Below are 72,089 nucleotides of genomic sequence, written 5' to 3'. Positions count from 1 at the left end.
GAGGGGCGACCCTGTGACAGTATTTCTTTGTAACTATGTTCTTGACGTAAGTTATTGTTGTATATTTTGCAGCAATATCTTGCGAGCATATAGGTGCAATCCGTGTGTGTCAGTTCATTTGTGTCGGGGTCTCTTTTTTTTTTTTTTTGGCAGTGTACATACTTTCAGGATTGAGATCCATCCTGTTTCCTTTTATTTTTTATTTTTATGTTAAACTGTATTGGTTTTAAATAAAATGTAAAAAAAACTCTAAAGGTATCCCTTCCATCTTACAACATACAGTATGACCTAAGTAACCATTGTTTAGGTGTGGCAGAAACATTTGTCAAGTTTATTTTTTGCCATTCAACTGTAACTGGATCATTAAAGTAATAATTTACCTCTACACTGATATAAATAATACATTTACCTTAAAAATAATGAAATAAAGTACACTCTTAGTGTATATATAAAGATGATGGTATTGAGTTTAATGTTTAGCGAGGGGTGGGGGGACCTTGTTGTGGGGGTGATGGTGGGGGTGGGGTGGGTGGGTGATGGTGGGGGTGGGGTGGGGAGTGATGGTGGGGGTGGGGTGGGGGGTGATGGTGGGGGTGGGGGGTGTGTGATGGTGGGGGGGAGTGATGGTGGGGTGGGGGGGGTGATGGTGGGGTGGGGTGGGTGGGTGGGTGATGGTGGGGGTGGGGTGGGGAGTGATGGTGGGGGTGGGGTGGGGAGTGATGGTGGGGTGGGGTGGGGGGTGATGGTGGGGTGGGGTGGGTGGGTGGGTGATGGTGGGGGTGGGGTGGGGAGTGATGGTGGGGGTGGGGTGGGGGGGGGGTGATGGTGGTGGTGGGGTGGGGGTTGGGGGTTGGGGTGACGGTGGGGGTGGGGTGGGGTGGGGGGTGAGCCAGTGAGGGAGGTGTTGAGGTGAGGTAGTAGTATTGGTCTAGTCAGTTCACTCTTCATCCTCGTCACTTAAACACCTTCCACAGTTTTATCCATTAAAGTGAGTTTATTTTATTATTTAGTTATTTTTATTATGTTTTCTTTACCATACTTATCGTTTAATTCTTTACCAACAGATGGCTTACTCGACGAGTTTGTTCGTTCTTGTGCTGGTGTCCGTAACACTGGCTGCGGAATTCGCTACTCAAGTACGTCCTTAGCATTTTAAATGATTCTTGTATTCCAAGTATTATACTGATATTTAATTAACTTGATTATTTTAAGTTGTGTAGACAAATTCTTTTAGTTATAACTTTATCCATTCTACATAAGCTTCTCCCCTTCTGTCCTTCCAGTCCTGAAACTTCGTTATTTGGATATGGGTTCCAAATCCACTAACTACTCGACGGATCTTAACCAGCCAGTAATTTATAAATTGTTTCCTTTAGAACTTAATGCAGCTAAACTCCCTAAATATACTTTACCCGTCTTTAGGCATAACTCTCATCCCACTTTAACTTCTCGAAATCTCTAACTCTGAATTCCTTAAATGTTTTCTTCTACAATGAACTTTTATCACTCAGGCTACTTACACACCACCAAGTCCCATCTCTCCTTCCGGTGGTTTTGGAGGCAACATTGGTATTGCACAAAATCTCCCATCTGGCCAAACTGGAGCCCCAGTAACTAGTGGCAACATCGGTCCCGTAACTAGTGATGCAGAACTTCGTAGAGAGGGAACCAGCAGTGGCTCTGCCTCCAGTGGTAGAAGTTCCAACATCAGAGACTCTGTAACTGGGAACAGGTTCATCAGTAGCGACTCTTCAGACTTCCTGAGCGGTAACCGCTTTGTTAAGAGTCCTGGTAGTCTTCCTACATTCGTCAGTGGTGACAGCACTAGTCGACGAATTACTGGGGGTCCAGGTGTTGCCGGTGGTCAGAGGGTGTCTGGAAGCGGTCAGGTTAGCCGGGCAGACTTCCTAATAACGCCAACTGTGACTCGGCTTGTGACAATTGACAGATTTGTTACCCTCACTGACCTAGCATTCCACAGCGTAGCGGTGACTCTCACATCGCTGACCGTACAGACTGTTGCTGCTGGAACAAGAGTGGTAGGTACTTGGTCTACCATTATGTAATAATTTCAGTGTTACGAGGTTCAATGACTAATTTAAACCTTCTCCAGGTTGTAGCAACACCCGTGGACGAACGTATCGCTCTTCAGACAACTGTTGTCTTCAGACCTTCATCAGTGACTTTGACTGAAGTGAAGTCTGACTTCAGAATAGTTACTGAAGTGTCGGTAGATCATGTGACAATCACTCATACTTCATACATCATAAGTCAATCGACATACACTACTACTGCCACTCAAGCGTATGTATCACTTCTTATCTTTAATTCAAAACTCCAGGAATTTCTGACTTCTAAATCAATCTTATTTCTTGCAGACTGACCTACACATCAACACTTGTCCGGACAAATATACGTACCGAAAGAACGACGTTCACTGATTTTCAGACAATAACAGATACTGTCTACTTCGGCGGCAGCTACGGTTCAACGTCGCCTTGAGTTAGAAGAAAGATGCTATTAATTTCCATGTCTACATAATTTGCATAAATATATATAATGCCTAAAAGTTCCTTATTTACATACCAGTTTTTTTTTTCCTATATCCAATGACTGGTTAGTATTCTAAAACCACTACTATAAATACTTCAGGAAATTTAAACTTTTATCTTTTTTTTTTCCTTCAGCCTACAAATTCCTAATTAAATCTAGTCCCCATATTCCCACTAATCCTCAACACTGTATAGCCCACTTTCTTTAGTGCTCCTTTTCATTATTCCTAATATTCCTCTGGTCATTGACTACCCTCTCAGTAGGTTTAAAAAATTTTTCCTCAATTTCCCTTCTCTCAAACTTTAGGTTTTAAGCAACCTAGTTTTGGACACCAGGGTATGCACCATCCTTACGTACTAATCAAAACGAGCAAGGAAGGGAAGGCTCTAGAACTTTAAAGCTGAATTAGTTAGTACACATCCCTCTATTGGGAAGTTGTAGCAGTGGAGGTTCTTTCGGTAATCTCTCCACACCTAAATACCAATCACCCCACGACTTTTGCATGCTCAGCATTTGAGATTCGCCTCTGAAATAGCTATAGCATACTCCTAAAGTAAAATTCCTAGACGCTGTTGAGGAAATCTAGATTTGGAGAATTTTTGGCTCCAGAGCCAAAATGCCTTATTTAAATTTCCCCTCCAGCCCTATATAATAAAGTTTAGTGCACTACCATAACCCACTGAGGTCGTAGATAGCGCTTACCATGGCATTTACAGCCTGGGGGCAGCGCTGTATAGCCCTTGTGGCTTAGCGCTTCTTTTTGATTATAATAATACAGCCTGGGGATATGCCAATCCACCTTCAGTCTCAAAAGGCAGCCTTAAGTTGACTCTGGAGGCTGCCTGTCAGTACTGGGAGGCAGATGCCTAAAGGGCAATTGAGTTGTGGGCTTCTGCCCACCCTCTGTAGATGGGGTCAGCAAAACTTTGGTTAACCAACAAGCCAAGATATGATGCAGGTAAAGTTATACTAAGCACTTGTTAAAGTAGAATAAAATGCAGGTTGTTAGGAAATAGGAAAGTTGGCTATATTTTGAAATACTTCGCCTACACAGTAAGCTCTAGATTATGGAAAATTGGTAGCAGTAGGAGACAGACCAATTTCTTCACCCTAGAACACTTGGTTTGGAAGTCTTCACCTCTCCCCCCTACTGACCACTTCAAATGCATAAATAATTGAATGACTTAACCTGTCTGCACTTCAAACTTTTACCTTTGCAGATACTGCAACACAATGGTATCTTCGCACGAAAAAAACTCCACCTCCGAGACCACTCGGATTTGAGGTGACCTCACTCATTCCTTCCACTAGTGGCATACTTCATCTTCAATCTCGAGGGGGGGGGGGGGAACTCCTTGGTATGGTGAAGTCTCTTGGTCTGAGGAATTTGATAATTTGTCTCCTTCCTCAGACTGAACCTATTACTCCCCCTTCACCCCAATCCTCCCTTCCCTACTCAACCCTCCATCCCATTGGCAGCCTCTTGTGTCCACCCCTCTGGCATTATGGTTTCTAGGTAGGGAAAGTGTGCCAGGGTTCATGCTCCATAGTTTAGTGTTAGTTTGTCGTGGAATCTTGATTATCTGGAGGTGCCCTGCTCCACTCCATCACATCCAGATTTCTGGGATGTGGGGGTGGGGTGTCCTGCAGGTGATGGGTATCTCCAGATACTGCCTGTTGGTTCTGGCAGGTGGCTTTCAGAGAGTTTGACTACCCTCTGGTTTGCAGAGGTGGCAAAGTAGCAGAGGTTGCTATCCTGGAGTGCTGGTTTACTGGTGTGAAGGGTAGTGTGTGGCATAGGTTTCACACTGCATCTGCACTGCTGGCAGTCTAGGTCTTTGGATGAGAGGGAACTTGCTGCTCATTCATGCCTTCTAGTAACTGTTACCACCATTTATTCTTGGTTCTGACAACCCTCTTCCAAAGCAACTTTTTGTTACTGCAACCTATTCTAACCTGCCTTCATTATTAGACCATTCTCCAGACTTTACCAATACCCTTGTACATTCTGGTGATGCTTAGTCACCTGTTCCAGTGCTTGGGATCTTGTCAATTTCTTCTAGTGCCTTTTGCATGCCTCTGCATCCAGCTTTCCTTAATACAGTTCAATGGTTTTCTGATCGTGCACCTTGTCAAGGCTGCTTGCAGAATTAGGCCGAAACATTCCAGATCATTTCATTTCTTGAATGTCTGCTAGTTTCACTAAACTACCTAAGATGCCCCCCTTTTACATACCACTTTCAAAAGTAGATTAAATTATTTTCCCTACAACAGGAGCCCTTGTGGCTTAGCGCTTCTTTTTGATTATAATCCTACAACAGGAATCTCAATCTTCTAGACCATTGTAACATTTCAAGGGGGTGGGCTGCTTGGCATGGTGAAGAGGAGGCTCTTGGTCTGAGGAATTAGACCTATCTTGTCTCCTTCCTCAGATAAACCTAATTACCCCCTCAATCCCCCTTCCCTATCCCATCCTCCCCCTTTTCCTTTCCTCTCCCTTTTGCCCTTCCTCTTTTTGACCTTTGGGATTTTTCCCACAGGTGCACTAGTTCCTAGGTAGAGGAAAGGGTACTGGGGTCCATCCCATTCCATTGAGGTTCTTGTTTGCCTTGGAATCTGGATCGCCTGGGGATGTCCCGAGCCCTCTCCAGTGTCCCGGAGGGTGGCTTTGGGCATCTTTCAGGCGATGGGTGTATCTCTGGAAGCCACCTTTCGGATTCTGGGGGGTGGTGGCCGATGTAGGTATGCTTTGTGCTGGATATCCGGCAGCCATCTTTTGTCCAGAGGTAACTGCAGATGAGGTTGCTTTCCTTGATTGCTGGTTTACTGGCATGAAAGGTAGGGTATGGCATGGGTTCCCTGCTGCATCTGCAGTGCTGAGGTCCTCTTGGGGCATGGAGGGAGATTTCCGACCCTTTCATTCCTCCTAGGAACTATCCCTCCCTGGTCCCCCCCCCTTTTTTTTACCTAACCATGGAGTACCTGATCAATGACCCCACTACCCCCGAGCCCCTTATTGTTACTGCACCCTGTTCTGACCTTGTCTTTTAGCCACTCTTTGGGCACTCCTAAGGCCCCTGTACCTGGTGCTGTTTTGTCACCCACTTCAGGTGCCAGGGTTTACTTACTCCTTTGACTTCTGACCTCCACTCTCCTTTGACTATGCTTGCAGCCTCTCCCTCTACAGTGCATAGATTTTAGAATCTACAGCCCATCCCACATCGGACACTACAGTGGTACGTGCATCATCGCCCAAGCTCGTGATCTTTCTTTCACATATACTGTTCCTATTACTATCGAAAAACATTCCCTAAATTCTTGTAGTGGTACTGTTATTCTGCCCCATACCATAGTCCAACAATTTCCAGACATGTGGCAGTGACATTCTCGAACAGCTGGAACTCTAAGATCTCCCAATTCTCAAGGTACACACTTGTTCTTCCTGCCCGTGGGCAAAGACGATACCCTTGCAATGTGGCTAGTTTAAATTTTGACAGCTGTGAACTTCCATCCTCTATGTAGCAGGACATCGGTTAAAAGTTCAGAAGGATCCCTACACTGCAACAGTGTAGTAATTGCTGGCGATTTGGTCACCCAGCAAAATATTGCAGATCTATAGCAGAATGCTCAGTCTGTGGTGCCAATGACCATTCTAATAGGTCTTGCAGTCGACCTCCCTTTTGCCTTGTCATCCTCTTCAAGGGGGGCTCCTTGGCGTGGTGAAGAGGCTCTTGGTCTGAGGAATTAGCCCTGTCGGTCTTCTTCCTCAGACCGAACCTAATTACCCCCCATTCTCCCCTCCCCTATCCCATCCTCCCCATCCTCCCCTTTTTCCATTCCTCCTCCTCACCCCTCCCTTTTGCCCTTCCTCTTTTTAGCCTTCGTGATTTCTCCCACAGGCGCGCTAGTTCCTAGGTAGGGGAAAGGACACCGGGGTCCATCCCATTCCGTTGAGGTTTCTTGGCGGTGGCGTAGTTTGCCGTGGAATCTGGATTGCCTAGGGATGTCCCGATCCCTCTCCGGTATCCCGGAGTAGCTTTGGGTGTCTTTTGGGCGACGGGTGTATCTCTGGAAGCCACCTTTCGGATTCCGGGGGTGGTGGCTGAAGGAGGTATGCTTTGTGGCGGATATCCGGCCGCCCTCTATTTTGTCCACCGAGGTAGCTCGGCAGATGTGAGGTTGCTATCCCAGATTGCTGGTTTACTGGCATGAAGGGTAGGGTATGGCACGGGTTCCATGCTGCATCTGCGCTACTAGCAGTGTCGAGTCCTCTTGGGCGCGGAGGGAGATTTCTGGCCCTTTCATTCCTCCTAGGAACTATCCCTCCCCGGTCCCCCCTTTTTTTTTTCTTTTTATTTTTATTTTCTTTCTTTTTTTTTTCTTAAAAACAAAAAGTAACCTAACCATGGCAGCCCTAGTCCATGAACCTGGTACCCCCAGGCCCCTTCTTGATACCGCACCCCGTTCTGACCCCGCCTCGTCTTTGGACCACTCTTCAGACATTCCTCATGCCTCTGTACCTATTGCCGGTGCTGTTTCCTCACCCGCTTCAGGTACTGAGGCCTCGACTGACTCCTTCGATTTATCAGACCTTCGCTCTCCTCTGACTATGCTTCCGGCCTCTCCCTCTACGGTGCGGCAATTTTCAAATCGCCGACCCGTTCCACGTCGGACCAACTCTGGTCCCATGCCTAAACGTCAACGACAATTACCTGCTGATGATACTTCTCCACCTTCACCTTCTTGTTCTTCTCAGAAACGATCGACACGTCCTTCACTACCTTTCCACGCTCGGTTTCAGACTGAACAGTGGACTAAATTCTTCACTTTACGACCAACTTCCTCTACTGCCTATCTTTCTGACCATAGTATTGGCAAGGCACTCCTACGCCATGTTGGTAAAGATATTTCTTTTCATGCTCTTAAGAGCGGTACGCGCATCATTACCGTACAGAATGCTACCCAGGCTCGTGAGCTCTCTCGTCTTTCCCATATAGATACTGTTCCTGTCACCCTTGAAAAACATCATTCCCTCAATTCTTGTAGTGGTACCGTTATTCTGCCCCATACCATAGTTCAACAAAATTTCCAGACATGTGGCACCGACATTCTAGAACAGCTGGAACTCCAAGATCTCCCAATCCTCAAGGTAGACACTTACGTTCTTCCTGCCCGTGGGCGGAGACGATACCCTAGCAATGTGGCTCGTTTAACTTTTGACAGCCGAGAACTCCCATCCTCCGTTTATATAGCAGGACATCGGTTACAAGTTCGAAAGGTGATCCCTACACCACAACAGTGTAGAAATTGCTGGCGATTTGGCCATCCAGCGAAATATTGCAGATCTATCGCCGAATGCCCAGTCTGTGGTGCCGATGACCATTCTAATACGTCTTGCAATCGATCTCCCTCTTGCCTTAACTGTCATGAGGCTCGCCCTTCGTACTCTCGCCGTTGTCAGGTCTATTTAAACGAGCGGGAAATCCGTTACCTCAAAGAGACAGAAGGTCTCCCTTATGCCATGGCAGTTTCTCATCTCCGCCTCCAAGGGAGACTCCCACGTGTTTCTTATTCCCGTGTTTCAAAACGTCCCCCCACTTCTGGTATCCCATCTTCTACACCCACCTCTGTGGTTACCTCTCCCATAATCACTCCTGTATCTAATCCTTTTGCTGTCCTCGGCTCAGACGTCCCTACTTCAACGCCTCAGTCTAATCTCGCTTCTTCGAGTTCTCTCTTACAAGCCTCAGTATCGACGAGACCTCGTACGACACCTCTTCCCAATCGTCCCTCTACTTCTCAAAAGTCAAAAAAAGGTCCGGTAACACCTCCTACCCATCTTCCACCTCCTCATTTTACCCTCCCTGTCTCTGTCCCTAGTTCTTCCCCTCTCACTGGCTCAGTTACAAGTGCAGAGGTTCACCCTCCTCCTCGTAATGTACCTTCCTCCCCTGTTCCCTCCCAAGTTTCTTCCTCTTCTGCCACCTCCCAGGTTCCTGTCTCTTCTGTCCCCTGCCACGCTTCTCCAGTTCCCTCCACCCTTTCGCCCCCCCTACCTTGGTACAGTCCAATACAGTTCCAATCTTTACTCATCCTCCCCCTACCATTCCCAATATTGTCTCCCATACGACATCTCTGAATTCCGAAACACTTGAAGCAATCTCTGAATATATTGCAGAGACCAAACCATCAATGGACACTGATCCACCTTCCGCTCTTTCTCTCTCCTCTGCTCCATCTGCGCAACTCCTTTCTTCACAGCGCACCGTTCCTTCGCTGCTTGAACATTTTCCACTGCCTCCACATGTGGACTTTTCTAACCCTTCTAGTCCGTAGGAACCCTTACCTGCGGATTTCAAGTATCTTTATCATTGCCAATCATGGCCTTTTTACAGTGGAATATACGCGGCCTCAGGGGTAATCGGGGTGAGCTTCAGATGTTACTCTCCCAGTTTGCCCCTGTTGGTGTTTGCTTACAGGAATCAAAATTACACTCTGCTGTTATTTCTCACATCTCAGGCTATAATTTATTGTATTCTTCAGATCCTTTTCCTGATGGGACCTTTAATGAAAGTGCCCTTCTTCTCCGCACTGATATTCCGTACCATCAGCTATTTATTCATACTTCGCTGCATTACACAGCAGCCCGTATCCACTTACATAGGTGGTATACACTCTGTTCTTTATATCTCTCTCCTTCTTGGGCATTATCTATTCCGGATTTTGCCTTCCTTGTTTCGTCATTACCGCCACCGATTCTGTTACTTGGTGATTTTAATGCCCACCATTTCCTCTGGGGAGGGTCTCACTGTGATTCCCGTGGAATTCAGTTAGAGGCTTTTCTTGCCACCCACCCCCTCCATGTTTTAAATACAGGTACTCACACCCATTTTGATCCTCGGACTCATACTCTCTCTTGCATCGATCTCTCAGTTTGCTCTTCCTCCGCCGCATTAGACTTCACTTGGTCTGTTCTCCCGGACTTACATGACAGTGATCATTTCCCAATCATTCTTACTTCCCCTTCATATTCGCCACCTCTTCGCACCCCACGCTGGCAATTTGATCGGGCAAATTGGAACCTTTACTCACACCTGACTGTTTTTAAAGAGGTTCCTTCTTCGTCCTCCATCGATGAGCTTTTACACCTCTTCTCGTCCTCCGTTTTCACCGCAGCTTCTCATTCTATACCCCAAACTTCGGGCAGGCATTCTCAGAAATGCGTGCCTTGGTGGTCTCCTGCTTGTGCTCGTGCAGTACGTTTGAAGCGCGCTGCATGGGGCAGGTACCGGTACAATAGAACCACAGAGCGACTCCTTGATTTTAAACAGAAGCGTGCGATCGCTCGCCGTGTCATCCGTGACGCTAAACGCACTTGCTGGCGAGATTATGTCTCCACCATCACCTCTGCTTCCTCTATGAGTGCAGTCTGGAAAAAAGTACGAAAACTGAGTGGTAAATATTCTCCTGACCCGGCTCCTGTTCTGCGGGTTGCCGGTGTTGATATAGCAAACCCACTAGATGTTGCCAATGAAATTGGCAATCATCTGGTCCGTATTTCTCAGGGACTCCATCTATGCCCCTCATTTCTTTCCTCAAAGTCTGCCAGAGAGTTAGCACCCTTGGACTTTTCTTCTCTCAGAGAAGAACAGTATAATGTGCCTTTTACACTTCAAGAACTGGAGGCAACACTCTCAGCTTGTCGATCATCGGCAGCTGGGCCCGACGACATTCATATTCATATGCTACAACATTTACATCAGTCAGCCCTTGCAGTCCTATTACGCCTTTACAATCTTATTTGGTCACAAGGAGTTCTTCCACAGCTGTGGAAATCCGCCATTGTTCTCCCTTTCCGCAAACCAGGCACTACGGGACATGAAACCTCCCACTATCGTCCCATTGCTCTTACCAGTGCAGTTTGCAAAGTAATGGAACGTCTAGTAAATAGACGTTTAGTGTGGTATTTAGAGACACACAACAGTCTCTCCACTCGTCAATATGGCTTTCGTAAGGGACGTTCTACCATAGACCCCTTACTGCGCTTGGATACGTATGTTCGTAATGCCTTTGCGAATAACCACTCAGTTATTGCCATATTTTTTGACCTTGAGAAGGCATATGACACAACTTGGAGGTATAATATTTTAGCCCAAGCCCACTCCTTAGGCCTTCGAGGCAATCTACCATCCTTCCTTAAGAACTTTTTAACTGACAGGCATTTCCGTGTTCGGGTTAATAATGTGCTCTCCCCGGACTTTGTCCAAGCTGAAGGTGTCCCCCAGGGATGTGTTCTGAGCACAACACTTTTTCTCCTTGCTATTAATGATTTGGCCTCTAGTCTTCCATCAAATATTTGGTCATCACTCTATGTTGATGACTTCGCTATTGCCTGTGCAGGCGCTGACTGTCACCTCCTTACAGTTTCTCTCCAGCATGCAGTCGACCGTGTTTCCAATTGGGCCACCACACATGGGTTTAAATTTTCCAGCACTAAAACCCACCAAATCACTTTCACTAGACGCTCTGTCATCTCTGATCATCCTTTGTACCTCTATGGCTCACGTATCCCTGAACGTGATACAGTCAAGTTTCTGGGCCTCCTCTTTGATCGTAGGTTATCCTGGAAACCTCACATTACCTCTCTGAAGGCAACTTGTCACAGCCGGCTGAACCTTCTTAAAACCCTTGCTCATCTTTCGTGGGGAGCTGATCGTCGAACCCTCCTTCACCTACATTCCACCCTTATTTTATCGAAACTTGATTATGGTGACCAGATCTATTCAGCGGCATCTCCTGCTACTCTCTCTAGCCTTAACCCCATTCATCACCAAGGATTACGTTTATGCCTTGGTGCTTTTCGCTCTTCCCCTGTCGAAAGCCTCTATGCAGAAGCGAACGTTCCATCCTTATCCGATCGCCGTGATGCCCATTGCCTGCGCTACTATGTACGCTCTCATGATCTCCGCAATCCTTCCATTTATAGAATGGTCACTGATATTAGTAGACATTCTTTATTTGTTCGCCGCCCCTGCTTACTCCGTCCCTTCTCTCTTCGCCTTCATTCGCTCTTGTCTTCTCTTCAACTACCACCTTTCTATGTACATGTAGCATCTCACTTTTCCCTACCCCCCTGGGAAGTTCCAGCTGTTCGAGTCTGTTCTTTCTCCCTCCCTTGCTCGAAAGCCCAACTGTCTACGGTCGCTTCCCGCTCTCTTTTTCTTGACCACTTTCACTCTCATTCTCATGCCATTGCTGTGTACACAGATGGCTCTAAGTCTTCTGACGGCGTAGGATTCGCAGCAGTGTTTCCGGACAGCGTCGTACAAGGGCATTTACTATCTTCAGCTAGTATTTTTACTGCTGAATTATATGCCATCCTTACAGCACTTATCCGTATTGCATCTATGCCTGTGTCATCATTTGTGGTTGTCTCAGACTCCCTTAGTGCTTTACAGGCTATACAAAAATTTGATACACCTCACCCCTTAGTCCTCCGTATCCAACTTTGGCTACGCCGCATCTTTACTAAGCATAAAGATATTGTTTTTTGTTGGGTCCCTGGTCATGTTGACGTACAGGGCAATGAACAGGCAGACACTGCTGCGCGGTCAGCAGTACATGACCTACCAGTTTCTTATAGAGGTATTCCATGTACGGACTATTTTGCTGTAATATCTTCCCACCTTCACACCCGTTGGCAACAACGTTGGTCTACTATGCTCGGCAACAAACTTCAGTCTATTAAACCGAGTATAGGTTACTGGCCGTCTTCTTATCACCAGTGTCGAGGTTGGGAGACTACTCTCTCCCGTCTTCGCATTGGCCATACTCGTCTTACTCATGGATATCTCATGGAGAGGCGTCTTGCTCCTCTCTGTGAGAATTGCCAAGCTCCATTATCAGTCAGCCACATTCTGTTGGACTGCCCACTTTATCAACGAGCACGCAGAATTTACCTCTGTCGTCGTCTTCGCCCCGCTGCTCTCTCTTTACCTTCCCTTCTCGCTGATGGACCCACCTTTCATCCGGACTCTCTCATTGACTTTTTGACAACGACTGACTTACTTCACAAATTCTGATACTTTCAGCCCTTTCTACTTGTATCTCTTGCTACCCTCTACCCCCGTACTATCCCCTGCCCCGCTGTTTTCTGTAACCTGCTGATCATCCCCCCTCCCTTCTGCCATCCAATTCCCTTGCTTCCTTCCCTACCCTGCAGCGCTGTATAGCCCTTGTGGCTTAGCGCTTCTTTTTGATTATAATAATAATAATAATTGCCTTGTCATGAGGCTCACCCTTCTTACTCTCGCCATTGCCAGGTCTACCTAAATGAGCAGGAAATTCGTTACCTCAGAGGCAGAAGGTCTCCCTTACGCTATGGCAGTTTCTTATCTCCACCTCCAAGGGAGACTACCCAGTGTTTCTTCCAGTGTTTCAAAACTTCCCGCCACTTCTGGGGTCCCATCTTCTGCAGCCTCCTGTGATTGCCAGTCCCATAGTCACTCTTGTAGCTAATTATTTTGCTGTCCTGGACTCGGACATCACTACAACACCTCATTCTGTTCTCACTTCGTTTTCTCCCTCACAAACCCCGGTATCGACCAAAACCTCTTACAACCCCTCCCAATCGTCTCCTCAGAAGTCCAAAAATCGCCTTTAACCCCTCCTTCCCTTCATCCACCTCCACATTCTACCTTCCCGGTCTCTGTACCTGGGTCTTCCCCTTTCACTGGCTAAGTGTGAAGGTTCATCCTCGTACTGTGCCTTCCTCCCCTGTCCCCTCCCAAATTTCTTCCTCTTCTGCCACCTCCCAGGTTTCTGCCTCTTGTCACCTCCCACACTTCTCCAGTTCCCTCCACCCTTTCACCACCCCCTACCTTGGTACAGTCCATTATGGTTCCGATCTTTACTCAAACTACTCCTCCTTCCATCTCTAATATTGTCTCCCATAAGTCATCTCTGAACTCCAAAACACTTGAAGCAATCTGAATATATTGCAGAGACCAAACCATCAATGGACACTGATCCACCCTCTTTTCCTTCTCTTTCCTCTCCTCCATCTGCACAACTCCTTTCTTGACAGCACACCGTTCCTTCGCTGCTTGAACGCTTTCCGCTGCCACCGCATGTGGACTTTCTAACCCCTCCACTCCATTAAGTACACTTCCCTGTTGATTTCTAGTATCTTTATCGTTGCCAATCATGGCCTATTTACAGTGGAATATACGTGGCCTCGGGTAATTGGGGTGAGCTTCAGATGTTGCTTTCCCAATTTTCCCCTGTTGGTGTTTGCGTACAAGAACCAAAATTACACTATCTATCCTATCTCAGGCTATATTTTATTGTATTCCTCGGATTCTTTGTGATGGGACCTTTAACGAAAGTGCCCTTCTATGCACTGATATTGTGTACAATCAGCTATTTGTTCGTACTTCACTGCATTACACAGCAGCCCGTATCCACCTGCATAGGTGGTATACACTGTTCTATGCATCTCCTTCTCGAGCATTATCTATTCTGGATATTGCCTTTCTTGTATCATTACCACCACCACTTCTGTTACCTGGCGATTTTAATGCCCATCATCTCTGGGGGGGGGGGTCTCACTGTGATTCCCGTGGCATTCAGCTAGAGGCTTTTCTTGCTTCCCACCCCCTCTGTTTTAAATACAGGTACTTGCATCCATTTTGATCCTCATACTCATACATACACTCGTACACTGCTTAATGCCTCAAATGATGTAGTGGAAGTTTTAGCAGTAAAGATCGAGAACCAAAACCTAGTCAGTGGTAGTCGACAAACCTCCGGATGCAACATCCCAGCAATTCCAGGAACAGCTGTTGAAAATCGACCACTGTCTGGAAAATCTTCCGGCTCCTGCACCCAACATCTTGCTCCTGGGGGATTTCAACTTAAGGCACCTAAAATGGAGGAATATAGCAAATAATATAGTTGCAGTAATAACACCAGGAGGCAGCTCTGATGAAAACTCACTCACACGAGCTTTTAAATCTCTGCACAAAATTCAATTTAAACCAGCAAATAATAGAGCCTACTAGACTGGAGAATACACTAGACCTCATCTTCACTAACAATGATCATCTGATAAGAAATGTCACCATATCAAAAACAATATATTCAGATCACAACATAATTGAGGTTCAGACATGTATGCGCGGAGACCCAGACAGACATAATGAGATTAGTCACGAGGGAGCATTCACCAAATTCAACTTCAATAACAAAAACATAGTGAGACCAAGTAAACCAAGTCCTAACCGATATAAGCTGGGAAGATATACTAAGCAACACAGACCCCAACTTATGCCTAGAAGAGATTAACTTCGTGGCACTCGATGTATGCACAAGGCTTATTCCTCTAAGAAAAAGGGGGAGTAGATGTAAAATAGAAAGACAGGCACTCCCTTTACAGGCGACGGAAAAGAATAAGAGCGGCTAAAAGAGGTCAATATATCTGAAATGCGTAGGGAGACAGTGGTCAGAGAAATAGCAAGCATAGAACTTAAGCTAAAGGAATCTTATTTGAATCAGGAATCGCGGGAAGAACTAAAAGCCATAAATGAAATCGAAAGAAACCCAAAGTATTTCTTCTCCTATGCCAAATCAAAGTCGAGAACAATGTCCAGTATTGGGCCCCTACTTAAACAAGATGGGTCCTACACAGATGACAGCAAGGAAACGAGTGAGCTACTCAAGTCCCAATATGACTCAGTTTTTAGCAAGCCGCTAACCAGACTGAGAGTCGAAGATCAAAATTAATTTTTTTATGGGAGAGCCACAGAATTTGGTTAACACAAGCCTATCTGATGTTATCCTGATGCCAAATGACTTCGAACAGGCGATAAATGACATGCCCATGCACTCTGCCCCAGGGCCAGACTCGTGGAACTCAGTGTTCATCAAGAACTGCAAGAAGCCCCTGTCACGAGCCTTTACCATCCCATGGAGAGGGAGCATGGACACGGGGGTCGTCCCACAGTTACTAAAAACAACAGACAGCCCCACTCCACAAAGGGGGCAGTAAAGCAACAGCAAAGATCTACAGACCAATAGCATTAACATCCCATATCATAAAAATCTTTGAAAGGGTCCTAAGAAGCAAGATCACCACCCATCTAGAAACCCATCAGTAACACAACCCAGGGCAACATGGGTTTAGAACAGGTCGCTCCTGTCTGTCTCAACTATTGGATCACTACGACAAGGTCCTAGATGCACTAGAAGACAAAAAAAATACAGATGAAATATATAGACTTTGCAAAAGCCTTCGACAAGTGTGACCATGGCCTAATAGCGCACAAAATGCGTGCTAAAGGAATAACAGGAAAAGTCGGTCGATGGATCTATAATTTCCTCACTAACAGAACACACAGTAGTAGTCAACAGAGTAAAGTCCGAGGCAGCTACGGTGAAAAGCTCTGTTCCAAAAGGCACAGTACTCGCTCCCATCTTGTTCCCCATCCTCATATCTGACATAGACAAGGATGTCAGCCACAGCACCGTGTCTTCCTTTGCAGATGACACCCGAATCTGCATGACAGTGTCTTCCATTGCAGACACTGCAAGGCTCCAGGCGGACATCAACCAAATCTTTCACTGGGCTGCAGAAAACAATATGAAGTTCAACGATGAGAAATTTCAATTACTCAGATATGGTAAACACGAGGAAAATAAATCATCAGAGTACAAAACAAATTCTGGCCACAAAATAGAGCGAAACACCAACGTCAAAGCCCTGGGAGTGATCATGTCGGAGGATCTCACCTTCAAGGACCATAACATTGTATCAATCGCATCTGCTAGAAAAATGACAGGATGGATAATGAGAACCTTCAAAACTAGGGAGGCCAAGCCCATGATGACTCTTCAGGTCACTTGTTCTATCTAGGATGGAATATTGCTGCACACTAACAGCACCTTTCAAGGCAGGTGAAATTGCCGACCTAGAAAATGTACAGAGAACCTTCACGGCGCACATAACGGAGATAAAACACCTCAATTACTGGGAGCGCTTGAGGTTCCTAAACCTGTATTCCCTGGAACGCAGGCGGGAGAGAGACATGATTATATACACCTGGAAAATCTTAGAGGGACTAGTACCGAACTTGCACACGAAAATCACTCACTACGAAAGCAAAAGACTTGGCAGACGATGCAACATCCCCCCAATGAAAAGCAGAGGTGTCACTAGCACGTTAAGAGACCATACAATAAGTGTCAGGGGCCCGAAACTGTTCAACTGCCTCCCAGCATACATAAGGGGGATTACCAACAGACCCCTGGCAGTCTTCAAGCTGGCACTGGACAAACACCTAAAGTCGGTTCCTGACCAGCCGGGCTGTGGCTCGTACGTTGGTTTGCGTGCAGCCAGCAGTAACAGCCTGGTTGATCAGGCTCTGATCCACCAGGAGGCCTGGTCACAGACCGGGCCGCGGGGCGTTGACCCCTGGAACTCTCTCCAGGTAAACTCTCTTGCATGGATCTTTCAGTTTGCTCTTCCTCCACAGCACTAGACTTCACCTGGTCTGTTCTCCCAGATTTACATGACAGCGATCATTTTCCAATCATTCTTACTTCCCCTTCATATTCACCACCTCTTTGTAACCCACACTGGCAATTTGATCAGGCAAATTGGGACCTTTACTCACAACTGTTTTTAGTGAGGTTCCTTCTTTGTCCTCCATTGATGAGCTTTTACACCTCTTCTCATCCTCAGTTTTAACCACAGCTTCTCATTCTATACCCCAAACCTCGGGCAGGCATTCTCAGAAATGCATGCCTTGGTGGTCTCCTGCTTGTGCTCGTGCAGTACAATTGAAATGCGCTGTGTGGGGCAGGTACCGGTATAATAGAACCACTGAGAGACTTCTTGATTTTAAGCAGAAGCGTGCGATCGCTCGCCGTGACATCCGTGAGGCTAAATGCACTTGCTGGCGAGATTGTCTCCACCATCACCTCAGCTTCCTCTGAGTGCAGTCTGGAAAAAAATATGGAAACTAAGTGGTAAATATTCTCCTGACCCGGCTCCTTTTCTGCAGGTTGACGGTGTTGATATAGCAAACCCTCTAGATGTTGCCATTGAAACTGGCAATCATCTGGTCTGTATTTCTCTGGGGCTCCATCTCTGCCCCTCGTTTCTTTCCTCAAAGTCTGCCAGAGAGTTAGCACCCTTGGACTTTTCTTCTCTCAGAGAAGAACAGTATAATGTGCCTTTTACACTTCAGGAACTGGAGGCAACACTCTCAGCTTGCCAATCATCGACAGCTGGGCCCAACGACATTCATATTCGTATGTTACAACATTTACATCAGTCAACCCTTGCAGTCCTCTTACGCTTTTTCAATCTTATTTGGTCACAACGAATTCTTCCACAGTTGTGGAAATCTGCCATTGTTCGCCCTTTCCTCAAACCGGGTACTACGGGACATGAAGCCTCCCACTATCGTCCCATCGCTCTTACCAGTGCAGTTTGCAAAGTGATGGAACATCTGATAAATAGACGTTTAATGTGGTATTTAGAGAGAGACAACCGTCTCTCCACTCGTCAATATGGCTTTCGTAAGGGCCGTTCTACCATAGACCCCTTATGTTTGGATATGTGTGTTCGTAATTCCTTTGCGAATAAACACTCAGTTATTGCCAAATTTTTTGACCTTCAGAAGGCATATGACACAACTTGGAGGTATAATATTTTGGCCAAAGCCCACTCCTTAGACCTCCGAGGCAATCTACCATCTTTCCTTAAGAAATTTTTAACTGACAGACATTTCCATGTTCGAGTCAATAATGTTCTTTCCCCGGACTTTATCCAAGCTGAAGGTGTCCCTCAGGGATGTGTTCTGAGCACAACACTTTTTCTCCTTGCTATAAATGATTTGGCCTCTGTTCTTCCATCCAATATTTAGTCGTCACTCTACGTAGATGACTTCGCTATTGCTTGTGCAGGCGCTGACTGTCACCTCATTAGTTTCTCTCCAACATGCGGTCGACCGTGTTTCCAATTGGGCCACCACGCATGGGTTTAAATTTTCCAGTACCAAAACTCACCAAATTACTTTCACTAGACGCTCTGTCATCTCAGATCATCCTTTGTACCTCTATGGCTCCCGTATCCCTGAGCGTGATAGTCAGGTTTCTAGGCCTTTTCTTTGACCGTAGGTTATCCTGGAAACCCCACATTGCTTCTCTAAAGGCAACTTGTCACAGCCGGCTGAACCTTCTTAAGACCATTGCTCATCTTTCATGGGAAGCTGATCGTCAAACTCTCCTTCGCCTACATTCAGCCCTCATTTTATCGAAACTCGATTATGGTGACCAGATCTATTCAGTGGCCTTTCCTGCTACTCTCTCTAGCCTTAACCCCATCCATCACTAAGGATTACGTTTATGCCTTGTGCTTTTCACTCTTCCCCTGTTGAGAGCCTCTATGCAGAAGCGAATGTTCCATCCTTGTCTGATCACCGTAATGCCCATTGCCTTCGCTGCTATGTGCGCTCTCACAATCTCCACAATCCTTCCATTTATAGAATGGTCACTGATGTAAGTAGACATTCTTTATTTGTTCGCCGCCGGTTTGCTCCGTCCCTTCTCTCTTCGCCTACATTCGCTCTTGTCTTCCCTTCAGTTACCACTTTTATATGTTCATGTAGCATCTCACTTTCCCCTACCCCTCTGGGAAGTTCCAGTTGTTCGGGTCTGTTCTTTCTCACTCCCCTGCTCGAAAGCCCAACTGCCTATGGTGGCTTCCCACTCTCTTTATCTTGACCACTTCCACTTTCATTCTCATGCCATCGCCGTGCCTTACTTGACATAGATCATGTATCTGATTCATGCGGAGGTCGGCACCAGTTTTTTCGATCCATTTTTCGATCACCAGTGCTGAGGAAAGTTTGGAGGGCTTCTGTGCAGGGGTTTGAATGGGCTTGCCTGAGCATATTAACACCAATTTGGATATTTCTTTCAGTAACACGATCTCTGATGCTTGGGATATCAAGTTCTTTTTGCATATTTAAAATTTTGACGGTGCGAGGGCATCCTAAAATGATCCTCATTGCTTCATTCTGCAGTTTTCCAGCCCTCCAAGCTTCCAGTCAGACACAAGAGCAAGTAGTGGTGCAGCATAATCAACCAATGATCTAATATAAGCCAGGTGCATCATTTTCACAATTTTAACATTAGCCCCATACCTGGGGTGAAACCCTGCCACAACTCTAAGTGCTCTCAGTCTTTCTTTGTATTGGCGACAAAGTCTCGTTACAACAGGTCCAAGCAGTGGAACCTCAAAGCCTAGATATCTGTATCTGCTTACATATTCTAGAAGAGACACATCATGCAACTTGATCTGACGAACTGTGCCTCTGTCTGGGAGGACGCCTACTGAGTATCTTTGTTTTATCAGTAGAGATTATCAAACCCAGGTCCTGACACGAAGCTAGTACATGGTTAAGGATGTTTTGGGTGTTGGAGAATCCGGTGGTGTGAATCATTATATCATCAGCAAAACTAATCATAGCATTAAGTAAGGCATTAATTAGAATATTGAATAGTGTGAGCACACCTCCCTGTGGGGTTCCTAATTCAAAGTCTTTAGTTATACTTCTATGTCCCTGGAACAACACAGAGGACTTTGTTTGACAGGTAGCCTTTAATCCAGCGGAGAAGCCAGGATGAATTACAACTGGATATGCTGAATGTTGAAGGCAGAATAAAACAACTGAAGTTAAATCACGTTCATAAAATTTCTTAGTGGCCAGAATATCTTTCTACCCAGGTTGTCATGGCTGGGAACCAAAGCAATCATAATACAGGGGAGAGAGCACAACTTTGTAGTACCCACAGTCAGTAGCCAGGCTTCAAACAACTTTTATTGTACAGCAGTAAAGGAATGGAACAAACTTCCTGCCTAGGCCCGGACTCGTGGAATTCCGTGTTCATCTAGAACTGGGCAAGACAAGGGCAAGGCAGACACAGAAAGGGTAGTTATTTCTTTACCAGTCATTGTTCGCATCGCTATTGGGCCATGTGGACAGGCTGTGCAGTAGCTCCTGATTCACCTGACTTCTGCGCAGTTTTCACAGACCACTACAAGTCACAAAATGGCGGACTGACAAGGCAGGAGAGTTAACACGGTCTGTGTTGCATTCACACAAGGCTCCCTCAGTGTTTCTACAATGCATACATTGATGCCATGCATTATACGCGATGTCTACGGCATCCCCAATGAAGAATTATATGGCGTAGCTTTGAATGGGATGTCAAGGATATTTATAAAATTCGTGAATGCCGGCTTCTACAACAAGATTGTGGAAACTTTTCAAGAAAGGAGAATGGTACGATGTGTGCCACCCTGTCTGTGGATGCATCGACCGTGCCCACACTTACAGTGGATCCTGTGGGGCCTGAGGTTTTGCCACAGGATAAGTTGCTGGAAGACGTGTTGCAGGACCTTCTAGATGAAAGAGAACATGGTCCTGTTGTTTCGACGGCGTGTCGTGAGTTAACGACTGAGGAATCCCCTAACATGGAAATGCAGGACAAAACCACGTTCATACGGACGCATGAGGTGGTGGTGGAGGTTCACCAGGAGGCTTCGTCCAGCGAGGAGATGCATGTGGACGGCAGCTCCCGCAAACGTGCGGCGGGAGCGTCGGATATGGACGATGTCTTGACACCAGGACAGCGCCCAGGGAGGGAATCGTGGGCGAAAGTGGCTGAGCCGCCTGTCACAGAAGGGATAGTTTCAAGGTCCCAGCATAAGGGTAGAGTGCGGGGGGAGGGGAGGGTCTCGAGAAGCCGAATGACAAAGACGGGCAGTCTAATGTGCGAGTGGGAACAGGAAAGACCCAAAAACATAGAGGTAAATCACCTTTTTTGTAAATTCAAGTGTGTTACTATCAATGCCAATGGCTTAAGGACTGAAGTTAAAAAAGTGTGGAGTGGTTTTTGCGTTGTTACGATGTGAATGTATGTTTTATGCAAGAACATAATTATAAATTTGGTAGAGAGTTACGGTTGAAGGCTACTGAATGTATGTGAGTAATTCTTTAAAATTAAAGGGAGGGGTGGCTATAGTGGTGAAGGAGTCCAGCCCTTGGAGCATCTTGGGATGGGAGGAGGGGGGAGATGGAAGGGTGGTAAGGGTGGATGGGTATTGGGGTGGGGTTAGTTTGTTTTAACCTGAGTTTATATGCCAGCGGACAGTAACTCTAAAGTTAAAATAGACTTTGTGAGGGAGACTTTAATGTTTCACATCCGGGGTTTACCTTTAATTTCGGTCTTAGGTGGGGATTGGAATTGCACTGTCCGCCATGGGGATGTTGAGCCAAGGGGGGCGGGGTGCATTCTACCTGTCCTAAGAAATCTGCTGGGGGATGTAGGGGTTTATGATGTAGTGGGGAGGGGTGGGTGGGGGGTGGAACATACGTTTGTGCACAAAGGTTATGCGGCCCGACTGGATAGGTTTTATGCAACACAAGGAATTCGAGTTGGGCGCGTGCAGACCCTTGATCTGGGGTTTTCCGATCACCGTGCAGTGCTAGCGGACTTGGACTGGGATGGAATGATCAGGGTTTATTCAGGGTATTGGAAACTGAATGGGCGGCTCTTGGAGGGGGAAGGGAATGGGTCAGCTTTTCAGGATTGGTGGAAAAATATTTGGGAAATGCGGAGGGCAGATGAATGTTTGTTGGAATGGTGGGAAACACGTGCCAAACCTGGAATAGCGAGTTATTATAAGAAGCGGGGAAAGGAAGCAAGGTGGAGGTTTGGGCTACAAAACTATTTGGAGGGGCAGCTTAATGATTACTATGTGGAGGGTGGAAGTAGTAGGTATGACGACATTGAACATCTTCGTAATCGACTTGCAGAAATTCACAATGAACGTTTTAATGCGGTTCGAGTCAGAGCAGGTATGGAAGAAGTGCTCTGGGGCGACAAACCTTCTGGTTGTGTCTTGCGCAAGTTCAGGGTCAGACAACAGGCGACGTCCCTTTTGCAGTTGGAAGTATGCACTGGTTTAGGTGGTTACCTGCCGGGTCAAGTACTCCTCACCACGGACAGCATGAGTTTTTATGCTGATCTATGGTTTGGGGAAAAGCTATGGCTGGGAGTAGGGGGGGTCCAGGCGGGTGGCCTGGGGGAGAGGGATTTCAGAAAAGTTGTAAGTGACAGGGATAGAATGGTACTAGAAGGTAGAATTCGAGTGGAGGAGGTAGAGGAGGCGATTTTTAGTATGAGTAAAGGAAAGGCACCAGGTATATATGGCATTTCGAATGATTTTTATAGGGCACATTGGGGAAGTATAAAGCATTGTTTGGTTGATGTATTGAATTGCATGAGCACGGAAGGGAGGTTAGGTATGTCGCAAAGTACGGGGGTAGTTGTGTTGGTGCCCAAAAAGGGAGGGGGGAGGGGTCTGAGTGCATATAGAGCTATCTCTTATGTGCTCGGACTATAAAATCTTTGCAAAAGTTTTAGGAAATAGAATGAGGAAGGTTATGGGGTCGGTTATTCACGAGGGACAGCTAGGCATACCAGGTAGGAGCATGAGGGACGGGCATGTACGTATTAGGGAATTTTTGGAGGAATGTCAAGGGGGGGTGTCCTCGGGCTTGACTGGCAAAATGCTTATGACTGTGTTGATAGAGATGTATTGAGGCTTATTTTATTGAAGCAGGGTTTTGGAGAGGAGATTGTAAGATGGGTTGATACCTTGTATGTCTCGGCTATGGTACGCGTACAGGTAAACGGTAAATTGGGGCAGCCGGTCCGTATGGAACGGGGTTTGAGGCAAGGGTGCCCCCTCTCTCAGCTGGTTTTTGCTTGTATGCAAAACCCCTTTTATGAGCTGGTGGATGGTGGTTTGAGGCGTGGAACGCTGAGCAGTGACCATGCAGCGCGTGTGGTCGGATACGTAGATGATACCACAATTTTGTTAAAAGGGGAGGAGGATTTGCGGATCGTGGGATGGATGGTTGAGTTTTTTGGGACAGAGTCTGGCATGTGCGTCAATAAAGCAAAATCGAAATTATTGGAGGTGGGTACATGGGTGAGGGGGGGGTTGGGCGAAAGGTATGGGTGGTCAGTCGTGGTGCAACTTAGAATATGTGATATCGTGTACATGGCAGATGAGAGGGAGGGCCGAAGGGTGAACTCAGAATTGGTGGTTAATAAGGCTTTAGATCGACTTCGGGGGCTAAGAGCTGGGGATGTATCTTTGCAGCAGAGGACAGTAGTGGTTAATACACTTGTTTATAGTAAAGTATGGGGTGTGGCTGAGGTGTACTCTTTAAGAGATGTGGATATTCAGGAACTGCAGAGAAGGGTCTTACGTTATGTTTGGGGTTTCGGGAGGGCTTGGTTAAGCCGGGAGGTTGTCATGACACATGTTCGCCGTGGGGGTTTAGGTCTCCTGGCTTTGGGGCCACGGGTGAAGGCCCTCTATGTTAAGCAGCGGTTCCTCAGGGCAGGCGGTGAGAAGGGCATCCGGGTGGGTCGGGTAATGATCGACATGCGTAAATGGTGGAGCGGCAGGGGATTAATCGAGTGTGAGGACATGCTACGTTTGTTATTAAAGTTGAGAAATGCGCAAAAGAATTCGGGTGGGGCAAATGGTCAGCATATGTTGTCGTAGGGAAATTGTACAGGGATTGTCTGTTTTTCCGCTGTATAATTGGGGGGAAATATGGGACGGATTTTGTAAACTTAAGTTGGCACCAAGGGTTCGTGAATTGGTGTACAGGTTTGTCATCGGGATTTTAGCATCAAAATCGGTCTTAAATAGGATGGGTTTGGTAAGGGAGGCGGATTGCTTACGTTGCGGTCTCGAAGAAACAGCTTTTCATGCAGTCTACTTTTGTGATACCTTGGACAAAGTTCGTTCGTGGTTGGGGCGGGTTTTCGATTTTCTTAGTGGGAGAACTATCTCAACCTTACGAGCCTTAACATTAGACGTTAGCGGAGTATCAAGTGAGGTACGAAGAGCAATAATGTACGTGGTGGCTGATTTTCTTTATATATCGTGGGGTATGCGGGAAACCGGGGGAACAGTTAGGATCAGGGCAATTGCGGCAGGTATCTACAGAACGTATTGCAGAAATAAACTCATATATGGTAGAAGTTGGGATAACAGTTTTCCTGTAAACTATCAAAGTCTTACTGTTCAAAGGTTGCTGCAACTGGGGGTGGGGTTAGGCAACGGGGGGCTGGACTCCCCCCCGTGGTAGCACCAAACGGTGGGTTCGGGACTTCAGGGTAGAGGGCGGGTTTTGGGGAGTGACGTGTATGTATTATGAATGGTTCCGTGTGTCTGTGTGTGTATGGTTGTGGCGTTGTGTGGCACTGAGATCTTGGATTAATCCTAAAATAGTCATGCATCTTGATAATACAGATAAAAAGAAATATTTCAGTATATGTTCCAGCCTCTGCAAGGCTGAACTGGTTCCCGACTATGGCCGGGGCTTGGTGAAGTATGTTGGATCTTTCCTGGGATTCCCGTATGGTTTTGTTTAGTCATTTGTAAGCGAAAGCCTCGCTGATATCACCGCTAAAAGTACACGTTATACTGGCCTTTAAGGGGAATATTTCATAAGCAGACCTTTGGTGATGGTTGTAAACTTTTGATGAAGGGCAAAGTTTCATTGGCCTAAGATTGTTCGAATATGTAGTAGAGGTCACCTATGTGAGGGGGGGGGGTGAGATGTATAATGTCCTATATTGTAATCTTTGGACATTTAAGTTCCTTGGTCAGCAGCTTTTGTGGGATATATTGTTCTGACACCCAGTGATATCACATGTATTTTTCTTTTATCATTTATGGTGCATATAGTCAGTTGATGTTCAATTAAGCACCTTTACTAATATCACTGTATACAAGTAAGGTATATTTTTTTGTGGGTTTATAATTAGTTTGAGAACCTAAATAGAGGGTTGGTCGGGGTATTAGGTGTCTTAGTGTTTCCTCATATGTAATCATACATGCTAGATCTGTGAAAGTCTTATGTTAATTATTAAAGGCTTTTTGTATATTTTGATTCCTTTTTCAATATATGCAAAACAAAAAATAAAGAACATCATGTGTAAATTTCAAGTTATGTAGTTTTCTGACAGTTATTTAATATAACCATAGTACTAGTGAGTGAGTAATGTATTAGTTTCTATGATATTGTTTTTGTATATAAATTTTTATATATCCATAGTATCAATGAATGCGCAATGCATTAGTTTATATGACATTCTTTTGTATATAAAATTTCATACACAATATGAATAAGACTGTCGGGTTTGGTTATATATTTATTTGGTGTTTAAGGTATGTTCCGATAGTTCTCTGTTTAGTTATATATATTGTTGTCTTACATAAAGTTTTCAAGGTTCTTGTTTTAAAATCAATTTTGTATACCACACATGTATACTGTGTTTTAAGTCAGATCGACACCATGCCTAACCCTTCTAGGGTAGGGTAGGTGCCTGAGCCCGAGCCTTTAGCTCATAAGACTGTCATTCCCATTAGCCCCCTTGGGGCGGGGATGGTAGACCAGAGAGGCCTAGCTTGTGGCTAGGCCTGGGGACAGTTGTTCCCAAAGATGAGGAGGTACTTGTGCCTCCTCCCATGGGAGACTTAGGTCTCAGACACTCCCTAAAGAGGGAGCCAAGGCCGGGCCACCACTTGGAAAAGGCCCGGGCCGGGAGAATACCGGCTAATCTTTAATAATAATAATAAATTTTAAGTCAATTATGTATAACATACATGTATACTGTGTTTTTTAAATAAAAATATATATAAAAAAAAAAAAATTTTACCAGTGTATTCCTTTACCACTATGTACAATACACAGTTGTTAGGTTAGCTGTATAATGATAAGACAGAGAGAGAGCCACTCAAAACAAGAGTGGATTTGGCCAGAATCAGAACGAGAGCCAGTTCAGTTTAGGAGATGGAGAAAACTTACGAGACAAAAGATGAATCACTTCAGAATGCAAAAGTTTAAAGTGAACTTTTACCTTGCAGTAGTGAACGTTGCAGATACCGTAAGTTGAACAAAGATTCACACTCATATATGAAGTAAGTTCATTTGAATTTTCTGTATGACATCTACAGTATGCAAACAATAACATCGAAGGAAATAATGGACCAGCTTAAAACTAGAAAAAAAAGTTTTACAATACTGTGACAACAAAGACCAGTACTGATTTGTATTGTGAATGTCAGTTCACAGCCGAGAAGAGCGCATCACTACAAGATAATCTGGATTAATGTGTAAAAATGATTAGACAGTCTTCCAGATACATTTAATGCTTTACATTTTCTCTTTACACTTCCTGTTATCAGTTATGAGCAAAACTTTTCCAAACTAAAGCTGATGGGAACATATTTACGTTCAGCCGTGAACCAGGAAAGTTATGTTGTGTTTTCAGTTTTTCAAACCATTCATCACAACTGTCAGACACTGCAGCATCGTGGGATCTTCTTACAAAGAATTCTTCAACGCTTGTTCAACCTTTGGACAAAGACCTACTTCGACTAGTGGATGATACCACTATGATCCCGCCTCCGTCTGCTTCAAGTCACCTCACTACAGTATATAAGCCACGTCTACGGCCCTATGCTGTACATTCTACAAGATTGATGGACTGAACACATCGACTCCAGGCTGAGGGACTGATTACCTCATACTCCTCCTTTCCTTACGCCTTCCTCTTTGTATTGGACTGATGAAGCCACTGTGTGGCGAAACGTTTCCTGAATAAAGATTCCCATATGCTGCATAAGTGTCTCAATCTTCAACTTGTCGGTTTTTCAAACCATTCATCACACACACATGAACCAGGAAAGTTATGTTGTGTTTTCCAGTCTCTCTGTGCAACATGAACCAGGAAAGTTATGTTGTGTTTTCCAGTCTCTCCGTGCAACATGAACCAGGAAAGTTATGTTGTGTTTTCCAGTCTCTCCGTGCAACATGAACCAGGAAAGTTATGTTGTATTTTCCAGTCTCTCCGTGCAACATGAACCAGGAAAGTTATGTTGTGTTTTCCAGTCTCTCCGTGCAACATGACCCAGGAAAGTTATGCTGTGTTTTCCAGTCTCTCCGTGCAACACGAACCAGGAAAGTTATGTTTTCCAGTCTCTCTGTGCAACATGACCCAGGAAAGTTATGCTGTATTTTCCAGTCTCTCCTTGCAACACGAACCAGGAAAGTTATGTTTTCCAGTCTCTCCGTGCAACATGACCCAGGAAAGTTATGTTATGTTTTCCAGTCTCTCCGTGCAACATGAACCAGGAAAGTTATGCTGTGTTTTCCAGTCTCTCCGTGCAACATGACCCAGGAAAGTTATGCTGTGTTTTCCAGTCTCTCCGTGCAACACGAACCAGGAAAGTTATGTTATGTTTTCCAGGCTCTCCGTGCAACATGACCCAGGAAAGTTATGTTATGTTTTCCAGTCTCTCCGTGCAACATGAATCAGGAAAGTTATGTTATGTTTTCCAGTTTCTCCGTGCAACATGAACCAGGAAAGTTATATTGTGTTTTCCAGTCTCTCCGTGCAACATGAACCAGGAAAGTTATGTTGTGTTTTCCAGTCTCTCCGTGCAACATGAACCAGGAAAGTTATGTTGTGTTTTCCAGTTTCTCCGTGCAACATGAACCAGGAAAGTTATATTGTGTTTTCCAGTTTCTCCGTGCAACATGAACCAGGAAAGTTATGTTGTGTTTTCCAGTCTCTCCGTGCAACATGAACCAGGAAAGTTATGTTGTGTTTTCCAGTCTCTCCGTGCAACATGAACCAGGAAAGTTATGCTGTGTTTTCCAGTCTCTCCGTGCAACACGAACCAGGAAAGTTAGGTTATGTTTTCCAGGCTCTCCGTGCAACATGACCCAGGAAAGTTATGCTGTGTTTTCCAGTCTCTCCGTGCAACACGAACCAGGAAAGTTAGGTTATGTTTTCCAGGCTCTCCGTGCAACATGACCCAGGAAAGTTATGCTGTGTATTCCAGTCTCTCCGTGCAACACGAACCAGGAAAGTTAGGTTATGTTTTCCAGGCTCTCCGTGCAACATGACCCAGGAAAGTTATGCTGTGTTTTCCAGTCTCTCCGTGCAACACGAACCAGGAAAGTTAGGTTATGTTTTCCAGGCTCTCCGTGCAACATGACCCAGGAAAGTTATGCTGTGTTTTCCAGTCTCTCCGTGCAACATGAACCAGGAAAGTTATGCTGTGTTTTCCACAGCATAACAGCAAATGTGAGAATCGTGAGAATGATGTACATAGCCTATGTTAGGTCCTTAATTGATTATGCTGCTCCCATGTTGATATTAGCTAGAGAAAGTTCTCTCCGACCCTTGGAGTTAATGCAAAATGAAGCTCTCAGGATTATTCTTGGCTGTCCCAGATCTACAAAAGTTCTTAACATGAGGAAGGAGCTTGGTATTTCTAGTATCAGTGATAGGATTGTTGAAATTAACACTGTACTCGGTATTAGAATGTTGAGAAACGAACCAGACACTGTCACAGTGAATCTTACCAAGTGTCTAGAGGTAAATACACACAGATCTAAATGGATTGTGAAAACGTGCAATTGCATTAAGTTTTATAACCTGCATGAACTGTATCACTGTAGGCAACAAGAGCATTTCACCCCTCCATGGAAGATGTGTTCATTTAATATCACATACCTACAAGTCCCTCCCAAGAAGCTCATTGCTAGTAATCCCTTCCTTAAATCTCTTGTTAGAGCAACTGCTCAAGAAGAAATTTCTCACCTAGCTGGTAGTAACAAGTTATCACAAGTTATATACACTGATGGATCTAAACAGGAGTCTTCTGGCAGGGCTGCATCTGCTCTTGTTGCCACCTCCCTAGTTAAGAACGATAATAAATTTGTTGAGTTAGGCATAAGAATTAACAACTGGGCGTCTACACTGCAAACTGAATTGTTTGCAATCCTAATGGCGCTAAAGCTAACCTATGACACTGAGCTTGACTCTATCATCATTACTGATTCTATGTCATCACTGAAGGCTCTTGACTCATATAATGACTCCAACAACATGCTCATTGGGGAAGCCAGGTATAGATACTCAAAAATTAGGGACAAAGGAATTAATGTACAATTGCTATGGATCCCATCACACATTGGATTACTTCTTCATGATAAAGTTGATATGTTAGCCAAGAAGAGTATCGAGAAGGAGAATGTAGAATATAACTTTGGTATAACTGTGTCTAGCATTAGGAATAATATTAGGAGAGAAGTAAATAATGAAAATGATTGTTATAGGAATGCCTGAGTAGATCTATAACCCACTATGATAACATGAACGTAGATAAGTATGTTTATGGAGCAACTTGCAATGTGAACAGACTGACTGATGTTGTAGTGGCCAGGCTTAGGCTTGGTTACAAGTACTTCTGGCAGTTTGGGAGACACACAGATGATGATCAAACTAAATGTAAATTATGTGATCAGGCATATGGTCACTCTCTTGAACACTATGTGCTTAATTGTCCACTTATTGAGGAATACAGAGACAGACAGTATAATAACCTATGTGACATGTCAAGATATCTTATTAATGAAAATAAGATACCAGATATACTAAGCAAATTTCCTAAATTTGCTTGTAACAGATAAGTGAACTATAGATATGTAGATATAAATCCATATGTATTCCTGTTAACCCTTTGGGGCCTAGTTCCTAGGCCTTTTGTGTATCCATATGCTCTCGCGCTACCGTCCACAGGATGGATATGGGGTGCACAATAAACTAGCCACTTCGGTGGCAAAATCTAATCTAATCTCCGTGCAACATGACCCAGGAAAGTTATGTTGTGTTTTCCAGTCTCTCCGTGCAACATGAACCTAATAGAAAACTTGGCTTGCAACAACTTGCATGTATATTTCGCAAATAAAAAGCACAAAAAGGAAAGTATTAATTGGGCTGTGACTTATGTTTCTATACCTGGAGTTTACCTGGAGAGAGTTCCGGGGGTCAACGCCCCCGCGGCCCGGTCTGTGACCAGGCCTCCTGGTGGATCAGAGCCTAATCAACCAGGCTGTTACTGCTGGCTGCACGCAAACCAACGTACGAGCCACAGCCCGGCTGATCAGGAACCGACTTCATGTGCTTGTCCAGTGCCAGCTTGAAGACTGCCAGGGGTCTGTTGGTAATCCCCCTTATGTATGCTGGGAGGCAGTTGAACAGTCTCGGGCCCCTGACACTTATTGTATGGTCTCTTAACGTGCTAGTGACACCCCTGCTTTTCATTGGGGGGATGTTGCATCGTCTGCCAAGTCTTTTGCTTTCGTAGTGAGTGATTTCCGTGTGCAAGTTCGGCACTAGTCCCGCTAGGATTTTCCAGGTGTATATAATCATGTGTCTCTCCGGCCTGCGTACCAGGGAATACAGGTTCAGGAACCTCAAGCGCTCCCAGTAATTTAGGTGTTTTATCTCCGTTATGCGCGCCGTGAAGGCTCTCTGTACATTTTCTAGGTCAGCAATTTCACCTGCCTTGAAAGGTGCTGTTAGTGTGCAGCAATATTCCAGTCTAGATAAAACAAGTGACCTGAAGAGTGCCATCATGGGCTTGGCATCCCTAGTTTTGAAGGTTCTCATTATCCATCCTGTCATTTTTCTAGCAGATGCGATTGATACAATGATATGGTCCTTGAAGGTGAGATCCTCCGACATGATCACTCCCAGGCCTTTGACGTTGGTGTTTCGCTCTATTTTGTGGCCAGAATTTGTTTTGTACTCTGATGAAGATTTAATTTCCTCGTGTTTACCATATCTGAGTAATTGAAATTTCTCATCGTTGAACTTCATATTGTTTTCTGCAGCCCACTGAAAGATTTGGTTGATGTCCGCCTGGAGCCTTGCAGTGTCTGCAATGGAAGACACTGTCATGCAGATTCGGGTGCCATCTGCAAAGGAAGACACGGTGCTGTGGCTGACATCCTTGTCTATGTCGGATATGAGGATGAGGAACAAGATGGGAGCGAGTACTGTGCCTTGTGGAACAGAGCTTTTCACCGTAGCTGCCTCGGAGTTTACTCTGTTGACTACTACTCTCTGTGTTCTGTTAGTGAGGAAATTATAGATCCATCTACCGACTTTTCCTGTTATTCCTTTAGCACGCATTTTGTGCTCTATTACGCCATGGTCACACTTGTCGAAGGCTTTTGCAAAGTCTGTATATATTACATCTGCATTCTTTTTGTCTTCTAGTGCAGCTAGGACCTTGTCGTAGTGATCCAATAGTTGAGACAGACAGGAGCGACATGTTCTAAACCCATGTTGCCCTGGGTTGTGTAATTTATGGGTTTCTAGATGGGTGGTGATCTTGCTTCTTAGGACCCTTTCAAAGATTTTTATGATATGGGATGTTAGTGCTATTGGTCTGTAGTTCTTTGTTGTTGGTTTACTGCCCCCTTTGTGGAGTGGGGCTATGTCTGTTGTTTTTAGTAACTGTGGGACGACCCCCGTGTCCATGTTCCCTCTCCATAGGATGGAAAAAGCCCGTGATAGGGGCTTCTTGCAGTTCTTGATGAACACGGAGTTGCATGAGTCTGGCCCTGGGGCAGAGTGCATGGGCATGTCATTTATCGCCTGTTCGAAGTCATTTGGCTTCAGGATAACAACGGATATGCTTGTGTTAACCAAATTCTGTGGCTCTCCCATAAAAAAAATTCATTTTGATCTTCGACTCTCAGTCTGGTTAGCGGCTTGCTAAAAACTGAGTCATATTGGGACTTGAGTAGCTCACTCGTTTCCTTGCTGTCATCTGTGTAGGACCCATCTTGTTTAAGTAGGGGCCCAATACTGGACGTTGTTCTCGACTTTGATTTGGCATAGGAGAAGAAATACTTTGGGTTTCTTTCGATTTCATATATGGCTTTTAGTTCTTCCCGCGATTCCTGACTCCTATAAGATTCCTTTAGCTTAAGTTCGATGCTTGCTATTTCTCTGACCAGTGTCTCCCTACGCATTTCAGATATATTGACCTCTTTTAGCCGCTCTGTTATTCTTTTCCGTCGCCTGTAAAGGGAGCGCCTGTCTCTTTCTATTTTACATCTACTCCTCCTTTTTCTTAGAGGAATAAGCCTTGTGCATACATCGAGTGCCACCGAGTTAATCTGTTCTAGGCATAAGTTGGGGTCTGTGTTGCTTAGTATATCTTCCCAGCTTATATCAGTTAGGACTTGGTTTACTTGGTCCCACTATGTTTTTTGTTATTGAAGTTGAATTTGGTGAATGCTCCCTCGTGACTAGTCTCATTATGTCGGTCTGGGGCTCCGCGCATACATGTCTGAACCTCGATTATGTTGTGATCTGAGTATATTGTTTTTGATATGGTGACATTTCTTATCAGATCATCATTGTTAGTGAAGATGAGGTCTAGTGTATTCTCCAGTCTAGTAGGCTCTATTATTTGCTGGTTTAAATTGAATTTTGTGCAGAGATTTAAAAGCTCGTGTGAGTGTGAGTTTTCATCAGAGCTGCCTCCTGGTGTTATTACTGCAACAATATTATTTGCTATATTTGTGTCATAATAATTTTTTAAATGGTACTGACAGGCAGAATAACCACAGTGAAAAAAAGATGAAATTCCAAACGTTTTCGTGAGAAATCACAAAAGCGCTTGGAATTTCATCATTTTTTTCACTGTGGTTATTTTGCATATTGTGATATTACCTGTTTACAGTGATCTTATTGCATGACTTTAATATGTGTAATAATGTTTCCCTGCGTCTTATAACAGGGATTCTGATGTTCTCTATCTTCATGATTTTTATCTCATTTTTATCATTGTACGTACATAACAATGACATAATGACAGTAGGTCACAGGAGCTACCGACATAAATACATAAAACATGCCTTTTATGGATTAATTAAAATTAAAGCTTAATTGTAAATCATGTTCATTGACTTTTTCTTCACTGATTTGTAATAACAATGATTTCTTATTGACAAGAATGAAGAACAATGTGACAAATATAACGTAACAAGAATTTCTCTAATATATAATAAAAAACGTTTGATATATAACACTTTTCCTTGTATTTTTCAGCATGACCCAGATGTACCGTGTTTTCCAGCATATAAGGCGCGCCTATTGTGTAGAGTAGAGGTTGTGTGTTGGGGTTTTTAAGACTGGGTAGGGTTAGTGGTCCTTGTTTCAGTCATGAAATTCAGGCGAGGGCCTGCAGCCCCACCCTGGCTCCTGAAATAGTGGATACTCACCTCTGTGTAGCACAGGAAGCAGTGTGCACTATCAGACAGTCGCAACGGTAATCTCTGGTCCTGGGTGACCACTCCTGGCACCTGTGTACACCTCAATGCATTCGGGGATTCGTGTACTTACGTGGAGGTGGAAGGCCGTGGGTGCACTTGAGAAAATACCTGTACGAGTCACGCAACTGACTGCCTTAGCTTAAATAAGTTTAAGTATTAAGTGTTAATACAGTAGCCCAGGGGTTTATTGTTACTAGGGTGAGTCTTACAGATTAAGTATATACAGAACTGACACCTCTCTGAGGCGTCGTCTCATCCTCCTACCACCTCCCCCCAACTGGGGGACTGCTGTAACGTTTCTGGGAAATTCAAGTGATATTTCCCACACCCATTTTGCCCTACGAAAGTCTTGGAAAAATCAGCCTGCGCCTTATATGCTCAAGGTGAGGATTAAGGGTAGGTTTTGTGTTAAGCTTTAGTTTAAAGTTAGACGGTAATTAACCATTGAATATGATTTACCGTTATGATACTTCTGTCGTGCGCCTTATATGCCGGAAAATACGGTAAGTCAGGGGTATGTCCGTCCTAAATCAGGTGAATGTTTATTACGGAGCTGTGAGGAAGTCAAAAACCTGATAACATTAAAACCCACAGTAACAAGTACCACCACCTCGTAGGTTTTTCAGGACAAGTTTTCTCTTGTTTTCCATATATTTGGCAATATTTATTTTTTTTTTAAATTTTAACAAGAAAGCCTCATTAAAAACTATAAATTTAAACACCTTTCTTAGTTTAGTGGAAAAATTACAATAAAAGACAAAAAAGTCGTAGAATGTGAAAATTTTGCTGTTCTCTTACTGTTCACTATTTTGTGCTATTTCCCGTTTACGATACACAAAGTGTAGCATCTTAACTAAGAGAAGCCATACCACTGATATTGTGTTACTTTTCAGCACATGAATTAGCTTGTACACTTACTGTAGATGAATGGTTCAGAGAACCGACACGTTGATAAATTAGACAGATGTGCAACTCTTGGGTATCTAATTTATCAACGTGTCGGTGCTCTGAACCATTGATCTACAATCCTGTCAGACACTGCAACTTCTTGGGATCTTAATACTTGGGAATTCTTCACTTGCCTAACCCTTGGACACGACCTACTTCCATATTGGACAAATGGGACACCACCTACGACTGCTGCACCTCTCCTGACTATGGTATATAAGCTACTTCTCGGCACATATGCTGTATTCTATTCAAGATTGATGGACTGACCACATCGACTCAAGGTTGAGGGACTGATTACCACATTCTTCTCCTGTTCTTCATGATTCTCCTTTGTATGGACTGATGAAGCCACTGTGTGGCGAAACGTTTCCTCAAAAAAGATACCCAAGAGTTGCACATGTGTCTAATTTGTACACTTACTGTTCTACTTCTCCATTAAGATACATATAATATCTTAGGAGGAGCACATGTGCTTCTGTACTCTCACTTCAGTGTGAAACGGAAGACTTAAAAATTTTGCACTCTTAAAGGATTGCTGGTCGTTCTCCCTCTCCCTCATAAACACAGAAACATATATACGAATGATAAATCTAAACCTAAAGGTTTTTCTGTAACCTCAATAGGTAATAAAAGAGGTTGAACATATCACTATATCAAACATTAAGGCGGCTGAGTTAGTACCAGACGCTGACATTACATCGTTGAGCATAACTAACATCTTGTGTTGTATTGCAACCTACAGTAAGTCTTGTTCATGTATCTGCTGTAATAATGTTCTGAAGTCTTGTTCATGTACCTGTCTGCTGTAATAATGTGCCCGAAGTCTTATTCATGTACCTGTCTGCTGTATTAATATTCTGGAAGTCTTGTTCATGTATCTGCTTACTGTAATAATATTCTGAAGTCTTGTTCACGTATCTGCTGTAATAATGTTCTGGATGTCTTGTTCATGTACCTGTCTGCTGTAATAATGTTCTGGATGTCTTGTTCATGTACCTGTCTGCTGTAATAATGTTCTGGATGTCTTGTTCACGTACCTGTCTGCTGTAACTAGCAGTTCTCATATTATATAACGAACTCCATTTACAGAGTGCGATGTAACAGTGATATTCTTGTCAAAAATCATCTGCTTAACTTTTATATGCTTAAATTTTCGATTTGAAAATAAAAATAAGGATAGTAAAGATGACACATTTTCTTTATTCAAAACAGTGTAAGAATATGTAAATTTTGCTTCGCAAAATAATGTCATACACTGAACACAGCTTTTGCTGTGGATATGTGACCTTGATGACCTTGTTGTTAGATGGTCAGGAGGAGGGTAAGTGCCATCCTCATCAGCTTCTTCTGAAGTGCCTGATAGCGGTGGTGCCCGACGCCTTGTGAGTCAGTGTCTGCAACATACAGCCTGAGTCACACTTCTTGTCTACTATGTGGCCCCATAACAAAGGGGCTCAACCCCTTTCTCTCCGATTAGTACAAGTGTCAAAAAATTAGGAAAAAAAAATTGAGCCCAGTATTTAAAAAGGAGGACGATTAAGAGACACTGTATAACATGCATACTATCAAATATTTTGAATAACATAGCAAAAGGATGCTGGAAGAATGGAGAGATTTCTTACAGGAAGCTAGCACGGATTTAGGGGTTTAAAATCTTGTCTTACGAATTTGCTAGATTACTATGTCAGAGTCACAGAGATAAAACAAGAAAGATAGGGATTAGTGGACTGCATCTTGTTGGACTGACGGAAAGGATCTGATACGGAACTACACCTGAGACTACTCCAGATATTGGAAGAACATGCAGGGTTAAAAGGTAGAGTTGCTTCAGTGGTAAAGGAGTCCCTAGTACCTAAATGACAGAAGGCAGAAAGTAACAATAAGAGATGAGACATCAGAATGGGGGAAAGTAACGAGCGAGGTTCCACAATGAGGAGTGCTACGATCACTGCTGTTTCTAATACACGTGAACTACCTACTAAAGTGGATTGAATTATGTATGTCGCTATTTGCAGTTGTTGTAAAACTAATGTAAAAAAAAGAACAAAGGAGGACAGTAATAAACTTCACGAAGACAGGAATTTATCGACCCCTTAGTCCTATCGACGCTCAGGATTCGACACTGACCACCTTTGGGAACTCTGGTCTGAAAGTTTGCACCTAGGCTAGTACCAGAACTGAGAAGAATACACAAAGTAGAGAGGTTGAAGGAAGTGAACCTGAAAACCTGGCAGATAAAACTTGAAGACATAGACAAACCATATTCATGTAAGGAAGTATAATTTAGTCTCAGAGGGATGAAAGTGGAATGACCTGGATGAGGCTGTGGTGGAGGCAAACTCAATACACAGCCTCAAGAGTAGATATGACACGGCTGAAGAGACCAGGTATCAATGATAATGATCAAAGTAATTTAGAAAGCTAGCCCAAGATATCAGACTCGACCTCGCAAACACAACTTGGTGAGTACACACAGGCACGCACAGACAAAAACAGAACAACACACACACACACACACACACACACACACACACACACACACACACACACACACACACACACACACACACACACACACACACATACACACACACACACACAGAGCTAAGGGGAATGTCCTATGAAGAAAGGTTAAGGGAAATCGGTCTGGCAACACTGGAGGACAGGAGGGTCAAGGAAGACATGATAACGACATGCAAAATGCAGCGTGGAATAGACAAGGTGGACAGAGACAGGAAGTTCCAGAGATGGGACACAGAAACAATGGGTCACAATTGGTAGCTGAAGACTCATATGAGTCAAAGGGATGTTAGGAAGTATTTCTTCAGTCATAGAGTAGTTAGGAAGTGGAATAGTCTGGCAAGCGATGTAGTGGAGGCAGGAACTATACATAGTTTTAAGACGAGGTATGATAAAGCTCATGGAGCATGGGGAGAGAGGACCTAGTAGCGGTCGGTGAAGAGGCGGGACCAGGAGCTGAGCCTCGACCCCTGCAACCACAATTAGGTGAGTACAATTAGGTGAGTACACACACACACACACACACACACCAGCGAGACTGGACCTAGTATTCACCTTAAGTAGTGCAGATGTTGAGGACTTCACGTATGAAAGACCCCTTGGGGCCAGCGATCATGTGATTTTAAGATTTGAATACACAGTAGAGTTACAAGTGGAGGGGGAAGCAGGAAGGCCAGGGCGAATGAAGCTAAACTACAAGAAAGGGAACTACACGGGAACGAAGAACTTCCTCAACGGGGTTCAGTGGGACAGAGAACTGGCAGGGAAGTCAGTAATCGAGTTGATGGAATATGTGACAACAATATGCAAGGAAACTGAGGAGAGGTTTGTATCCAAGGGTAACAGGAATAATGAAAAAGCCAGGATGAGCCCATGGTTCACCCAAGGGTTCAGGGAGGCAAAAACCAAGTGTGCTAGGGAATGGAAGAAATATAGAAGACAAAGGACCCAGGAGAATAAGGAGAGCAGTCGTAGAGCCAGAAATGAATATGCACAGGTAAGAAGGGAGGCCCAAGAACAATATGAAAATGACATAGCAGAGAAAGCCAAATCTGACCTGAAGCTGTTGTACAGCCACATCAGGAGGAAAACAACAGTCAAGGACCAGGTAATCAGGCTAAGGAAGGAAGGACGAGAGATCACAAGAAACGACTACGAAGTATGTGAGGAATTCAACATGAGATTCGAAGAAGTGTTCACAGAGGAGACAGAAGGGGCTCCAGAACGACGGAGAGGTAGGGTACATCACCAAGTGTTGGACACAATACACACAATCGAGGTAGAAGTGAAGAGGCTTCTGCGTGAGCTAGATACCTCAAAGGCGATGGGGCCGGATAACATCTCTTCATGGGTCCTCAGAGAGGGAGCAGAGGCGCTGTGTGTACCCCTAACAATAATATTCAACACATCTATCGAAACAGGGAGATTACCTGAGGCATGGAAGACAGCAAATGTAGTCCCAATTTTTAAAAAAGGAGACAGACAGGAAGCATGTATAGTATGCAGAGTCATGGAGAAGATTATCAGGAAAAGAGTGGTGGAACACCTAGAAAGAAATGAGCTTATCAACAACAGCCAACACTGTTTCAGGGACGGGAAATCCTGTGTCACAAGCCTACTGGAGTTCTATGACAGGGTGACAGCAGTAAGACAAGAGAGAGAGGGGTGGGTAGATTGCATTTTCTTGGACTGTAAGAAGGAGTTTGACACAGTTCCACACAAGAGATTAGTGCAGAAACTGTAGGACCAGGTAGGGATAACAGGGAAGGCACTACAATGGATTAGGGAATACCTGTCAGGAAGACAAAAGCGAGTCGTGGTATGCGGCAAGGTATCAGAGTGGGAACCTGTGACGAGTGGGGTTCCACAGGGGTCAGTTCTAGGACCAGTGCTGTTTCTGGTAATTGTGAACGACATGACGGAAGGAATAGATTCCGAAGTGTCCCTGTTATCAGATGATGTGAAGTTGATGAGAAGAATTCAATCGGACTAGGACCAGGAAGAACTACAAAGGGATCTGGACAGGCTGCAGGCCTGGTCCAGCAACTGGCTTCTGGAGTTCAACCCCACCAAGTGCAAAGACCGCAGAAGGAGTACAGTCTAGGGGGCCAGAGACTACAAACCTCACTCAAAGAAAAAGATCTTGCAGTGAGTATAACACCAGGCACATTTCAGGCGCACATCAACCAAATAACTGCTGCAGCATATGGACGCCTAGCAAACCTAAGAACAGGACCCTGTACACTGTGTACGTTAGGCCCATATTGGAGTATGCAGCACCAGTTTGGAACCCCCATCTAGCCAAGCACGTAAAGAAACTAGAGAAAGTGCAGAGGTTTGCAACAAGACTAGTCCCAGAGCTAAGGGGTATTGACAAGGTGGACAGAGACAGAATGTTCCAGAGATGGGACACCACAGCAACAAGGGGACACAGTTGAAAACTGAAGATACAGATAAATCACAGGGATGTTAGGAAGTATTTCTTCAGCCACATAGTAGTCAGGAAGTGGAATAGTTTGGGAAGCGATGTAGTGGAGGCAGGAACCATTCATAGCTTTAAGCAGAGGTATGATAAAGCTCCTGGTGCAGGGAAAGTGACCCAGTAGCGGCCAGTTGTGCTCACAACCAGGTGAGTACAACTAGGTGAGTACACACACGCACACACACACACACACACACACACACACACACACACACACACACACACACACACACACATGCACACACACACACACACACACGGGGGGTGTGGGGGGCTGGGCACAATCCCCAGCAGCAACCATGGTATTAAAAACCTTGGTGGATGAATGGAGCAAGAATGTTGACACAATTCACTCTTTAATTGTATTTAAGGCAACTTTTACATTTCACTTCCTCTGACATCTCATACTTCAATTAGTTATTTTAGTGTGTAAGCCGCCAGGTATGTGGCATAATATTTACCCAACTTAGAATATATGATACCCCTCTATCTTCCGTGTTAGAAAATAAATTCAGAGTCCCCTGAGGTGCTATAAATAGTTTAGATATTATAGTTTAGATATTAAATATTATTTCTACAAGTGAATGTACAAGGTATACAGACCATAGCTGACATCAGTAACATACTATTTTATAGAAAGTCACTTGTTATGCTGGGCATTTCCCGAAAATGGGGTTAGTTTTGTCCCAGGATCCGACCCACACCAGTCCACTAACATCCAGATGCCCATTTTAAACTGATGAGTGAAGAGGGACAGCAGGTATCTTATGGAAAAACGTCCTAATGTATTCTAGCCGTACCCGAGATTCCAACCCCGGACCTCAGTGTGTGAGGTGAATGCGTTAGCGATCGATCTTTGTACTTAATTTTTTTTGGGGTGGAAATCTTGTGTGCCTTGCAACAACAGTCTTTTGTACAAGAATGAAGTATTTTGGAAACAAGTGGAGCTGCGAGTACAAGTGTTATAATGTCTATGTATATAAGTACAAGAGCTTTAGAAGAGTATTATAAATCGTATATCATGTACCTAGATAAACGAGAACACTTGAGCTTTGGAAGGATACTGCTGTTTGTGCTTCACGTACCTGTGTACACGAAAGTGCAAGAGCTTTTGAAGAGTATTAGTTCCGTCTCTCCTCCCTATGTACACTAGTGTTACATGTACCTAGGTACATGATACCTTGCTTGTTTATTTAGGTCAGTAACATAGAAAGGTATCGCAGTACATATTCATACTCGTGTTTCGTAGCTTCCTTACCCCTTGACTGTCACAACCCCCAATCCTGAGGTGTCTCCTGGTGTCGCAAAATGTCAAAAAAAAAAAAAAAAATTATTTTTCTTATGAAATGATAGAGAATCTTTTCCCGATTGTAATGACACTAAAAAAAGCGAAATTTGATGGAAAACTGGCGGAATTATGCTCTCGCGAAGTTAGCGACCTCGGCAATATTGACAAATCTGCGATTTTGCCCACTTTGAGCCCTATTTTCGGCTAATTCCTTTTTCCTATGTGCCAGTCGACCAAAGTCATAGCTATTTCTTTAGAATTCCATTTTTTCTATCGATTGAGTACAAGAAACTGCCCATTTACCGATTTCAACTACCCAATAATGTGGTCAGAAATTTGCAATTTGGCCAATTTCACAAAAATTAAAAAATATGACTGTCAAAATAAGGTCCAGAATGAACAATGCAGACATTCCTGGCTCTAAAATAACATTTTCTTTGTTCATCAGTCACATCTCCAGGCCCCTCTGATATTACTCTTGCTTTCTATTATGAATTTTTATTCAAACAAAAAATAGAAGACTTACTATTATGCAGACTACTGCAATATTGTAATAATTGTATAAATAACATCAACCCATTCATGACTGCATATTAGAATGACTAGTTGGACATTTATTGGACAATGGCATCATTTGTGTACTTTTGAACATCGGTAAAAATCAAACATTTCCCTTACTTTGAGCTCCATTTCCAGGTTCTTTTTATAGAAAAATCAATCAAAGTCACCTCTATTTCTATAATATGTTTTCCATTCTATCAAATGAGACCAAGAAAACGAGAATACAATCATAAATACTATACGAAAATAGACACACAAATTCGACATTTTAATTAAAAAAACGGTCGGAGTTTTTTTTTCTCATTATGCACTGCGTGCTCCAGGATTTTTTTTATATGGTGCACACTGACCACACAGACCCATTCTCTCACATGTGGGCCTACCAGCTTTCTCCTGCTTGATTTGAAGCCGCTAGAATTTATGAGTACACTGTACATGTATATATACGTCAAACACAGTACCTCGTAAGACGTATATATACGGCCGCGACAGTCAAAGGGTTAAAGACTAATATAAGGGAGAGCTATATTAGTGAGTCAGGTTGACAGTCAGATTAACTATAACCTTTGTATACCTCAGCTTCCTTAAATCTGCAAGACGTCAAGGATGTAAGAGGAGTCAAGAACTTCTAGGAGAACTTCAGGAGCGAGAAACAGTGTAGGAGACAGCAGTAGGAAGGGCAGTAGGGACACCAGACACACACAACAAGCAGGAACAACACACACTGACACTAACAAGTTCCTCACCTCTGAGAGACAATAACCAATCATAACTCTCTGACCGCGGGTTCAATCCCGCTCATGGTATGGTTTAACCAATCATAACCTTATGGTATTCAGGCTGAACCAATTATAATCCAGGAATACCTAACGAGGCAAGCTGAGAACACAGTCCTAGCAAACCACAATTAGGTGAGTACAATTAGGTACACACACACACACACACACACACACACACACACACACACACACACACACACACAACAGGCCTAGTGTCTAATCGACATGTGCCTAGGACAAAATGGTAACTAACGTATGCTGCAGCATATGGATGCCTGGCAAACTTAAGAATAGCGTTCCGACATCTCGGTAAGGAATCGTTCAAGACTCTGTACACTGTGTACGTCAGGCCCATACTGGATTATGCAGCACCAGTTTGGAACCCACACCTAGTCAAGCACGTCAAGAAATTAGAGAAAGTGCAAAGGTTTGCAATAAGGCTAGTCCCAGAGCTAAGGGAAATGTCCTACAAAGAATGGTTAAGGGAAATCGGCCTGGCGACACTGGAGGACAGGAGAGATAGGGGAAACATGATAACGACATATAAAATGCTGCGAGGAATTGACAAAGTGGACAGAGACAGGATGTTCCAGAGATGGGACGCAGAAACAAGGGGTCACAATTGGAAGTTGAAGACTCAGATGCGTCAGAGGGATGTTAGGAAGAATTTCTTCAGTCACAAAATTGTCAGGAAGTGGAATAGTACTTAAAGTGACGTAGTAGAGGCGGGAACCATACATAGTTTTAAGACGAGGTTTCTATAAAGCTCATGGAGCAGGGAGAGAGAGGACCTAGTAGCAATCAGTGAAGAGGCGGGGCCAGGAGCTATGATTCTACCTCTTTAACCACAAATATGTGAATACAAATAGGTGAGTACTCACATACACACACATACATACCCACACATGTTACATTGTTCAATGTATATGTCAGGCCCATATTGGAGTATGCAGCATCAGTGTGGAATCCACACTTAGTCAAGCATGTCAAGCTGAAAGGTACGTCCGATGAGAAGTTAAGGTAACTCAACCTGATGGCACTGGATGACAGTGGGACTGGGGATGATATTATAACAACGTACAAATTACTAAGAGCAAATGACAAGGTGAATAGGTACCGACTGTTTCAGAGATTGGACACAGGAACACGAGGTCACTGCTGGAAATGGACAACTCGGATAAGTCATAGTGACGTTTGGAAGTATTTCTTTAGCGTTAGTGGAGACTCTCAGAAGACGAAAAGGCAAAGGAAGTGATGTAGGAAACAGCAAGGAGAGCGATGATAGACTAAGCAATCTGGTGGGAAAGACAATGAGAAAAAGAAAGAGTGAGGTCTCTGATGATCTATAGATATCAAGAGGCTGATAGAGGTTAGGAAGCGTTAGACAGGAGGAGGAGGAAGAACAAAAAACTGTATGTATGCGTAGAAGGAGAAGAAGAGATTGGACAGTTGAAAATTTTCCAGAAGCTCGGGAGGTAGTCCCGCGGCAAATAATGACCAATCATATATATATATATATATATATATATATATATATATATATATATATATATATATATATATATATATATATATATATATATATATATATATATATATATATATATATATATATATATATATATATATATATATATATATATATATATATATATATCGTGCCGAATAGGCAGAACTTGCGATCTTGGCTTAAATAGCAACGCTCATCTTGCCATATAGGACAAGTGAAAATTTGAGTATGCAATAATTTCGCCAAAATCATTCTGAACCTAACGAAAAAAATATATTTGATTGTGTTTGTTTAGTACTAAATTATTGTAAACGTATTTAAAATATATTTAGTTGGGTTAGGCTAAAATAAATTGCACTTGTTATAATAAGGTTAGGTAAGTTTTCTAAGATTCTTTTGGTGCAAAATTAAATTTTTTTGCATTAACGTTAATGAAAATAATATATCTTTAAACGTATACGAGAAAATTTTGGAAAGGACTTAATTTTCAATGAGTTCTTGCTAATTGACCAGTTTTACATATTCTGCACAACATATATATATATATATATATATATATATATATATATATATATATATATATATATATATATATATATATATATATATATATACTAAAAGATGGGGTGGTAGGGGAAGTGGAATATTCAAACGGCTTCAGGAAGAAATCCAAATATTCTTCCTTGAAGCCTTTTTATGCACTTCTCCGAGGCTGTGGGTCCCACAATTTACACCAGAGGTGGACCCCATTATATATATATATATATATATATATATATATATATATATATATATATATCTATATATATCATTGTGACCACAAACGAGTGGTATTGATCAATAACAACACTGCAGTAGCCAAGGACTCGAACCCATGCTGCTTTGGCCTGCCTCATGGTGGGCGAAAACGCATGACGCCCTAATCCACGTCCCAGGCAGCCACGGTAAAAAGCTCTCTTTCACAAGACACAGCACTCGCTCCCATCTTGTTCCTCATCATCATTTCTGACATAGACAAAGATGTAAACCATAGCTCCGTGTCTTCCTTTATGGATGACACCCGGATTACCATGGCGGTGACCTCCATCGAAGACACCGCGAGACTCCAAGCGGACATCAACCAAATTTTTGAATGGGCCACTTAAAACAATATGAAGTTCAACGAGGAGAAATTTCAACTACTTAGATATGGGAAACTTGAGGAAATTAAAAATGGATCAGGGTAAACGACAAATTCTAACCATACAATAGAGCGGAAAACTAATGTGAAGGACCTGGGAGTGATAATGTCAGAGGATCTCGCCTTCGAATACCACAACAATTTATCTACCTCGTCTGCTAGGAAAATGATGGGATGGATAATGAAAACATTCAAAACTAGGGATACCAAGCCCATGATGATTTTTTTCTGATCGCTTGTGCTCTCTAGACTGGAATACTGCTGTACACTAACGGCCCTCTTCAAGGCTGGCGACATTGCAGACCTGGAGAGTGTACAAAGAACTTTCAAGGCACATATGAGCACGATAAGGCACCTAAATTACTGGGAACGGTTGACGGTCCTTGATCTGTATTCCCTCGAATGCAGGCGAGAGAGATACATGATAATATACACTTGGAAGGTCATGGAGGGATTGGTACCAAACCTGATCACGAAAATCACTCCCTATGAAAGCAAAAGACTAGGCAGGAGAAGCAACATTCCCCCAATGAAAAGCAGGGGCGCCACGAGTGCACTGAGAGACAACACAATAAGTGTCAGGGGCCCAAGACTGTTTAACTGCCTCCCAGCATACTTAAGGAGGTTGCCAATAGGCCCCTGGCCAAGCAGGCTGTGGTTCGTACATCAGTTTGGGTGTGGCCAACAGTAGCAGCCTGGTTGATCAGACCCTGATCCACCATGAGGCCTGGTCTCAGACAGGGCCGCGGGGACATTGACCCCCGAAACCCTTTCCAGGTAAACTCCAGGTAATGGGTGGTATCGTTGGGCATGTTTCCGTACTCCTGCTGTCCTTCACCTAGCAGTTAGTAGGTACCTGGGTGCTAGTTGACTAGTGTGGTTCATATCCTGGGGGCGGTAGTTTACCGAATGAGCTGAGGTTGGCTAACAGCTCTTGGCCATGAAAACTCATCTGTTTAAAAAACAAGCAAGGCAGAGTGTAGGACTCACATGCAGCTGAGTGGTCTAATATGTGTGTGTGTGTGTGTGCATGTGTATGTGTGTGTGTGTTAGTTGTGTGTGTGTGTGTGTGTGTGTGTGTGTGTGTGTGTGTGTGTGTGTGCGTGTGTGTGTGTGTGTATGTGTGTGTGTGCATGTGTATGTGTGTGTGTGTGCATGTGTATGTGTGTGTGTGTGTGTGTGTGTGTGTGTGTGTGTGTGTGTGTGTGCATGTGTATGTGTGTGTGTGTGTGTATGTGTGTGTGTGTGTGTGTGTGTGTGTGTGTGTGTGTGTGTGTGTGTGTGTGTGTGTGTGTGTGTGTGTGTGTGTGTCTGCACTACTCAAGGTGAATACTAAGTCCAGTCTTGCTGGTTCATCCTCTCCTCTCTCTCTCTTGTAGTGTCCCTTACTTGTTGGTACATGAAGTTTTCCAGTACCACCTCCATCATCTTAGCCCTCCATGTATCTTGGCCCCCATGTGGCTCCAAGTTCTCCCAATCGATCTCCATGTGGTTAAAGTCACCCATGATCAGGAGCTTTGCCCTGCATGCATGAGCTCTTCTGGCCACTGCAGCCAGTGTGTCAATCATCGCTCTATTGCTCTCGTTGAACTCTTGCCTTGGCCTCCTGCTGTTCTGTGGTGGGTTATACATCACTGCTATTACCACCTTGGGACCTCCAGAGTGAAGCATTCCCGATATGTAATCACTTTCTTCTCTGTTGTCACCTCTCTCCAGCTCATCAAAATTCCATCGATTTTTGATCAGCAATGCCACTCCTTCACCCCCCCTGTTCCCTCTGTCTTTCTTCAGGATCTGGCATCCCGTTGGAAAGATGGCATCTGTTATCATACCTGTAAGCTTGGTTTCTGTGAGAGCTATGATGTCTAGTGATGCTTCTTTGACTCTTTTGTGCCACTCCTCCCACTTATTTGTTATTCCATCAGCATTTGTGTACCATAACTTCAGTTTGCTTTCCAACACTGTGGTTTGGGGGGCCTGTGAGGGTGGGAGACCTGGTAGCATACTGTGGGATTCTATAGCTCGGTGTTGGGTGGAAGCTGTGGGTATGGATTGCAGTGTGTGTTGGGATAGTGTGATAGGTTGTGGGGTTCTGAGGATAGTTGTGTGTGTGCTTGCCCTTGCTGCTCTGTTCTGCTCTGACTGACCTCTGCTGGTTCCATCCTTGTCTCCTTTCCTAGCTCCTTTCGCTTTTTTGTCCTCTCCCTCAGCTGCTGTCATTCTGTTTGTGTTCTGTCTCTGTCTAGGAACACCATCTTGTACTCTTCCGAGTATTTCAACCGTGGTTTCTCTTGGAGGATCCAGTTCCGCACTGTTTCCGTCCTGAGAATCATCTTGATCGGTCGGTTTCTCCCCTTCGCGTACCCCCGTATTCTCTGAAAATTTACAATCTCGTCCATCTCTTCTTCACCTATTTCCATGATGATTTTCTCAATCTCCTTTCTTTCTTCCTGCCGCCTTTCAGTGCGTGTCCTTTCCTCTCTCTCCTGAAGCCCATGGAAAAACACTGATTTTGCCCTTTCCTAATCCCATTGCCTAACCCTTTGTGACTCTGGATCCTGCCTGTATGTGGTCATTTTCTCCCTTGATTTTTCCAGTGGCTCTTGATAGCATGGTTGTGCCTCAGCATTCGAACTATCACCCTCTCCATCTGCACCCATCTGTTCTTCCCTTTCACTCCTTGTACTCACCTAGTTGTACTCACCTAGTTGAGGTTGCAGGGGTCGAGTCCAAGCCCCTGGCCCCGCCTCTTCACTGGTCGCTACTAGGTCACTCTCCCTGAACCATGAGCTTTATCGTGCCTCTGCTTAAAGCTATGTATGGATCCTGACTCCACTACATCGCTTCCCAAACTATTCCACTTCCTGACTACTCTGTGGCTGAAGAAATACTTCCTAACATCCCTTTGATTCATCTGTGTCTTCAACTTCCAACTGTGTCCCCTTGTTACTGTGTCCAGTCTCTGGAACATCCTGTCTTTGTCCACCTTGTCAATTCCTCTCAGTAGTTTGTAAGTCGTTATCATGTCCCCCCTATCTCTCCTGTCCTCCAGTGTCGTCAGGTTGATTTCCCTTAACCTCTCCTCATAGGACATACCTCTTAGCTCTGGGACTAGTCTTGTTGCAAACCTATGCACTTTCTCTAGTTTCTTTACATGCTTGGCTAGGTGTGGGTTCCAAACTGGTGCCGCATACTCCAATATGGGCCTAACGTACACGGTGTACAGGGTCCTGAACGATTCCTTATTAAGATGTCGGAATGCTGTTCTGAGGTTTGCCAGGCGCCCATATGCTGCAGCAGTTATTTGGTTGATGTGCGCTTCAGGAGATGTGCCTGGTGTTATACTCACCCCAAGATCTTTTTCCTTGAGTGATGTTTGTAGTCTCTGACCCCCTAGACTGTACTCCATCTGCGGTCTTCTTTGCCCTTCCCCAATCCTCATGACTTTGCACTTGGTGGGATTGAACTCCAGGAGCCAGTTGCTGGACCAGGTCTGCAGCCTGTCCAGATCCCTTTGTATTTCTGCCTGGTCTTCGATCGAATGAACTCTTCTCATCAACTTCACGTCATCTGCAAACAGTGACACCTCGGAGTTTATTCCTTCCGTCATGTCGTTCACAAATACCAGAAACAGCACTGGTCCTAGGACTGACACCTGTGGGACCCCGCTGGTCACAGGTGCCCACTCTGACACCTCGCCTCGTACCATTACTCGCTGCTGTCTTCCTGACAAGTATTCCCTGATCCATTGCAGTGCCTTCCCTGTTATTCCTGCTTGGTCCTCCAGTTTTTGCACTAATCTCTTGTGTGGTACTGTGTCAAACGCCTTCTTGCAGTCTAAGAAAATGCAATCCACCCACCCCTCTCTCTCTTGTCTTACTGCTGTCACCATGTCATAGAACTTCAGTAGGTTTGTGACACAGGATTTCCCGTCTCTGAAACCATGTTGTCTGCTGGTGATGAGATCATTCCTTTCTAGATGTTCCACCATTCTTCTCCTGACAATCTTTTCCATGATTTTGCATGCTAAACATGTCAGTGACACTGGTCTGTAGTTTAGTGCTTCATGTCTGTCTCCTTTTTTAAAGATTGGTACCACATTTGCTGTCTTCCATGCCTCAGGCAATCTCCCTGTTTCGATAGATGTATTGAATATTGTTGTTAGGGGTACACATAGTGCCTCTGCTCCCTCTCTCAGGACCCATGGAGAGATGTTATTTGGCCCCATTGCCTTTGAGGTATCTAGCTCACTCAGAAGCCTCTTCACTTCTTCCTCGGTTGTGTGTACTGTGTCCAGCACATGGTGGTGTACCCCACCTCTCCGTCTTTCTGGAGCCCCTTCTGTCTCCTCTGTGAACACTTCTTTGAATCTCTTGTTGAGTTCCTCACATACTTCACTGTCATTTCTTGTTGTCTCTCCTCCTTCCTTCCTTAGCCTGATTACCTGGTCCTTGACGGTTGTTTTCTTCCTGATGTGGCTGTATAACAGCTTCAGGTCAGATTTGACTTTTGCTGCTATGTCGTTTTCATATTGACGTTGGGCCTCCCTTCTTATCTGTGCATATTCGTTTCTGGCTCTACGACTGTTCTCCTTATTCTCCTGGGTCCTTTGCCTTCTATATTTCTTCCATTCCCTAGCACACTTGGTTTTTGCCTCCTTGCATCTTTGAGTGAACCATGGGCTCATCCTGGCTTTTTCATTATTCCTGTTACCCTTGGGTACAAACCTCTCCTCAGCCTTCTTGCACATTGTGACTACATATTCCATCATCTCATTAACTGGTTTCCCTGCCAGTTCTCTGTCCCACTGAACCTCATTCAGGAAGTTCCTCATTCCTGTGTAGTCCCCTTTCCTGTAGTTTGGTTTCATTCCTCCTGGGCTTCCTGCTTCCCCCTCCACTTGTAGCTCTATTGTGTATTCGAAGCTCAATACCACATGATCGCTGGCCCCAAGGGGTCTTTCATATGTGATGTCCTCAATATCTGCACTACTCAAGGTGAATACTAAGTCTAGCCTTGCTTGTTCATCCTCTCCTCTCTCTCTTGTAGCGTCCCTTACGTGTTGGTACATGAAGTTTTCCAGTACCACCTCCATCATCTTAGCCCTCCATGTATCTTGGCCCCCATGCGGGTCCAAGTTCTCCCAATCGATCTCCATGTGGTTAAAGTCACCCATGATGAGGAGCTTTGCCCTGCATGCATGAGCTCTTCTGGCCACTCTAGCCAGTGTGTCAACCATCGCTCTATTGCTCTCGTCGTACTCTTGCCTTGGCCTCCTGCTGTTCTGTGGTGGGTTATACATCACTGCTATTACCACCTTGGGACCTCCAGAGTGAAGCGTTCCCGCTATGTAATCACTTTCTTCTCCGCTGTCTCCTCTCTCCAGCTCATCAAAATTCCAGCGATTTTTGATCAGCAATGCCACTCCTCCACCCCCCCCCGTTCCCTCTGTCTTTCCTCAGGATTTGGTATCCCATTGGAAAGATGGCATCTGTTATCATACCTGTAAGCTTGGTTTCTGTGAGAGCTATGATGTCCGGTGATGCCTCTTTGACTCTTTCATGCCACTCCTCCCACTTATTTGTGTACCATACCTTCAGTTTCCTTTCCAACACTGTGGTTTGTGAGGCCTGTGAGGGTGGGAGACCTGGTGGCATACTGTGGGATTCTATAGCTCGGTGTTGGGTGGAGGCTGTGGGTATGGATTGTAGTGTGTGTTGGGATGGTGTGATAGGTTGTATGGTTCTGAGAATAGTTGTGTGTGTGCTTGCCCTTGCTGTTCTGTTCTGCTCTGACTGACCTCTGCTGGTTCCATCCTTGTCTCTTTTCCTAGCTCCTTTCGCTTTTTTGTCCTCTCCCTCAGCTGCTGTGTGTGTGTGTGTGTGTGTGTGTGTGTGTGTGTGTGTGTGTGTGTGTGTGTGTGTGTGTGTGTGTGTGTGTGTGTGTGTGTGTGAGTGTGTGTGTGTGCGTGTGTGTGTGTGTGTGTGTGTGTGTGTGTGTGTGTGTGTGTGTGTGTGTGTGTGTGTGTGTGTGTGTGTGAGTGTGTGTGTGTGTGTGTGTGCATGTGTGTACTCACCTATTTGTGGTTGCAGGGGTCGAGTCATAGCTCCTGGCCCCGCCTCTTCACTGATTGCTACTAGGTCCTCTCTCTCCCTGCTCCAGAAGCTTTATCATACCTCGCCTTAAAACTATGTATGGTTCCCGCCTCCACTACTTCACTTTCTAGGCTATTCTGCGGCTTGACTACTCTATGACTGAAGAAATACTTCCTAACATCCCTTTGATTCATCTGAGTCTTCAACTTCCAATTGTGACCTCTTGTGTCTGTGTCCCATCTCTGGAACATCCCGTCTTTGTCCACCTCGTTTATTCCGCGCAGTATTTTATATGTCGTTATCATGTCTCCCATGACCCTCCTGGCCTCCAGTGTCATCAGGCCGATTTCCCTCAACCTTTCTTCGCAGGACAATCCCCGTAGCTCTGGGACTAGTCTTGTTGCAATCCTTTGCACTTTCTCTAATTTCTTGACGTGCTTGACTAGGTGTGGATTCCAAACTGGTGCTGCATACTCCAGTATGGGCCTGACGTAAATGGTATACAGAGTCTTGAACGAATCCTTACTGAGGTATCGGAACGCTATCCGTAGGTTTGCCAGGCGCCCGTATGCTGCAGCAGTTATCTGATTGATGTGCGCCTCAGGAGATATGCTCGGTGTTATACTCACCCCCAGATCTTTTTCCTTGCGTGAGATTTGCAGACTTTGGCCATCTAAACTATATTGTGTCTGCGGTCTTCTTTGCCCTTCCCCAATATTCATGACTTTGCATTTGGTGGGGTTAAACTCAAGGAGCCAGTTGCTGGACCAGGCTTGTAGCCTGTCCAGGTCTCTTTGTAGTCCTGCCTGATCCTCATCCGATTTGATTCTTCTCATTAACTTCACATCGTCCGCAAACAAGGGCACTTCTGAGTCTATCCCTTCCGTTATGTCATTCACATATACCAAGAACAGCACAGGTCCTAGGACTGACCCCTGTGGAACCCCGCTTGTCACAGGCGCCCACTCTGACACCTCGTCACGTACCATGACTCGTTGTTGCCTCCCTGTCAGGTATTCTCTGATCCATTGCAGTGCCTTTCCTGTTATGTGTGCCTGATCCTCAAGCTTTTGCAGTAACCTCTTGTGAGGAACTGTGTCGAAGGCCTTCTTTCAGTCCAAAAAAATGCAGTCGATCCACCCCTCTCCCCCTTGTCTTACTTCTGTCACCTTGTCATAAAACTCTAGTAGGTTTGTGACACAGGATTTTCCCTCCCTGAAACCATGCTGGTTGTCAATTATACACTTGTTTCTTTCCAGGTGCTCCACCACTCACCTCCTGATGATCTTCTCCATGACCTTGCATACTATACACGTTAGTGATACAGGTCTGTAGTTTAGTGCCTCATGTCTGTCTCCCTTTTTAAAAATTGAGACTACATTTGCCATCTTCCATATCTCGGGGAGTTACCCAGTTTCAAATGATGTGTTGAAGATCTTTGTTAATGGTACACACAATATCTCTGCTCCCTCTTTAAGGACCCACGGAGAGATGTTGTCTGGTCCCACCGCCTTTGAGGTGTCAAGTTCGCATAGCAGCTTCTTCACCTCCTCCTTGGTTATATGTACCTCATCCAGCACTTGCTGGTGCACCCCCCTGCTCTGATTTCCTGGAGTCCTACCGGTTTCCACTGTAAATGCTTCTTTAAATCTTGTGTTGAGCTCCTGACATACCTCCCGGTCGTTTCTTGTGAATTCCCCATCACCCTTCCTCAGTCTGATTACCTGGTCCTTGACTGTTGTTTTCCCCCTGATGTGGCTGTACAACAGCTTCGGGTCAGTCTTGACTTTCGATGCTATGTCATTTTCGTATTGCCGCTGAGCCTCCCTTCTTATCTGTGCATATTCGTTTCTGGCTCTTCGGCTAATCTCTTTATTTTCCTGAGTTCTCTGTCTTGAACAAACCTCTCCTCTGCCTCCTTGCATTTTGTTGCCACATAGTCCATCATTTCTTGTACTGGTTTTCCTGTCAGTTCCCTCTCCCACTGAATGTCTTGAAAGAAGTTCCTCAAGCCTGAGTAGTTCCCCCTTTTGTAGTTTGGTTTTCCCACCCTATTCCTGCTGCTCTCTCCACTTGGAGCTCAACTATGTAGTCGAAGCACAGAACCACATGATCACTAGCTCCCAGGGGCCTTTCATACATGATATCCTCGATGTCAGAACTACTCAAGATGAATACAAGGTCCAGTCTTGCTGGTTCATCCTCTCCTCTCTCTCTGGTAGTGTCTCTAACATGTTGATGCATGAGGTTTTCCAGTACCACATCCATCATCTTGGCTCTCCATGTTTCAGGACCCCCATGTGGTTCCAGGTTTTCCCAGTCAATCTCCTTGTGATTGAAATCACCCATAACTAGTAACTTTGCTCCCCCCATGTGTGCTCTCCTGGCCACCTCGGCTAGTGTGTCGACCATTGCTCTGTTGCTCTCATCGTATTCTTCTCTTGGTCTCCTGCAGTTCTGTGGTGGGTTGTACATTACTGCAATTATCACCTTATGTCCCTCAGACTGGACTGTTCCTACTACGTAGTCCCTTTCGCCCGTGCCATCCATTCCTTCCTTTTTCTCAAACCCCCACTGGTTTTTAATGAGCAGTGCAACTCCTCCTCCCCCTCTCCTCCCTCTGTCTTTCCTGAGGATTTGATATCCGGATGGAAAGATTGAATCTGTTATTTGGTGAGTTTTGTTTCTGTGAGTGCTATTATGTCTGGGGATGTCTCCTTGATTCTTTCGTGCCACTCCTCATACTTATTTGTTATTCCATCTGCATTTGTATACCACACCTTCAACTTCTTTTCTAAGATTGAGGTCTGGGAGGTGTATTGGGGTTGGGGAAGTGGGAGACCTGATAAGGAGCTATGGGTGGTTGCTGTGGGGGTAGAGTTTGTAATGCAGTGGGTGGGGGCATTGGATGTGGCATGAGTGTTTAGGTTTAGAGTGTTTGGTTGCACTGGGGTTGACCTGGTTGGGAGGCTTCTATAGGAAGTTGTGAGGGAGGCTGTATTTGATCTTCCTGTGTCTGGGATCTCCTGTCTGTCTTCTTCATCCCCTCTCTTTCCTCCTTTCGCCTTTGTACCATCTCTCTCTCTGTTTCTGCCTTTCTGCTTGTGTTCTGTCGCGGTCGAGATACACCTTCCAGTATGCCGTCATGTCCCTTAATCGTGCTTTCTCCTGCAGGATCCTGTTCCGAGTCGATTCTGCCTTGAAGGTCACTTTCACTGGCCGGGTTCTTTTTTTTACAAACCCCCTATTCTCCGAAAATTTTCCAGCTGGGTCATGTCGTCTTCTCCTATTGCTTTCACGATGCTTTCAATTGCTTTTTTCCCCTTGTTTTCTTGCTCCATATGTTTCCCCTTCAACTTCCTGGAGCCCATACACAAAGACTGACCTCCCCCTTTCATTCTCCCACTGCATATCCCTGTGTATCCCCTCATTCAATTTGATTTCCTCCATTGCAGCTTTCCTTTCTTCAGTTTCACTAGGTAATGTACTTGGGCTCAGTGGCCTGTCATTTTCCCCTCTCGGCTTTCCCTGGGCTCTGCTGTGGTCTGTTAGGGCCTCCACATACAGCTTAGCTCTTTCATTTACTACAGTCTCCACTGATTGAGCTTCTACATGCAGTTTTGCTCCTTCTTTCCCTACAGTCCCCTTATTTGTGACTGAGGTAGCAGTCTCTGTTTTCAATCCCAAAATGTTCTTTAGTTCTTTTGGCTGTTTCAGATTTTTCAGTTCCTCTTCTAAACTCTGTATCCTGGCCTCTGCTGCTTTGACTTGCACCTCCCACTTCCTGCTTTCCATGTCTATCCTCTCTTCCATTCTCATGCTAAGTTCTTCTAGTTTCTTTTCCCATTCATGTCCCCTTTTTGTGAGCTCTGCTGCCCATTCTTCCCTTGCAGTTTCCTCCTCCTGTCCCTTGGTTTTTCTTGTTGCTCTCTGGCAACCCATTTTTGTTTTATCCTGATTGCCTCAGAGTGGGAAACCTATGTAATTCTGTATGTTAGGTTAGTATTGTGTATGTCAGAGTGTGGGGGGGGGAGGTAGTGGAAGAACTGTGGCTATGTGGGAGAGTAGTGGGGAGGGGGAGTGGGAAGGAGGGAGAAGCAAGTGGGTGAGTGGGAGAGGGAGAAGGGGAAGGAGGGAGAGGTGGGGAGGGGAAGGGTGAAAGAGGCGGGGGAGGGGTGAGTGTATGTGTGAGTCTGGCAATGTGTACTCACCTATTTGTACTCACCTATTTGTGGTTGCAGGGGTCGAGTCATAGCTCCTGGCCCCGCCTCTTCACTGATTGCTACTAGGTCCTCTCTCTCCCTGCTCCATGAGCTTTATCATACCTCGCCTTAAAACTATGTATGGTTCCCGCCTCCACTACTTCACTTTCTAGGCTATTCTGCGGCTTGACTACTCTATGACTGAAGAAATACTTCCTAACATCCCTTTGATTCATCTGAGTCTTCAACTTCCAATTGTGACCTCTTGTGTCTGTGTCCCATCTCTGGAACATCCTGTCTTTGTCCACCTTGTCTATTCCACACAGTATTTTGTATGTCGTTATCATGTCTCCCCTGACCCTCCTGGCCTCCAGTGTCGTCAGGCCAATTTCCCTCAACCTTTCTTCGTAGGACAATCCCCGTAGCTCTGGGACTAGTCTTGTTGCAAACCTTTGCACTTTCTCTAATTTCTTGACGTGCTTGACTAGGTGTGGATTCCAAACTGGTGCTGCATACTCCAGTATGGACCTGACGTAAATGGTATACAGAGTCTTGAACGAATCCTTACTGAGGTATCGGAACGCTATCCGTAGGTTTGCCAGGCGCCCGTATGCTGCAGCAGTTATCTGATTGATGTGTGCCTCAGGAGATATGCTCGGTGTTATACTCACCCCCAGATCTTTTTCCTTGAGTGAGGTTTGCAGACTTTGGCCATCTAAACTATATTGTGTCTGCGGTCTTCTTTGCCCTTCCCCAATCTTCATGACTTTGCATTTGGCGGGGTTAAACTCAAGGAGCCAGTTGCTGGACCAGGCTTGTAGCCTGTCCAGGTCTCTTTCTAGTCCTGCCTGATCCTCATCCAATTTGATTCTTCTCATTAACTTCACATCGTCCGCAAACAAGGACACTTCTGAGTCTATCCCTTGCGTTATGTCATTCACATATACCAAGAACAGCACAGGTCCAAGGACTGACCCCTGTGGACCCTGTGTGTGTGTGTGTGTGTGTGTGTGTGTGTGTGTGTGTGTGTGTGTGTGTATGTTGTGTGTGTGTGTGTGTGTGTGTGTGTGTGTGTGTGTGTGTGTGTGTGTTTGTGTTGTGTGTGTGTTGTGTGTGTGTGTGTGTGTTATGTGTGTGTGTGTGTGTGTGTGTGTGTGTGTGTGTGTGTGTGTGTGTGTGTGTGTGTGTGTGTGTGTGTGTGTGTGTGTGTGTGTGTGTGTGTTGTGTGTGTGTGTGTGTTGTGTGTGTGTGTGTGTGTGTGTGTGTGTGTCAGTGGTCCTTGACTGGCCGCAACTTCTTGTGACCTGACCCCCACTCTCCTGGGACTTGACCCCACCTACTTACAATGTTGCGCGCACAGATGACTCGGAAAACTGAATAAAAAAGTTGAAAATCCAGAACAATAACTTGAGCAACTGTCTCAGAGAAACTAAACGAACGATGTGGTAAATGCTGAACCAAATTAAAACACGAAACAAACAATAAAAAGTGAAAATAACTAGATAAAAATACAGCATAATAATGGAGATTATAATATCTGTCTCCCATGAGACAAGGAGAGTCTCCCATGAGACAAGGAGAGTCTCCCATGAGACAAGGAGAGTCTCCCATGAGACAAGGAGAGTCTCCCATGAGGCAAGGAGAGTCTCCCATGAGACAAGGAGAGTCTCCCATGAGACAAGGAGAGTCTCCCATGAGACAAGGAGAGTCTCCCATGAGACAAGGAGAGTGTCCCATGAGACAAGGAGAGTCTCCCATGAGACAAGGAGAGTCTCCTATGAGACAAGGAGAGTGTCCCATGAGATAAAGAAAGTCTCCCATTGTCAGAAGTGTCACTGATTACCTATATTATTTGTGTAGTATATATAGATAGTAACCAGCTACAGTATATATATGTTAGGCTCAGTGGGCAGCTGTGATGTTACACAGTCGCAGAGGTCAACACTGGCTCAGTGGGCAGCTGTGATGTTACACAGTCGCAGAGGTCAACACTGGCTCAGTGGGCAGCTGTGATGTTACACAGTCGTGGAGGTAAACACTGGCTCAGTGGGCAGCTGTGATGTTACACAGTCGCGGAGGTAAACACTGGCTCAGTGGGCAGCTGTGATGTTACACAGTCGCGGAGGTAAACACTGGCTCAGTGGGCAGCTGTGATGTTACACAGTCGCGGAGGTAAACACTGGCCCGCAGGCCTCCCTCTCAGTTCCAAAGTAGACATAGGCGAGACAGGTTGGTCTGGGCTTCCCCTCACATGACTCTATCAATATAAGTTACCAACCGTCCAACGAGTGTATTTCTTACTCCATTATCTCCTTGAAGTACCCGGTTGATCAGACCTTGATCCACCATGAGGTCTGGTTTCAGACCGTGCCGGGGGGGCGTTTCCCCCGAAACCATCTCCAGGTAAACTCCAGGTAAACCCAACATCATGAGGCATAAAGGGTCTCCCATGAGACAAGGAAAGTCTCCCATGGGGCAAGGAGAGTCTCCCATGACATAACGCTATCATTGTGACTACTCAACAGTATCATTATAACTACATAACGCTATCATAACTTCCTAACACTATCATTATAACTACATAACATGATCATGAAAAGTTATAAAATATATGTCTGACAGCTACTCACCTGCACCATGCTGTCAGCAACAACAGTCTGACAGCTACTCACCTGCACCATGCTGTCAGCAACAACAGTCTGACAGCTACTCACCTGCACCATGCTGTCAACAACAACAGTCTGACAGCTACTCACCTGCACCATCCTGTCATCAACAACAGTCTGACAGCTATGTCAGCATAGTTGCTGATGCCCTATATGTGTTATATAGCTTATCTGAGTAACATAGTACCATCCATATGTTTTACATACACGATCCTTTGGTAGGCCCAGTGACTAGTTTGTGTGACGTCACGTGACGCTGTTGTGAGCCCTTCGCGCCTGGGATCCCTCTCAGTTCCCGTTAGTCCTACCAAGCAGCTACAGGAAGGCTGGGCCTCCCTCTTCATACTCTGCAATATATGTGTTACCATCCAACAAGTGTGTTTATCTCCAACCTTCATATCTCCTACGAACCCCCATGACAAATTGTGCCAGCAGAGGGCCTGTAATTCTGACGATTACAGCTATTTCTAGAGATAAATTTCTACTGAGCCGGTCGCCATCTTGTGACATTTAGGCCTCCCGAGATGGGTGACGCTCAACATCCCAAAGCCAGCTACCCTGAGCAAGCTTTCACCAGCCTATTGCTTCCTACTTACTGGTCAGTCTCTGTGTATTAGTTTTATTTGCTTATTTGCATTGCTTCCGAGGGGTTGACCCGTGTTTGCAAATTAAGCCAAGCCACCAAGCCAGTCTGTGGGGGGGGGAGTCCAGCCCAGCTCTACACCATTCCAGCTTTGCTTGCTAAGTCAGCTTTCCACCCCTGCTGTGCTCATCGTTACAAGTTATCAAGCCAGTCTGTGTGAAGGGTTAAGCCAAGCCAGTCAGCAACTAACCCAGGTGACTTAACCCAGTACTCAAGCAAGCCACGTGGGTACAGTCTTCTTCATCGCTTTGTGATTCCAGTTCTAGCTGTTCTGAGTGCTTTATAATCCCTGTGGTGTTGTGGTATTTTGTGGGTTTTTTAAGCCATCCTGGCTTAGAATATTTTCGTGCCTAGTGCGGGTGTCTCCAGAGTGGCTCACACCGCTCATCCCATAGGCCCAGTCACCACGCGGTGTCTCAGCGCAGCTGCCTCAAGCACATCACCACCACCACTGTTTTTTTTTGTACCCTTATAACGGGTTGTAGCACCATATTTTACGAACCACATAGGGGGTCAAGAGACAAGAGTGTTCCTTCGACCCTGTGCGCCTATGTAAAAGCCTCCTGTGTGAGTCCATCGTCGATTTAAGCGCAAATTCATCGAGGTGTCAACGTGTTGAGGGTAGTAGCGAACGCCGCCAGCCACGAGACTCCAACTTCTACCTTTCTTCACCACCACACTACTCATTCTCCACCAACGTCGTTACAGTGATCATATTTTTATAGAGACATTTGCAAGTGTTGAGACAATTTTGCAGTGATTCCTGAGTGACATTTCTTTTCAGTGACTCTTGATCAGTGTTCATTATATCCTGTTTGCAATATTTTTTTTTTCCTCTTTTTTCAGTGTTAATTTTCGTGCTTTATTTATGCCTATTGTGCTGTGTTCATTTTTTTTATATACTTGAAGTAAGTACTTCAATATTTTTCGCTATTGTGTGCAATATATAAGCAGTATAAACTTGTGTTTACACTTCACAATTATCTTGTGTTCACATTATTGTGTTCCTTGTCTAGTAATTTATACAGTGAAGTAATTCAGTAACTTGTTATCTCATTTTCTGCATCACAACTCAGTGTTGTCTCAGTTATTTTATTTTCTCCCAGCATTTGTGTCCCTGCTGATTTTTTTTTTTATTATTCATTTGCTATTTTTTTTTCTCTCTGTGTTTTGAACATTCTTGTGTTAATTCTTTTCATTTAGCCAGTGTCTAATTTGTCTTATCTCCACAGACATTATTTTGTTGAAGCAAGACAATTATTTTCCAATATTTGTCACTCCAAGCTTCATTGCAAGAAAATTCTCATAGTATTGTGCATATATTGATGTGTTTTGTTCCTGCATTATTGTGAGTGTTACCCTTTCTCTGTTTTGCATTTTTACCCTTTATTATTTTTCTTATTTCATTGAACAAATTCACTCTTAGTGCAATTTTCGCCTTCTTTTTAAAGTAAATTATTCTTGTTTGTTCAGTAAGTGTTGCTTAAGCTGCAATTAAGAGTTAAATTGTTCAGTCAGTTCATTCCTTGATAATTTTTTTTATTGTTTTTGTAAACTGCATCTTGTGTGTTTAATGTTTTTATTATTGCAGTATTGACTCATTTTGCAATAATTCTTGTGTAAATATTGTGCTGCCACTAATTTTTTTTCTTTCAGAATTTTTTATGTAGTGTTGTGTTGTGCAGTAATTTTTGATTAGTAATTGTTATTTGCAATATTGTTACAGTTTATCTCAGTGCAATATTCTGTGATTTTAGTTTTACATTTCTTGTTCGGTGCATAATATTTTATTCTTTGTGTTTCATTTTCTTTTCTTTTTAGTGAATTGCTTTCCCAGTTTGTTTTAATTTTTCACAAGATTTATTGATTCTGTTTTATCATTTTTGCTTGATTTATCATTTTTTTTGTTGAATCTTTATTGAATTGAGAGTAAAGACAACTCACTGTGCCATTAATTCACTTTAAAGTAAATTTGAGTAAATTTGATTTGAGTAAAGTATAATTTCTCTTGATTATCAAAGTGTTGCTTATCCATTTGAGTAATTTTTTTTATTTTCATGTGAGTTTTCCTTGCTTACAGTTTGGCTTGTCAATTTTTCCTACTTATACAGAATAGTTAAGTATTACTTCCCATTTAAGTCTACTGTGTTGTGTGTTCCGCAGTTACATTTTCCTTTATTTCTCTAAACTCTTGTTTCACATTTTTCAAGCATGTCTCAAGTTTTCTCAAGTGATGCCTCAGCACATTCTGCTAGTCAAAGCAATAATGCGTCAGTCCAAAATTCGAGTAATTCCTTATCAAACGATAGACACATTCAGACTTCGAGCCTTCGCAATTTTAGTCGTGACCCTTATGATGCCATGCCGTTGTTCAATGGGAATCCGGACAACCTGGAAGCATGGTTTACCGCTGTTCGTGCTAGAGCAAATGCCTCAGTAGTCTGACACCTACTCACCTGCACCATGCTGTCAGCAACAACAATCTGACAGCAACTCACCTTCACCATGCTGTCAGCAGCAACAGTCTAACAGCTCCTCACCTGCACCATGCTGTCAGCAACAACAGTTTGCCAGCTACTCACCTGCACCATGCTGTCAGCAACAACAATCTGACAGCAACTCACCTTCACCATGCTGTCAGCAACAACAGTTTGACTGCTACTCACCTGCACCATGCTGTCAACAACAACAGTCTGACAGCTACTCACCTGAACCATGGTCTCAGCAACAACAATCTGACAGTCACTCACCTTCACCATGCTGTCAGCAAAAACAATCTGACAGCTCCTCACCTGCCTGCACCATACTGTCAGAGACAACAGTCCGACAGTCACTCACCTTCACTACGCTGTCAGTAACAACAATCTGACAGCCACTCACCTGCACCATGCTGTCAGCAACAACAATCTGACAGCCACTCACCTGCACCATGCTGTCAGCAACAACAATCTGACAGCCACTCACCTGCACCATGCTGTCAGCAACAACAATCTGACAGCCACTCACCTGCACCATGCTGTCAGTAACAACAATCTGACAGCCACTCACCTGCACCATGCTGTCAGCAACAACAATCTGACAGCCACTCACCTGCACCATGCTGTCAGCAACAACAATCTGACAGCCACTCACCTGCACCATGCTGTCAGCAACAACAATCTGACAGCCACTCACCTGCACCATGCTGTCAGCAACAACAATCTGACAGCCACTCACCTGCACCATGCTGTCAGCAACAACAATCTGACAGCCACTCACCTGCACCATGCTGTCAGTAACAACAATCTGACAGCCACTCACCTGCACCATGCTGTCAGCAACAACAATCTGACAGCCACTCACCTGCACCATGCTGTCAGCAACAACAATCTGACAGCCACTCACCTGCACCATGCTGTCAGCAACAACAATCTGACAGCCACTCACCTGCACCATGCTGTCAGCAACAACAATCTGACAGCCACTCACCTGCACCATGCCTTCATCAGTAAAGTGTCGTACAGACATCATAGCCTTGTCATTCTTGGTGACTGGAGTCTGGATCAGCTTGTCTTCTTCCAGTGTGAAAATCACCTGAAATACTGGTTGTCTTCAGTTTGGTACACATGACTCTGACTTAATTATTTCTATTCATTTGGTCAGCTTCTTAAGGATGTCAAACTTTACACAATTTTGTTGTTTTTTTGTTTGTGTGTTTACAGTAATGAATACTGTGTTTTAGGGAATCATATTTAGGAAGAGTATTTCGATTTTTTCTTTTTTGAATTACAAGACTGTCTTTCTGTGTCTCTCTGCTCCTGTCTTTTTTTGTCTGTATCACAACTGTGGACAGCAGTGACACAGGAATCACCCTGTGTCACCTCTGTCTCCTGGAACAATTCCCCAGACAGCTGTATACTACATGATTCTTACCTCTTCTCCTAGTTAGTTAATTATCTAATGGTTAGATTTATGACCATGGAACGGGAAGCCAGCCGAAGGACTCGGTCATATAGCCAAAAGCTGAAGGTGCTGGTCATCATAGGACCCGCATCAGGAAACACGTGTTCTGTTTACTTACAAACTTTACCTAGTATCTCTTCCATAACTACTAACAAAATTTATGGAGAAAATAGTAAGGAAGATAATACTGAAGCAGACTGAGAGATGATTGTTTACGGGAAAATAATACTGAAACAGACTGAGAGATGATTGTTTACAGGAAAATAATACTGAAGCAGACTGAGAGATGATTGTTTATGGGAAAATAATACTGAAGCAGACTGAGAGATGATTGTTTATGGGAAAATAATACTGAAGCAGACTGAGAGATGATTGTTTACAGGAAAATAATACTGAAGCAGACTGAGAGATGATTGTTTATGGGAAAATAATACTGAAGCAGACTGAGAGATGATTGTTTATGGGAAAATAATACTGAAGCAGACTGAGAGATGATTGTTTATGGGAAAATAATACTGAAGCAGACTGAGAGATGATTGTTTACAGGAAAATAATACTGAAGCAGACTGAGAGATGATTGTTTATGGGAAAATAATACTGAAGCAGACTGAGAGATGATTGTTTATGGGAAAATAATACTGAAGCAGACTGAGAGATGATTGTTTATGGGAAAATCAGCACGGATTTTTTCCTAGAAAACTGGGATGGTGTCATAGAAAACTGGGATGGTGTCATAGAAAACTGGGATGGTGTCATAGAAAACTGGGATGGTCTAATATAAAAAACATCATAAATAAGCTCTGGTTTCATACACTGAGGGTCCGGGTTCGATTCCTGTCCAGCTGCTCCTGTCGACCCTCAGTCACCTGCTCCCACCATTGTAGATTCTCCCAATGAATTCACTCCAGAAGAAGAAGATAACGACGACTCCAGTAAACCCTCATGGGAAAACCTTACCTTTTACACTTCTTCAAATACTGACACCATGACCTGTACTGAACTCTACAAAAGCCTCGGTGCTGGAACAGTCAAGTATGTCTGTGAATCACCGCTTCACTTCACACTCACCCAAGTTCTTGAGTTCATCAAGCCTCTACGTTTCACCTTCAGTAACAAGGCTAAACTATACCACCTATCTAGAAGCAGCTTCAAAAAGTTCGAAAATGGCTCCATTGCTAACCTGCCTCCTCAGTTACTCCTATAACTCCCATATGTGTTCTACCCTCTGATGTGACCTAGCCTGCTGCCAGCTACTCAAGATTCAAGACTTCAACTACCACAAGTTCAATGCAACAGTCCCTGCTATTCCTGTTCTCAAGTCTGCCCCACGATCGCCTTAGCTGCTGGGTTAAGCCCTGGCTCTGTTTCTCTTACTAAGAACACTCCTCTCCAGAGCTATTCTTCATCTGTCCCGTCTTCCCCGCTCATCCCATTGGGATCTTACCTGAACCTGTTTGCTTGCTTTTTTATGCCGTATTCTACTCAAGATTGATGGACTGAACACATCGACTCAAGGTTGAGGGACTGATTACCTCATTCTCCTCCTGTTCTTCAAGTTTCTCCTACGTATGGACTGATGAAGCCACTGTGTGGCGAAACGTTTCCTCAATAAAGATACCCAAGAGTTGCACATGTGTCTAATTTATCAACATGTCGGTTCTCTGAACCATTCATCTACAATCCTGGTGGGGTAAAAACATTCGATGCGTTTCCTTACACATGTCTTGTTCACCTAGCAAGTAGGTACCTGGACTGGTGTGGGTCGCATCCTGGAGGACAAGATTGAGGACCACCGTGGATATAGGACAGTCCCTCCATCACGCACTGATTTTCATGGTCTATCCTGGGTGGCTAACCCTCCGTGGTTAAAAATCCGAACGAAATCTTACAAGCTCTCAACACATAACAAAGCTTCAAATTCTCAACACTTAACAAAGCTTCAAGCTCTCAACACATAACAAAGCTTCAAACTCTCAACACATAACAAAGCTTCAAGCACTCAACACATAACAAAGCTTCAAGCTCTCAACACATAACAAAGCTTCAAATTCTCAACACATAACAAAACTTCAAGCTCTCAACACATAACAAAGCTTCAAGCTCTCAACACATAACAAAGCTTCAAGCACTCAACACATAACAAAGCTTCAATCTCTCAACACATAACAAAGCATCAAATTCTCAAAGCTTCAAGCTGTCAACATATAACAACACATAAAGCTTCAAACTCTCAACCCATAACAAAGCTTCAAGCTCTCAACACATAAAGCTTCAAACTCTCAACACATAACAAAGCTTCAAGCTCTCAACACATAACAAAGCTTCAAGCTCTCAACACATAACAAAGCTTCAAATTCCCAACACATAACAAAGCTTCAAGCTCTCAACACATAACAAAGCTTCAAGCTCTCAACACATAAAGCTTCAAACTCTCAACACATAACAAAGCTTCAAGCTCTCAACACATAACAAAGCTTCAAGCTCTCAACACATAACAAAGCTTCAAACTCTCAACACATAACAAAGCTTCAAGCTCTCAACACATAACAAAGCTTCAAGCTCTCAACACATAACAAAGCTTCAAGCTCTCAACACATAACAAAGCTTCAAGCTCTCAACACATAACAAAGCTTCAAACTCTCAACACATAACAAAGCTTCAAGCTCTCAACACATAAAGCTTCAAACTCTCAACACATAACAAAGCTTCAAACTCTCAACACATAACAAAGCTTCAAGCTCTCAACACATAACAAAGCTTCAAGCTCTCAACACATAACAAAGCTTCAAACTCTCAACACATAACAAAGCTTCAAGCTCTCAACACATAAAGCTTCAAACTCTCAACACATAACAAAGCTTCAAGCTCTCAACACATAACAAAGGTACAAGCTCTCAACACATAACAAAGCTTCAAGCTCTCAATACATAACAAAGGTACAAGCTCTCAACACATAACAAAGGTACAAGCTCTCAACACATAACAAAGCTTCAAGCTGTCAACATATAACAAAGCTTCAAACTCTCAACACATAACAAAGCTTCAAGCTCTCAACATATAACAAAGCTTCAAGCTCTCAACACATAACAAAGCTTCAAGCTCTCAACACATAGCAAAGCTTCAAGCTGTCAACACATAACAAAGCTTCAAACTCTCAACACATAACAAAGCTTCAAGCTCTCAACACATAGCAAAGCTTCAAGCTCTCAACACATAACAAAGCTTCAAGCTCTCAACACATAAAGCTTCAAGCTCTCAACACATAACAAAGCTTCAAGCTCTCAACACATAACAAAGCTTCAAGCTCTCAACACATAGCAAAGCTTCAAGCTGTCAACACATAACAAAGCTTCAAGCTGTCAACACATAACAAAGCTTCAAGCTCTCAACATATAACAAAGCTTCAAGATCTCAACACATAACAAAGCTTCAAGCTCTCAACATATAACAAAGCTTCAAGCTCTGAACACATAACAAAGCTTCAAGCTCTCAATGCATATCAAAGCTTCAAACTCTCAATACATAACAAAGCTTCAAACTCTCAATACATAACAAAGCTTCAAGCTCTGAACACATAACAAAGCTTCAAGCTCTCAATACATAACAAAGCTTCAAACTCTCAACACATAACAAAGCTTCAAGCTCTCAACACATAACAAAGCTTCAAACTCTCAACACATAACAAAGCTTCAAGCTCTCAACACATAACAAAGCTTCAAACTCTCAACACATAACAAAGCTTCAAGCTCTCAACACATAACAAAGCTTCAAACTCTCAACACATAAAGCTTCAAACTCTCAACACATAACAAAGCTTCAAGCTCTCAACACATAACAAAGCTTCAAGCTCTCAACACATGAAGCTTCAAGCTCTCAACACATAACAAAGCTTCAAGCTCTCAACACATAACAAAGCTTCAAGCTCTCAACACATAACAAAGCTTCAAGCTCTCAACACATAAAGCTTCAAGCTGTCAACACATAACAAAGCTTCAAGCTCTCAACACATAAAGCTTCAAGCTGTCAACACATAACAAAGCTTCAAGCTCTCAACACATAAAGTTTCAAGCTGTCAACTCATAAAGCTTCAAGCTGTCAACACATGAAGCTTCAAGCTCTCAACACATAACAAAGCTTCAAGCTCTCAACACGTGAAGCTTCAAGCTGTCAACACATAACAAATCTTCAAGCTCTCAACACATAAAGCTTCAAGCTCTCAAGTCATAAAGCTTCAAGCTGTCAACACATAAAGCTTCAAGCTCTCAACACATAAAGCTTCAAGCTCTCAACACATAAAGCTTTAAGCTGTCAACACATAACAAAGCATGAAGCTGTCAACACATAACAAAGCTTCAAGCTCTCAACACATAACAAAGCTTCAAGCTCTCAACACATAACAAAGCTTCAAGCTCTCAACACATAACAAAGCTTCAAGCTGTCAACACACAACAAAGCTTCAAGCCGTCAACACATAACAAAGCTTCAAGCTCTCAACACATAACAAAGCTTCAAGCTCTCAACACACAACAAAGCTTCAATCTGTCAACACATAACAAAGCTTCAAGCTCTCAACACATAACAAAGCTTCAAGCTCTCAACACATAAAACTTCAAGCTGTCAACACATAACAAAGCTTCAAGCTGTCAACACATAACAAAGCTTCAAGCTCTCAACACATAAAGCTTCAAGCTGCCAACACATAACAAAGCTTCAAGCTCTCAAGACATAAAGCTTCAAGCTCTCAAGACATAAAGCTTCAAGCTGTCAACACATAAAGCTTCAAGCTCTCAAGACATAAAGCTTCAAGCTGTCAACACATAAAGCTTCAAGCTGTCAACACATAACAAAGCATCAAGCTGTCAACACATAACAAAGCTTCAAGCTCTCAACACATAACAATGCTTCAAGCTCTCAACACATAACAAAGCTTCAAGCTCTCAACACATAACAAAGCTTCAAGCTCTCAACACATAACAAAGCATCAAGCTCTCAACACATAACAAAGCATCAAGCTCTCAACACATAACAAAGCTTCAAGCTCTCAACACATAAAGCTTCAAGCTGTCAACACATAACAAAGCTTCAAGCGGTCAACACATAACAAAGCTTCAAGCTCTCAACACATAACAAAGTATCAAGCTCTCAACACATAACAAAGCTTCAAGCTCTCAACACATAAAGCTTCAAGCTGTCAACACATAACAAAGCTTCAAGCTCTCAACACATAACAAAGCTTCAAGCTCTCAACACATAACAAAGCATCAAGCTCTCAACACATAGCAAAGCTTCAAGCTCTCAACACATAAGGCTTCAAGGTGTCAACACATAACAAAGCTTCAAACTGTCAACACATAACAAAGCTTCAAGCTCTCAACACATAACAATGCATCAAGCTCTCAACACATAACAAAACTTCAAGCTCTCAACACATAACAAAGCTTCAAGCTCTCAACACATAACAAAGCATCAAGCTCTCAACACATAACAAAGCTTCAAGCTCTCAACACATAACAAAGCTTCAAGCTCTCAACACATAACAAAGCTTCAAACTCTCAACACATAACAAAGCTTCAAGCTCTCAACACATGAAGCTTCAAGCTCTCAACACATAACAAGGCTTTAAGCTCTCAACACATAAAGCTTCAAGCTGTCAACACATAACAAAGCTTCAAGCTGTCAACACATAACAAAGCTTCAAGCTTTCAACACATATCAAAGCATCAAGCTCTCAACACATAAAGCTTCAAGCTCTCAACACATAAAGCTTCAAGATGTCAACACATAACAAAGCTTCAAGCTCTCAACACAGTGGTCAGTGGTCAGTGGTCACGTGAGGTCACAGACCCTGAGCTGCTTTGGGGATTAGCGTGGACGGTTACAAAGCATGGCTTGCTTCTGCAGTGTTTTAAAAATTCAGCCTCCTAATCTCCAGGAGGAGATTAGGAGGCTGAAGGTCCACCTCAATGGGTCTGGAAGAGAGTGTGAGGTGGCTGGAGTTGTGGGGAATGAGGCTTCTAGCAGTGAGGTGCAGTCTGTCTCTCGCTGTGAGGAGGCTTTAGTTGGGGAGGTAGCAACGGCTACCAGCAGTGAGGTGCAGCCCAGCACCTGCTACAAGTGGCGAGTGGTTCACAGTAATGGGAGGCGCATCAGAGTAAGGAAAGTTAAGAGTGAAGATCTGAAGGTAGGAAATAGCTTCTCTGTTCTTCAGGATGAATGTACTTCAGTGGCCAGTGAAGGTAAGGGTACTACTGCCCCTGCTAATGGAGGTAAGCGCATTCTTGTGGTTGGTGACTCTCAGATAAGATATATTTACCGTGCTTTTTGTAATAGGAATAAGAAGATGAGAGATAGAGTGTGCTTCCCTGGAGCTGGTGTTGGGGACATTGTCAACAGGCTGGATAATATCATGTCAGGTAATGGGAACAAGCCCATTATCTGTCTCAGTGCTGGTGGAAATGATATTGGGAAGGGTAGGAGAGAAGAGCTGCTAGATAAGTACAGGTCAGCTATAGATTTCATTAAGTCTAAGGGAGGGATCCCAATCATATGTAGCATCTTGCCTAGAAGGGGAGTAGGAAATGAATGGTTGTCTAGGGCAATTGGTGTAAATTGCTGGCTAGACAGATACTGTAAGGAACTTGCAATCCCATTCATTGACAACTGGAACAGCTTTTATGGCAAACATGATATGTATGCGAGGGATGGGGTACATCTCTCTGGGGTTGGGGTGGTAGCACTTGCAGACTCGATTGAGAAGGCCATTGGTGAAATGCCTATGATTTTAAACTGATGGAAGATAGAGGTATGGGTGTGTGTGGGAAACAAGCACGTTGCAACACTAGGGTTGGAAACAGTAAATGTATAAAAGGCATTCAGCATGAAGTTATAAATAAAAACAATAGATCAGGTCAGCAAACAAAGGGGGACAGCAGAGGGCAGCAAGGGACTAGCTCCCTTAAGGTTTACTATACTAATAGCAGGAGTGTAAGAAATAAGATAGATGAGCTAAGATTAATTGCAAGTGCAGGAAACATAGATATTATTGCTATAACAGAGACCTGGCTCAATCTGAAAGATAGAGAGATGCCCTCTGAATGTCACATACAAGGCTATAAATCATTCCACACTGACAGGGTCAACAGGAAAGGTGGTGGAGTAGCGATGTACGTCAGAGACAATTTAAATTGTTGTGTTAGACAAGATATTAAATTAGAAGCGTCAGCCACTGAATCTGTTTGGTTACAGCTTCTCGAGGGCCGAGAAAAACTAATTTTGGGTGTGATTTACAGGGCCCCAAATCTTGATAGGGAGTGCAGTAAACTTCTATGGGACGAAATTCGTAAGGCATCTACATACGAAAATGTTGTGCTAATGGGAGATTTCAACTATAGACAGATTGACTGGAGCAATTTGACAGGAAATTTAGAGTCAGGTGACTTTCTTGATACGATCCAGGATTGTTTTTTAAAACAGTTTGTGACAGAGCCAACTAGGGGAAATAACCTCCTTGACTTGGTTCTTGCCAGTAGGGAAACACTAATTAATAATCTTGAGGTTAATGATGAGCTTGGGGAAAGTGATCACAAATCACTCAGTTTTAATATATCATGGAATTCCCCTAATAATGGCAATCAAGTCTCTGTCCCTGACTTCCGCTTGGCTGATTTCATAGGACTGAAAAATTACTTAGGTGGGCTGAACTGGAATGACCTGACTAAGGGTCAGGTAGGTGGTGATGGTTGCCGATATGACGCTTTCCAGGGCATAGTTCTAGTTGCTCAGTCAAATTATGTTCCAAATAGGGAAATCAGATCAAACAAAAATGATCCTAAATGGATGAACAATAGATTAAAATATCTAATTGGTCAAAAGAGAGGCATATATAGGCAAATCAAAAGAGGGGAGGGGCAATTAAGAAATCGATATATTCAGTTAAAGAGAGAAATAAAAAAAGGAATTAGAAAAGCAAAAAGAGATTATGAGGTTAAAGTTGCAAGAGATTCGAAGACTATCCCAAAAGGATTCTTTCAGGTATACAGAAGTAAGATCAGGGACAAGATAGGCCCACTCAAAAGTTCCTCGGGTCAGCTCACTGACAGTGATAAGGAAATGTGTAGAAGTTTTAACACATACTTCCTCTCAGTTTTTACACAGGAGGATACCAGCGATATTCCAGAAATGATAAATTATGTGGAACAGGACGATAATAAACTGTGCACGATTAGAGTCACAAGTGACATGGTCCTTAGGCAAATAGATAAATTAAAACCTAACAAATCCCCAGGCCCTGATGAACTGTATGCAAGGGTTCTAAAGGAATGTAAAGAGGAGCTTAGCAAACCTTTGGCTAATCTTTTCAACATATCACTACAAACTGGCATGGTGCCAGATAAGTGGAAAATGGCAAATGTAATACCTATTTTCAAAGCAGGTGACAGGTCCTTAGCTTCGAACTATAGACCAATAAGCCTAACCTCCATAGTGGGAAAATTTATGGAATCAATAATTGCCGAGGCAGTTCGTAGCCACCTTGAAAAGCATAAATTAATCAACGAATCTCAGCATGGTTTTACAAAGGGGCGTTCCTGCCTTACGAATTTATTAACTTTTTTCACTAAGGTATTTGAGGAGGTTGATCATGGTAATGAATATGATATTGTGTATATGGACTTCAGTAAGGCTTTTGACAAGGTCCCACATCAGAGACTATTGAGGAAAATTAAGGCACATGGAATAGGAGAAATTTTTTCCTGGATAGAGGCATGGTTGACAAATAGGCAGCAGAGAGTTTGCATAAATGGGGAGAAATCAGAGTGGGGAAGCGTCACGAACGGTGTTCCACAGGGGTCAGTGTTGGGCCCCCTGCTGTTCACAATATACATAAACGACATAGATGAGGGCATAAAGAGCGACATCAGCAAGTTTGCAGATGACACCAAAATAGGCAGTCGAATTCATTCTGACGAGGACATTAGAGCACTCCAGGAAGATTTGAATAGACTGATGCAGTGGTCGGAGAGGTGGCAGATGCAGTTTAATATAGACAAATGCAAAGTTCTAAATGTTGGACAGGACAATAACCATGCCACATATAAACTAAATAATGTAGATCTTAATATTACGGATTGCGAAAAAGATTTAGGAGTTCTGGTTAGCAGTAATCTGAAACCAAGACAACAGTGCATAAGTGTTCGCAATAAAGCTAATAGAATCCTTGGCTTCATATCAAGAAGCATAAATAATAGGAGTCCTCAGGTTGTTCTTCAACTCTATACATCCTTGGTTAGGCCTCATTTAGATTATGCTGCACAGTTTTGGTCACCGTATTACAGAATGGATATAAATGCTCTGGAAAATGTACAAAGGAGGATGACAAAGTTGATCCCATGTATCAGAAACCTTCC

General features: G+C 43.9%; 1 protein-coding gene and 1 non-coding gene across 2 annotated transcripts; one reads left to right on the top strand and one right to left on the bottom strand.

Moving 5' to 3' along the window:
- Positions 1-903: 903 nt before the first annotated feature.
- LOC138851749 (mucin-5AC-like) lies at positions 904-2,577 on the top strand. The gene is made up of 5 exons (XM_070081186.1): positions 904-988; positions 1,065-1,136; positions 1,512-2,039; positions 2,114-2,304; positions 2,379-2,577. Exons 2-5 carry the CDS (start codon positions 1,065-1,067, stop codon positions 2,500-2,502), a joined length of 915 nt encoding a protein of 304 aa, XP_069937287.1. The 5' UTR covers positions 904-988; the 3' UTR covers positions 2,503-2,577.
- A 33,419-nt stretch (positions 2,578-35,996) lies between these two features.
- LOC128699787 (uncharacterized) lies at positions 35,997-62,345 on the bottom strand. Its single transcript, XR_011391381.1, has 2 exons — positions 62,212-62,345; positions 35,997-36,211 (listed from the first exon to the last, which is right to left on the bottom strand). It is a non-coding gene; the product is annotated as an uncharacterized protein (transcript).
- Positions 62,346-72,089: the final 9,744 nt, after the last annotated feature.

This window comes from Cherax quadricarinatus, unplaced genomic scaffold (assembly GCF_038502225.1).
Source record: "Cherax quadricarinatus isolate ZL_2023a unplaced genomic scaffold, ASM3850222v1 Contig1921, whole genome shotgun sequence".
In the NCBI taxonomy this organism is placed as follows: domain Eukaryota; kingdom Metazoa; phylum Arthropoda; class Malacostraca; order Decapoda; family Parastacidae; genus Cherax; species Cherax quadricarinatus.
Note: the sequence above shows the minus strand (reverse complement) of the source record. Positions and strands in the feature narration are given on the sequence as shown.

What these genes read in the sequence shown, in the direction of transcription:
- LOC138851749 (XM_070081186.1), top strand. Translation starts at nt 1,065, where the DNA reads ATGGCTTACTCGACGAGTTTGTTCGTTCTTGTGCTGGTGTCCGTAACA. An exon ending in TTGCTGCTGGAACAAGAGTG is followed by an intron (nt 2,040 to 2,113) that starts GTAGGTACTTGG and finishes AACCTTCTCCAG; the next exon opens with GTTGTAGCAACACCCGTGGA. An exon ending in ACTACTACTGCCACTCAAGC is followed by an intron (nt 2,305 to 2,378) that starts GTATGTATCACT and finishes TATTTCTTGCAG; the next exon opens with ACTGACCTACACATCAACAC.